Genomic DNA, 72,089 nt, shown 5'->3' with positions numbered 1-72,089 from the left:
CTTCCTAAGTAGGTGTTCAGCTAATCCAATGAGCGTAGTTTTCATTCATTCTCACAAGAAGAAAATGCTCATTCACGCAGATTTTTGCCTAGAAATCATTTTTCGGAAAAGAAAAACAGGTCTTATAAGTAATAACCATATTTCGCTCATCTCCAGTTGCGTGAAAATTTGATCTACTCGCAAGACTACTCTTTGAGTAGTCCTGCTTTTGATTGATATTTAGTAAAATTTCCTTGGGAATAAAAGAGAGGGTAATAAAATTTTACTTAGTCACTGAGTAGATAAAAGTTAGCGTGTACGATTTTCGTTTCTCTTCTGAGTTCGTTCTAAAGCACCCCAGACGACGGAAAATGTTTGACAAACTCTTGATTATTGAAGAAAAAGATTGATGATGTGAGTGCCACTGATTTGCCGGCTAATCAGTGAAAATATTGAAGAAAAGTTTGATGAGAAAAGTATTTTCAATATATCTCTTGTCTGGGGTCTGCTAAAGAAAAACCCAGATTAATCCACCTAGCGGTGACGATGCCTTTCTCGTGCGGTAAAAAATAGTATTTTGGCCATAACTACCAAGCCTATTGTCCGATCCGTCCAATTTTCAATAGGAAACAATGGGGCAGTATACTGCGTCGAATGCAGCCTGTTGTGAGGGAATTCGTTCAGGGTAAGTGCATTAAAAATGAGCTAGACTTTTTTACGCGCTTTTTTATGAGAAAAAGTATTTTGGCCATAACTACCAAACCCATTGTCCGATCCGTCCAATTTTCAATAGGAAACAATGGAGTAAGATACTGCGTCGAATGCAGCCTGTTGTGAGGGAATCCGTTTAGGGTAAGTGCATTAAAAGTGAGCTAGACTTTTTTACGCGCTTTTTTATGAGGAAAAGTATTTTGGCCATAACTTCCAAGCCCATAGTCCGATCCGGCCAATTTTCAATAGGAAACAATGGGGCAGTATAATGCGTCGAATGCAACCTGTTGCAAGTAAATCGGTTGAGGGTAAGTGCAAAAAAGTGAGCTAGACTTTTTGCTCTTTTGGTGCGCACACACACACACATACACACACACACATACGCACTGACACACAGACATCACCTCAATTCGTCGAGCTGAGTCGATTGGTATACAACACTTTGGGTCTCCGGGCCTTCTATAAAAAGTTTGTTTTTGGAGCGAACATATAGCCTTTACGTATACTTAGTATACGAGAAAGGCAAAAAGAGTTCAGTGAAAGATGTTTTCCGCCAAAAATTACAAAAAAAAAAATCTCATTCGACCCAAAAACGCTTGATTTCGTTTCATCGAACTTACAACTAAAACTGAAAGTCACTATTTGGTCACTTTTTCTGCATCTGAAAGTCACTGTTATCGCGGCGGAATTTGGGAGACCGTTCTAGTGATAGGGTTCGTTCTTTCACTGCACTGATTTACTAGACACGGATTTAAGTTAATCGAGATCGTTTTCTTCTTGCTAGCAGACGGCTATTGACAAGGGAGACAGATTGATTACTGCACTGTGGCAAAACGAGACCAATAGAACTAATAGTAATTCGATACAAAGGGGAATATGGTACAAGAAGTTATTTCTGTGCTTAACTCTAGTGTGGCTCCAACAGTCACTATTTGGTCCCTTTTTTCGTCAGCTTTGGTCACTAAAGTCACTATTTTGACCTGCATGGTTCGCTACCAGTCCTGCAACCTAGTCCGTCCTGAAATTACGCAATCTATCGAGTCGCCACGAGTATCTTGGTCTATACCCTTTCCTCTTACTAACTGTTGATAATAAGATCCGAAAGATCCTCCGGGAATTCCTCCAAAACTTCCTCTAGGAATTCCACTGGAACTTCCTATAGGAATACCTCAGGAAGTTCTTCCAGTAATTCTTCCTGATTCTCCTCCAGTAATTCTTCCGAAAGTGCTTTTAGTAATTCTTCCGGAAGTTCCTTCAGGAAAACCTCTGGAAGTTCGTCCGAGAATAGCTCCCAAAGTTTCTCCAGGAATTTGTCCGAAAATTCATCCAGGAATTCCTCCGGAGTTCCACCAGGATTCCCCGGAAGTTCCTCCAGGAATTGCTCCGGATCTTCCTCCAGTAATTCTTCTAAAAAATCCTCCAGTAATTCTTCCGGAAGTTCCTCCAGTAATTCTTCCGGAAGTTCCTCCAGGAATACATCTGAAAGTTCCTCCAGGAAATCCCCCGAAAGCTCCTCCAGGAATTCCTCCGGAAGTTGCTCCAGGAATTCCTCCAGAAGTTCCTCCAGGAATTCGTCCGGAAGTTCCTCCAGAAATTCCTCCAGGAATTCAACCGGAAATTTCTCCAGGAATTCGTCCGGAAATTCCTCCAGAAATTCGTCCGGAAACTCCTCCAGGAATTCTTCCAGGAGTTCCTCCAGGAATTCCCCTGGAAATACTTCCAGAAATTCCTCCTGGAGTTCCTCCAGTAATTCTTCCGGAAGTTCCTCCAGGAGTACCTCTGGAAGTTCCTCCAGGAGTACCTCTGGAAGTTCCTCCCGGAATTGCTCCGGAGGTTCTTCCGAAAGATCCTCCGGGAATTCCTCCGGAAGATCCTGCAAGAATTCTTCCGGAATTTCTTCCAGGAAGTTCCTCCGGAAGTTCCTCCAGGAAGATCCTCCGGAAGTTCCTCCAGGAAGTTACTCCGGAAGTTCCTCCAGGAAGTTCCTCTGGAAGTTCCTCCAGGGATTTTTCCAGAAGTTCCTCCAGGAATTCCTCCGGAAGTTCCTCCATGAATTTCTCCGGAAGTTCCTCTAGGAATTCCTCCGGAAGTTCCTCCAGGAATTCCTCCGGAAGTTCCTCCAGGAATTCCTCCGGAAGTTCCTCCAGGAATCCCTCCGGAAGTTCCTCCAGGAATTCCTCCGGAAATTCCTCCAGGAATTCCTCCGGAAGTTCCTCCAGGAATTCCTCCGGAAGTTCCTCCAGGAATTCCTCCGGAAGTTCCTCCAGGAATTCCTCCGGAAGTTCCTCCAGGAATTCCTCCGGAAGTTCCTCCAGGAATTCCTCCGGAAGTTCCTCCAGGAATTCCTCCGGAAGTTCCTCCAGGAATTCCTCGGAAGTTCCTCCAGGAATTCCTCCGGAAGTTCCTCCAGGAATTCCTCCGGAAGTTCCTCCAGGAATTCCTCCGGAAGTTCCTCCAGGAATTCCTCCGGAAGTTCCTCCAGGAATTCCTCCGGAAGTTCCTCCAGGAATTCCTCCGGAAGTTCCTCCAGGAATTCCTCCGGAAGTTCCTCCGAAAATTCCTTAGAAAGTTCCTCCGAGAATTCCTCCGGAAATTCCTCTGAGAATTCCTCCGGAAGTTCCTCAAGGAATTCCTCCGGAAGTTCCTACAGGAGTTCCTCGGGAAGTTCCTCCAGGAATTCCTTGAATATTCCTCCGAAAATTCATTGGAAGTTCCTCCAGGAATTCCTCCGGAAGTTCCTCCAGGAATTCCTCGGAAGTTCCTCCAGGAATTCCTCCGGAAGTTCCTCCAGAATTCCTCCGGAAGTTCCTCCAGGAATTCCTCCGGAAGTTCCTCCAGGAATTCCTCCGGAAGTTCCTCCGGGAATTCTCCGGAAGTTCCTCCGAAATTCCTCCGAAAGTTCCTCCGAGTTCCTCCAGGAATTCTCCGAAGTTCCTCCGGAATTCTCGGAAGTTCCTGGAGGAATTCCTCCGGAAGTTCCGGAGGAATTCCTGAGGATGTTCCGGAGGAATTCCTGGAGGAACTTCCGAGGAATTCCTGGAGGAAGTTCCGGAGGAATTCCTGGAGGAATTCCTGAGGAACTTCCGAGGAATTCCTGAGGAACTTCCGGAGGAATTCCTGGAGGAAGTTCCGGAGGAATTCCTGGAGGAACTTCGGAGGAATTCCTGGATGAACTTTCGGAGGAATTCATGGAGGAACTTCCGGAGGAATTCCTAGAGGAACTTCCGGAGGAATTCCTAGAGGAACTTCCGGAGGAATTCTCAGAAGGAACTTCCGGAGGAACTTCCGGAGGAATTCCTAGAGGAACTTCCGGAGGAATTCTCAGAGGAACTTCCGGAGGAATTCCTGAGGAACTTCCGAGGAATTCCTGGAGGAACTTCCGGAGGAATTCCTGGAGGAACTTCCGGAGGAATTCCTGGAGGAACTTCCGGAGGAATTCCTGGAGGAACTTCCGGAGGAATTCCTGGAGGAACTTCCGGAGGAATTCCCGGAGGAACTTCCGGAGGAATTCTTGGAGGAACTTCCGGAGGAATTCCTGGAGGAACTTCCGGAGGAATTCCTGGAGGAACTTCCCGAGGAATTCCTGGAGGAACTTCCGGAGGAACTTCCGGAGGAATTCCTGGAGGAACTTCCGGAGGAATTCCTGGAGGAACTTCCGGAGGAATTCCTGGAGGAACTTCCGGAGGAATTCCTGGAGGAACTTCCGGAGGAATTCCTGGAGGAACTTTCGGAGGAATTCCTGGAGGAACTTCCGGAGGAATTCCTGGAGGAACTTCCGGAGGAATTCCTGGAGGAACTTCCGGAGGAATTCCTGAGGAACTTCCGGAGGAATTCCTGGAGGAACTTCCGGAGGAATTCCTGGAGGAACTTCCGGAGGAATTCCTGGAGGAACTTCCGGAGGAATTCCTGGAGGAACTTCCGGAGGAATTCCTGGAGGAACTTCCGGAGGAATTCCTGGAGGAACTTCCGGAGGAATTCCTGGAGGAACTTCCGGAGGAATTCCTGGAGGAACTTCCGGAGGAATTCCTGGAGGAACTTCCGGAGGAATTCCTGGAGGAACTTCCGGAGGAATTCCTGGAGGAACTTCCGAGGAATTCCTGGAGGAACTTCCGGAGGAATTCCTGAGGAACTTCCGGAGGAATTCCTGGAGGAACTGGAGGAATTCCTGGAGGAACTTCCGGAGGAATTCCTGGAGGAACTTCCGGAGGAATTCCTGGAGGAACTTCCGGAGGAATTCCTGGAGGAACTTCCGGAGGAATTCCTGGAGGAACTTCCGGAGGAATTCCTGGAGGAACTTCCGGAGGAATTCCTGGAGGAACTTCCGGAGGAATTCCTGGAGGAACTTCCGGAGGAATTCCTGGAGGAACTTCCGGAGGAATTCCTGGAGGAACTTCCGGAGGAATTCCTGGAGGAACTTCCGGAGGAATTCCTGGAGGAACTTCCGGAGGAATTCCTGGAGGAACTTCCGGAGGAATTCCTGGAGGAACTTCCGGAGGAATTCCTGGAGGAACTTCCGGAGGAATTCCTGGAGGAACTTCCGGAGGAATTCCTGGAGGAACCGGAGGAATTCCTGGAGGAACTTCCGGAGGAATTCCTGGAGGAACTTCCGGAGGAATTCGTGGGGGAACTTGCGGAGGAATTCCTGGAGGAACTTCCGGAGGAATTCCTGGAGGAACTTCCGGAGGAATTCCTGGAGGAACTTCCGGAGGAATTCCTGGAGGAACTTCCGGAGGAATTCCTGGAGGAACCTCCGGAGGAATTTCTGGAGGAACTTCCGGAGGAATTCCTGAGGAACTTCCGGAGGAATTCCTGAGGAACTTCCGGAGGAATTCCTGGAGGAACTGGAGGAATTCCTGGAGGAACTTCCGGAGGAATTCCTGGAGGAACTTCCGGAGGAATTCCTGGAGGAACTTCGGAGGAATTCCTGGAGGAACTTCCGGAGGAATTCCTGGAGGAACTTCGGAGGAATTCCTGGAGGAACTTCCGGAGGAATTCCTGGAGGAACTTCGGAGGAATTCCTGGAGGAACTTCCGGAGGAATTCCTGGAGAACTTCCGGAGGAATTCCTGGAGGAACTTCCGGAGGAATTCCTGGAGGAACTTCCGGAGGAATTCCTGGAGGAACTTCCGGAGGAATTCCTGGAGGAACTTCCGGAGGAATTCCTGGAGGAACTTCCGGAGGAATTCCTGGAGGAACTTCCGGAGGAATTCCTGGAGGAACTTCCGGAGGAATTCCTGAGGAACTTTCGGAGGAATTCCTGGAGGAACTTCCGGAGGAATTCCTGGAGGAACTTCCGGAGGAATTCCTGGAGGAACTTCCGGAGGAATTCCTGGAGGAACTTCCGGAGGAATTCCTGGAGGAACTTCCGGAGGAATTCCTGGAGGAACTTCCGGAGGAATTCCTGGAGGAACTTCCGGAGGAATTCCTGGAGGAACTTACGGAGGAATTCCTGGAGGAACTTCCGGAGGAATTCCTGGAGGAACTTACGGAGGAATTCCTGGAGGAACTTACGGAGGAATTCCTGGAGGAACTTCCGGAGGAATTCCTGGAGGAACTTCCGGAGGAATTCCTGGAGGAACTTCCGGAGGAATTCCTGGAGGAACTTCCGGAGGAATTCCTGGAGGAACTTCCGGAGGAATTCCTGGAGGAACTTCCGGAGGAATTCCTGGAGGAACTTCCGGAGGAATTCCTGGAGGAACTTTCGGAGGAATTCCTGCAGGAACTTCCGGAGGAATTCCTGGAGGAACTTCCAGAGGAATTCCTGGAGGAACTTCTTGAGGAATTCCTGGAGGAATTCCTGGAGGAATTCCTGGAGGAACTTCCGGAGGAATTCCTGGAGGAACTTCCGGAGGAATTCCTGGAGGAACTTCCGGAGGAATTCCTAGTGGAACTTCCGGAGGAATTCCTAGAGGAACTTCCGGAGGAATTCCTAGAGGAACTTCCGGAGGAATTCCTAGAGGAACTTCCGGAGGGGCTCCACCCCAGTACCCCGAATCCCAGTACCCCGAATGCCATTACCCCGAAGGCCACTACCCCGAATGGGACAGTGCCCCGAAAGTCATTACCCCGAATGGGATACTACCCCGAAATCCATTACCCCGAAAGGCAATTACCCCGAAAACATTTAGAATCTATCTACTTACTTATTGGTATTATATCCCCACACTGGGACAGAGCCGCCTCGCAGCTTAGTGTTCATTAAGCACTTCCACAGTTATTAACTGCGAGGTTTCTAAGCCAGGTTACCATTTTTGCATTCGTATATCATGAGGCTAGCACGATGATACTTTTATGCCCAGGGAAGTCGAGACAATTTCCAATCCGAAAATTGTCTAGACCGGCACCGGGAATCGAACCCAGCCACCCTCAGCATGGTCTTGCTTAGTAGCCGCGCGTCTTACCACACGGCTAAGGAGGACTCCTTAGAATCTATAGTACTCTATTATTATGTTTAACACCAACAGATATCTATGAATCGCAACAGTTTTTAACCAACCAGTTTAACCAACGGTTTTGATTTTTCTTCTAATTAGCTTTCCTGTCATTATGACCTGAAAAAGTACTACAGTCGGGATTCGCTGGTTGGGATCTTAATACTTGGGTCCCTTTTTAGTTGGGCCTCCGCTGGTTGGGCCATGACCCAACTAAAAATCAACCGTACGTCAAAATTCAATGTAAACACGGAAAACGGGATTGGGCGTCACTGGACTGGGCGTCATTTGTGATGTTCAACTCGAAATACACGTGTTCAAATGGCTGTCAGTTGGCCCAACTAAAAAACCAAATTCGTTAGTTGGGCCGAGGTCGTGGCCCAACCAGCGAATCGCGACTGTATTCTACGAAATGGAATAAGAGATCCTTTTTTTTTCAACAGAACGCGTTTTCCCGGTATAAGGCAAACAGAGGAGATGATGCCTTGTTTTAATGAACGAGTTTGCCCGGCATACAGGGTAAATATGATCTTTTTTTTAATAAACGCGTTTGCCCGGTATAAGGCAGAAAGGGGAGATGATGAGTGATGACTTCTTTAAATGGACGTGTTTGCCCGGTATAAGGCAGACAGAGGAGATGATGCCTTATTTAAATGGACGGGGTTGCCCGGTATAAGGCACACCGAGGAAATAATGCCTTGTTTAAATGAACGCGTTTGCCTGGTATAAGACAGACAGAGGAGATGACGCCATCTTTAAATGGACGGGTTTGCCCAGTATAAGGCACACAGAGGAAATTATTCCTCGTTTAAATGAACACGTTTGCCCGGTATAAGGCAGAGGAGATGATGCCTTCTTTAAATGGACTCGTTTGCCCGGTATAAGGCAGACAGAGGAGATGATGCCTTCTTTAAATGGACACGTTTGCCCGGTATAAGGCAGACAGAGAAGATGATGCCTTCTTTATATGGATGCGTTTGTCCGGTATAAGGCAAACAGAGGAGATGATGCCTTCTTTAAATGGACGGGTTTGCCCAGTATAAAGGAACAAAGAGGAAATTATTCCTTGTTTAAATGAACACGTTTGCCCGGTATAAGGCAGACAGAGGAGATGATGCCTTCTTTAAATAGACGCGTTTGCCCGGTATAAGACAGACAGAGGAGGAGATGCCTTCTTTAAATGGACGGGTTTGCCCGGTATACGGGAAACAGAGGAGATGATACCACCTTTTAATGAACGTGCTTATACCTCGATAAGGCACATAGAGGAAATACTTCCTTTTTAAAAGAAACGTCTGCTCGATAGAAGGCGAAACGAGATGATGCCTTCTTTAAGTCAACGTAACTTCCCGAATACAAACAGGATCTCCCTCTCTCTCACTCTCATACACAAACTCTCACTCACTCACTTCCTCTGTCTCACTAATTATTACTCATTCATCCACTCTCATTCATTCACCCACTTATACTCACTTATTCACTCTTACTCACTCATCCACTTTTACTCATTTATTTACTCTCAATCGTTCGCTCTCTCTTTCTCGGTCACTCTTACTCACTCACTCTTACTCGTTTACTCTTACTCGCTCACTCACTAACTCTTACTCGCTCACTCACACACTCACTCTTACTCACTCACTAAATCACTCACTCACTCTTACTCACCCATTCACCCCCTAGTCAATTTTGAGATCTAGACCACGCTTCATCCAGAATCCGTTGCTTTTACTACAAAGACCAAGGAACAACTTCTACCTTGTTGCCCTAGTAGCCATGCTGACGTGGACTGCAATTGCCTCCAACTCTCTGCATTGTGCATGGAAACGTACTGCATAATCTCCCCCTGCCATTCAGGAATCTTGAAGAGGGCCATACGAAGTGGAACGGGATCTTACGGAGTAAGAATACTTAGTTCCATACTGCATTAAAACAGTTTCAGTTCCAATTATTGTTCATTCATATGAAATTTGTTTGAGAAACATTTTTTTCATTGAAATGAAGTATTAACTTGAAATAATGACTAATTCGGGGTACTGGCTCATTCGGGGTAGTGTCTCATTAGGGGTAATGGCATTCAGGGTAGTGACTCATTCGGGGTTGTGGCGTTCGGGGTAGTGGCCTTCGGGGTAATGGCATTATGGGTAATGGAATTATGGGTAGTGTTGTAGAGTCTCCGGAGGAATTCCTAGAGGAACTTCCGGAGGAATTCCTAGAGGAACTTCCGGAGGAATTCCTAGAGGAACTTCCGGAGGAATTCCTAGAGGAACTTCCGGAGGAATTCCTAGAGGAACTTCCGGAGGAATTCCCGGAGGAACTTCTTGAGGAATTCCTGGAGGAACTCCTGGAGGAACTTCCGGAGGAATTCCTGGAGGAACTTCCGGAGGAATTCCTGGAGGAACTTCCGGAGGAATTCCTGGAGGAACTTCCGGAGGAACTTCCGGAGGAATTCCTGAAGGAACTTCCGGAGGAATTCCTGGAGGAATTCCTGGAGGAACTTCCGGAGGAACTTCCGGAGGAATTCCTGGAGGAACGTCCGGAGGAATTCCTAGAGGAACTTCCGGAGGAATTCCTGGAAGAACTTCCGGAGGAATTCCTGGAGGAACTTCCGGAGGAATTGCTGGAGGAACTTCCGGAGGAATTCCTGGAGGAACTTCCGGAGGAATTCCTGGAGGAACTTCCGGAGGAATTCCTGGAGGAACTTCCGGAGGAATTCCTGGAGGAACTTCCGGAGGAATTCCTGGAGGAACTTCCGGAGGAATTCCTGGAGGAACTTCCGGAGGAATTCCTGGAGGAACTTCCGGAGGAATTCCTGGAGGAACTTCCGGAGGAATTCCTGGAGGAACTTCCGGAGGAATTCCTGGAGGAACTTCCGGAGGAATTCCTGAGGAACTTCCGGAGGAATTCCTGGAGGAACTTCCGGAGGAATTCCTGGAGGAACTTCCGGAGGAATTCCTGGAGGAACTTCGGAGGAATTCCTGGAGGAACTTCCGGAGGAATTCCTGGAGGAACTTCGGAGGAATTCCTGGAGGAACTTCCGGAGGAATTCCTGGAGGAACTTCCGGAGGAATTCCTGGAGGAACTTCCGGAGGAATTCCTGGAGGAACTTCCGGAGGAATTCCTGGAGGAACTTCCGGAGGAATTCCTGGAGGAACTTCCGGAGGAATTCCTGGAGGAACTTCCGGAGGAATTCCTGGAGGAACTTCCGGAGGAATTCCTGGAGGAACTTCCGGAGGAATTCCTGGAGGAACTTCCGGAGGAATTCCTGGAGGAACTTCCGGAGGAATTCCTGGAGGAACTTCCGGAGGAATTCCTGGAGGAACTTCCGGAGGAATTCCTGGAGGAACTTCGGGAGGAATTCCGGGGGGAACTTCCGGAGGAATTCCTGGGGGGACTTCCGGAGGAATTCCTGGAGGAACTTCCGGAGGAATTCCTGGAGGAACTTCCGGAGGAATTCCTGGAGGAACTTCCGGAGGAATTCCTGGAGGAACTTCCGGAGGAATTCCTGGAGGAACTTCCGAAGGAATTCCTGGAGGAACTTCCGAAGGAATTCCTGGAGGAACTTCCGAAGGAATTCCTGGAGGAACTTCCGAAGGAATTCCTGGAGGAACTTCCGAAGGAATTCCTGGAGGAACTTCCGAAGGAATTCCTGGAGGAACTTCCGAAGGAATTCCTGGAGGAACTTCCGAAGGAATTCCTGGAGGAACTTCCGAAGGAATTCCTGGAGGAACTTCCGAAGGAATTCCTGGAGGAACTTCCGGAGGAATTCCTGGAGGAACTTCCGGAGGAATTCCTGGAGGAACTTCCGGAGGAATTCCTGGAGGAACTTCCGGAGGAATTCCTGGAGGAACTTCCGGAGGAATTCCTGGAGGAACTTCCGGAGGAATTCCTGGAGGAACTTCCGGAGGAATTCCTGGAGGAACTTCCGGAGGAATTCCTGGAGGAACTTCCGGAGGAATTCCTGGAGGAACTTCCGGAGGAATTCCTGGAGGAACTTCCGGAGGAATTCCTGGAGGAACTTCCGGAGGAATTCCTGGAGGAACTTCCGGAGGAATTCCTGGAGGAACTTCCGGAGGAATTCCTGGAGGAACTTCCGGAGGAATTCCTGGAGGAACTTCCGGAGGAATTCCTGGAGGAACTTCCGGAGGAATTCCTGGAGGAACTTCCGGAGGAGGAATTCCTGGAGGAACTTCCGGAGGAATTCCTGGAGGAACTTCCGGAGGAATTCCTGGAGGAACTTCCGGAGGAATTCCTGGAGGAACTTCCGGAGGAATTCCTGGAGGAACTTCCGGAGGAATTCCTGGAGGAACTTCCGGAGGAATTCCTGGAGGAACTTCCGGAGGAATTCCTGGAGGAACTTCCGGAGGAATTCCTGGAGGAACTTCCGGAGGAATTCCTGGAGGAACTTCCGGAGGAATTCCTGGAGGAACTTCCGGAGGAATTCCTGGAGGAACTTCCGGAGGAATTCCTGGAGGAACTTCCGAAGGAATTCCTGGAGGAACTTCCGAAGGAATTCCTGGAGGAACTTCCGAAGGAATTCCTGGAGGAACTTCCGAAGGAATTCCTGGAGGAACTTCCGAAGGAATTCCTGGAGGAACTTCCGAAGGAATTCCTGGAGGAACTTGCGAAGGAATTCTTGGAGGAACTTGCGAAGGAATTCCTGATGGAACTTCCGGAGGAATTTCTGATGGAACTTCCGGAGGAATTCCTGGAGGAAATTTCGGAGGAATTCCTGGAGGAACTTCCGGAGGAATTTCTGGAGGAACTTCCACAGGAATTCCTGGAGGAACTTCCGGAAGAATTCCTGGAGGAACTTCCGGAGGAATTCCTGGAGGAAATTTCGGAGGAATTCCTGGAGGAACTTCCGGAGGAATTTCTGGAGGAACTTCCACAGGAATTCCTGGAGGAACTTCCGGAAGAATTCCTGGAGGAACTTTTGGAGAAATTCCTGGAGGAACTTCCGGAGGAATTCCTGGAGGAACTTCCGGAGGAATTCCTGGAGGAACTTCCGGAGGAATTCCTGGAGGAACTTCCGGAGGAATTCCTGGAGGAACTTCCGGAGGAATTCCTGGAGGAACTTCCGAGGAATTCCTGGAGGAACTTCCGGAGGAATTCCTGGAGGAACTTCGGAGGAATTCCTGGAGGAACTTCCGGAGGAATTCCTGGAGGAACTTCCGGAGGAATTCCTGGAGGAACTTCCGGAGGAATTCCTGGAGGAACTTCCGGAGGAATTCCTGGAGGAACTTCCGGAGGAATTCCTGGAGGAACTTCCGGAGGAATTCCTGGAGGAACTTCCGGAGGAATTCCTGGAGGAACTTCCGGAGGAATTCCTGGAGGAACTTCCGGAGGAATTCCTGGAGGAACTTCCGGAGGAATTCCTGGAGGAACTTCCGGAGGAATTCCTGGAGGAACTTCCGGAGGAATTCCTGGAGGAACTTCCGGAGGAATTCCTGGAGGAACTTCCGGAGGAATTCCTGGAGGAACTTCCGGAGGAATTCCTGGAGGAACTTCCGGAGGAATTCCTGGAGGAACTTCCGGAGGAATTCCTGGAGGAACTTCCGGAGGAATTCCTGGAGGAACTTCCGGAGGAATTCCTGGAGGAACTTCCGGAGGAATTCCTGGAGGAACTTCCGGAGGAATTCCTGAAGGAACTTCCGGAGGAATTCCTGAAGGAACTTCCGGAGGAATTCCTGAAGGAACTTCCGGAGGAATTCCTGGAGGAACTTCCGGAGGAATTCCTGGAGGAACTTCCGGAGGAATTTCTGGAGGAACTTCCGGAGGAATTCCTAGAGGAACTTCCGGAGGAATTCCTAGAGGAACTTCCGGAGGAATTCCTAGAGGAACTTCCGGAGGAATTCCTAGAGGAACTTCCGGAGGAATTCCTAGAGGAACTTCCGGAGGAGTTCCTAGAGAAACTTCCGGAGAAATTCTTGGAGGAACTTCCGGAGGAATTCGTGGAGGAACTTCCGGAGGAATTCGTGGAGAAACTTCCGGAGGAATTCGTGGAGAAACTTCCGGAGGAATTCCTGGAGGAACTTCCGGAGGAATTCCTGGAGGAACTTCCGGAGGAATTCCTGGAGGAACCTCCGAAGGAATTCCTGGAGGAACTTCCGGAGGAATTCCTGGAGGAACTTCCGGAGGAATTCCTGGAGGAACTTCCGGAGGAATTCCTGGAGGAACTTCCGGAGGAATTCCTGGAGGAACTTCCGGAGGAATTCCTGGAGGAACTTCCGGAGGAATTCCTGGAGGAACTTCTTGAGGAATTCCTGCGGATGAGTGTCATTTTGGCACGAAGTCGAAAAAAAATGGATTTTTTTTTGTTAATAACAATTATTGAGCACAAACAAAAAAAAAATCGTACAAATCAAATACTGCTTTAAATGTGGAACTGTTCAATATCAAATTTAGTCTTTAAAATGTTACCCACTTCATTATTATTTTTGTGAAAACGGGTAAAAACAAACCGAAAATTATCATTCCATATAGAAACTTGATCTACCCAACTGGACTAAAAAGTTTTCAATGGTTTCACGATAACCTTGTTTATAATTCTCTGTTCATGTGTCATTTTGCAATTTGTACCAACTATACTCAGGTATATTTATTTTCCTAATAAATATTATCTACCTACTTGCATTAAAAAGAACGGGGGAAACATTTTCAAATCATGAGTTTGTTTTCGGCTTTAACGCTACAACGGGTACATTGTAGAATTCAGGTGGATCTAAATATCCACATGTTTTTCTAGTACACCAACTTTAAATGATAAGAAAATTATTTTGAGCTTTTTAGTGGAATGTTTTCACCTGTCATAAGACGAGTTTATACAATCCCATTGAATTCCACCACTTAATTGTATCTTGACAGATACGTATTTCGACATCAGACAGGCCGTCTTCAGTGTCTCGTACTCGACAAGTCGAGTCAAGTACGAGACACTGAAGACGGCCTTACTTTTGAGGTCGAAATACGTATCTGTCAAGATACAATTAAGTGGTGGAATTCAATGGGATTGTATAAACTCGTCTTATGACAGGCAACTTTAAATGTTTCTTTCTTTTCAGGTCAAATTGCAGGTACTCATGAACAGCAGAAAGAATCATCAAGATCTTATCGTATTGTTAGATTTTGTAATATTTTAATAGTAATCAATTGCCAAGATCCGATCAATCCTAAAAAAATGGATGACTATTGTAAAGAAACATATCGGCGATATATTAAATTGTATGATTGGTATAAAATTCCAGCAACAGTGCATAAAGTACTCGCTCACGCTGGGAGCATAATATTCCATTCACTGGCTCCTCTTGACATGTTAGCTGAAGAAGCAGCAGAATGCCACCATAAACTATTAAAAAAATATCGTACCCATCATGCTAGGAAAAGGTCACGAGTTGATAATCTACATGACGTCTTTATTCGAGCTATGAACTCATCTGATCCTTTGATAAGTTCAATAAATCTAGGTAGCAGAATGCGAAAAAAAGTATCACATGAATATCCAGATGTTGTAAAATCACTTTTAATTATTCGAAGATCTTTACAGCTCTGAAAATGTAAACAGTGAAGGCAATGCACTAGACGAATTAATGGATGATGATTTTGCTCTCGATGAAAATGTAGAAAATGAGTAGAATTGCTTGTCAATTTGATTTAGTTTTAAGAAAAAGTTAATAATTAAAATTTATTATGACAATTTATCAATAAAAATTAGGTTTTATTTTGTACAAAGCAATGAAATTTATTTCTTATTTTTGTGATTTTTTGCAGCAGTGAACACGCATGTTGACAAAAAGAAGCGACTAAATTGATGCCGTATTTCTTTGTTTCGCGAGGAGATAAATATATATTCAATGAGATGGAGATCGGAACAGCTCGTTTATATTCATCCCTGCAGTATGAAAAATGGAGACAAATCATCAACTTTGTTAAAGATGTTGATATATGTTCAGTAAAAATAACGGAAACATATTAAAAATAATCCTTTCGACTAGTTTGATTGATTTATTTGTACGGAAAAAAATATTTCCATGAGGGGGAGGGAGCAGATAACTTTGTGTGGGGGGAGGGGGAGGTTCGGAAGACAAATAATTCTTCACCAAAATACCTGATTGATAAAAGAATACTCTTATACGACATAGCTAAAAAAATGGGGAAGGGGTCAAATCTTGGTTAGGTGGGGGGGGGGGCTGTCTTCCACCTCCACTTCTCCTGTTTAATCTTATACATAGCAACCTTATTCTAGTTTTAATTTGCATTTGAACTGCCCCTAAAATTAAAAACAATCGTTCAAGTTTATTGTTTAGGAATACGTAGCTCATTACTGGGTTAAATACTAGATACACCAGCCCGAGGCTGGCTCGTCTCGTTGGGAAAGAGGAGTAATTACATTTTGGTTTATTATTCTAGTGCTGGGATTGGACCAGATGGGTTCCGTCGTAAATTTGTTATTCTAGAGGGGGGGGGGTGGCCCATTTAGGTGCCGAAAAAGAAAAAGTTGAAATATATGTTTGGTGCATGTTCCGTTGTTCGTTGTCCGTTGGGTTTGGGAGAGGGTCGTTCTGGGTTCCGTGGAAGGTTTTGTATTCCGTTTATCCAAAGGGGTTCCGTGTTCATTGCTGGGTCTTCGTTGTGTTTTGAGTGATGGGGGGTTTGTTGGTTAAATTGCGTCAAAGATGTTACAGTCTTTCAAAAAGTTGATCAGCAGTCTTTCGCTGACAGTGTCGTTCTTTAGGGCTGTGTACGCGTTGTCGATGTTGTTCGCTCTTCTTGCCTCCTCGTATATAGGGCAAGAGTTGAGGATGTGGCTGATGGTTAGCCTGCAGCGGCATGTTGTGCATCGGCGATGATATTCCGTCGCTCCCAAGTTATGGGTAAGGTTTGTGTGTCCCGTGCGTAGGCGGGTCAACACTACTTGCTCTCGCCGGTTGGGGAGGTCTTCACCAGGAAGCGTTGAATTTTTAACCATGCGGCAGACGTTCCACTGCCTCCTCCAGTCGTTTGCCCATGCCGAGTTGGTTTGGTGTTTGATCCATGTCTTGGCGTCGTCGGCTGGGACGCTACGACGGCCGATGTGCGCTAGGGTGTCAGCGCTCTCGTTCCCCCGGATGCTGGAGTGGCCGGGGACCCACATCAGGGTGATGCCGTCGTGCAGTATCTGTTGGGTTGCCTGGATGAAGGGGTGACGATTGGTTGCAGATGCCAGGGCCGCGAGCACGCTTGCCGAGTCGGTGACGATGAGTATCGGACCGCTACTCGGCAGGGACGCTGCCTGGAAGACAGCCGCAGCTTCCGCCGAAAATACTGAGCACATGTCCGGTAGTCGATGAGATGTGGACGGGTAGTCGCTTGATTCGATGCCTATGCCTACTTTGCCCATGGCTTTGGAGCCGTCGGTGTACCTTACCTGGGATGACTGGTAGCGGCCTTCAATTCGCTGGCTGAAGAGGCATTGGGCCTGCTGCCTGTTGGGTGCTCTTCGTAACTGAGCCTTCAGCGTCATATCAAGTTTCGGGGGACTGGAAGCCCAGCTTCTGGGGCCGAGACGGTAGAGACCGGCGATTTTAGGTAGCTGTTGTTGGGTTTTATTGCGGAAGTCGGCGTTGGCCCTGTCGAGGAGGTGGCAGGGGGTCACGGGTGGCTTTGGTTTTTTCCAGGTACCCAACAGTTTTGGAACTGAGGATTGCGGTGACCTTGTAGCGAAAGGGTAATACGCCAGCCTCGGCACAGGCGATGTCCGCAGGTGTTGACGGGAGGTGTCCCGAGACCAGCCGAACTGCCCGGTTGTACACGGGGGCTAGGGAGCGGGTGATTTCTGGTAGGTTCAACGACGTAAGCTCCAGTCCGTACAGCAGGCGGCTTGTAATGACCGCATCTGCCACACGGAGGCGCAGAGCTCGGTCGTTTCGGGTTCTCTTTCTGGAGATCAACTTGATCATGTTACCTCTTACCTTGCATGCTTCTTTCGTCCTTTTGCAGTGTTCTGCGAAGGTCAGGTGACGATCCACTGTGATCCCCAGTAGTTTGACGGATGATTTGTTGGGGATGGTAGACCCGTTCAACACGATGGGCTGCCTTGGGGGCCGATGGTTGCTCTGGCATATGTGCGTTCTCACGCACTTGTTGGCTGACATTACGAAGCCGACCGAAAGGCACCATGTACTCACCTTGCTAACGGCGGATTGGATCTTTCTTCGGAGCGACTTGGGGTGCTGCCCGACGGCGATGAGAAGGATGTCGTCTGCGTAGACGAGTATGTGCACGTCCTTTGGTAGATTGGCGAAAACTTCCTCCATTGCGACGAGAAACAGCGTTACAGCAATGACCGAGCCCTGGGGGACCCCGGTTTCCTCCTTCATGGTTTTGGATGCGTAATTCCCGAGAAGCACTCGGAAAGAACGGTCCAGCAAAAAAAATCCTAACGAAATGGAGAAGGTTGCCGGAGACGCCCCAGAGTGCCAGATTTTTCAGGACGCCGGGGGCCCACGCGCGGTTGTAGGCGCGCGATATGTCCAGGGACACCAGCTCGACGTGCTTACCTTGGGATCTGGCGTCTTCAAGTATTTGCCCCAGGGAGGCGAGGTAGGTCCCTGTGCCGCGTCCGGGTCTGAAGGCGTGTTGCGGTTATCGAGCTTTCTCGTTGTTTCCAGATGGTGGGTCAGTCGCCGGTTCACCATACGTTCCATAATTTTGGAGCCGACGTTGGTGAGAGCGATGGGTCGGTAGCTGCTTGCTTCGTTTGCTGGGCCATGATTTTTTGGTATCGGGACAACCAAGCTGGTTCTCCACTCTGCAGGGAAGGTGCCGTTGGTCCACTCTTGGTTAATTGCCTTCAGGAAGGCCGTCTTGCCACACGGAGGAAGGTTCCTATACATTTGGTAGCCGGTACCATCCGGGCCGGCTGATTTACCACTGCCTTTTTTGAGAGCGAAATCCAGTTCGGCCATGGTGAAAGGCCGGTTCATGTCGTGGCCGTTGTCCGGTGGAACTTGGAAGGACGCGATTTCCACTGAGGGAGCTGAGTGTTTCTTGCGGAAGTTTTCAGGGTACTCCAGGAAAGATGATTGACGGTGGAAATGATCAGCAAGTGCGTCAGCTACGACCTTCGGGTCCCGGTGGGTAACTCCGTCAATGCTCAGGGTAATTCCGTTAGCTCGTCGCTTACCTTGGAACGCGTTGATTCGCCTCCAGAGTTCGGTCGAGGACTGGTCCGGATTGATCCCGTCCAGAAATTCGACCCAGGCTTTGTCTTTGGAGTCGCGTAGGGTTTGGCGGCAGTCGTTCCGAGCTGTTTGGTATTTAGAACGAATGTCGATGAGGCGCTGGTCGTCGGCTGGAAGCCGTGCCTTAGCTTTCTTCAGCGCACGGAGCGCCTTACGCCTGGCCTTTACCGCCTTTTTGGTGGTATCGCACCACCAATGGACGGCCTTGCGACCCGGATTGGGACTAGTCCTGGGGATGGTACCTTCTGCCGCTTGGATGATGATTTTGGAGATTTCGGAAATTGACTGGTCGGGACGTAGGGGCAGCTCGCGTTCGATCTCCCGCTGAAAACTGCCCCAGTCCGCTTCTCCATATTTCCATCGTGGCCGGCGGGTGATGTTGGTTGGAGTGCTGTTTAGGGCCACGAGGATGGGCGAGTGATCACTACCTCTTGGGTCCCCATCAGTGGACCAGAGAAGCCGACCTATGACGCCGCTCGAGGCCATAGTGATATCGACGGCGGACTCCGCGGACCCTCGGGGGAAGGTGGGAGTGCCGTCATTTAAGATTGCGAATCCGGCGTCGGTGGCGACGTCAAAGATGACATTGCCTCTGGCGTTGCTGGTGCGACTTCCCCAAGACTGGTGGTGGCCGTTGATGTCCCCGAGGATGATTGAGGGGGAGGGGAGGCTTTCGAGCGTATTCACCAGTTTGTTCTTTAGGTTCGGGAACTTGCCGCTGGGGATGTAGATCGACACGATGGTTATCGGGGTTGGCCTTTCGATCCTCACAGCGACAATGGGGAAGTCGGCATCGATGAGGATTTCCGTGGCGGGGATTTCCTGGAGTACTCCTACTGCGGCAGATCGGTACACGTTGTTTTCCACTTTGGTGAACCACTTATACCTGCTTCCCAGTGATCGGTTCATAACAGCGGGTGTGGTTCGATGGATCTCCTGTAACGCTATGGCTACCGGGTTCGAACTCGACACCAGCAGCTCCAGGTCGCACAAGTTGTTGTGGAATCCATTGATGTTCTACTGGAGTGCTAGGGTTATTCCTGGGGTTGCAGGTCCGGAACCCACAACCGGCAGAGATGGGGGAGGCGACGGAAAAAAGGTGGTGTTGGACCAGGATTGTGATGGCGGTGTGCTCCCCCCCAGAGCTCTTCCAAAGGCGGGTCCCTCGCCGTAATTGGTTGTAGTGACGGTGCTCTCGTGTGAGGGTCCGGGCAGGTTAACGGCGTTGGGGCCGTATCTTTTCCGATGCAGCTCGTAGTAGAATTCGGAGGTGGTAATGCCGGCTCCCAGTGGGGGAAAGGTTTGCATTTGGTCCGCTGTGGCGGCACTTTCTGGGGCTGCAGGTCCGGAACCCACAACCGGCAGAGATTGGGGAGGCGACGGAAAAAAGGTGGTGATGAACCAGGATTGTGGCGGAGATGTGCTCCCCCCCAGAGCTCTTCCGGAGGCAGGTCCCTCGCCGTGGTTGGTTGTGGTGGCGGTACTCACGTGTGAGGGTCCGGGCAGGATAACGGCGTAGGGGCCGTATCTTTTCCGATGCAGCTCGTCGTAGAGTTCGGCGGTGGTAATGTCGGCTCCCATTGGGGGAAATGCTTGCACTTCGTCCGCTGTAGCGGCACTTGGGCTTTGCGCTTGATTTTGCTTGAATCCCACGTTGTCCGTTGGGGCAGAGTGTTGCGACCCAAATATGTTGTCTGCTGTTCGCTTGCATCCCTCGCTGAGCTTGGTTGGTCTAGGCTGGCAGGGTCAGCGTCCGAGCGCCGGAGGTTGTCCGCCAGTTCCGGTAGGGGTGTAGCGTCCGCACTGGCGGGGCCCCGGCTACTCGGATGCCCGTCTGCTGTTTGGGTGTTTCGTATGGCTTGGCTGTTGGTCGTGTTGTAGTCGTGTGGTGGTAGGGTAGTAGTTGGTGTAGTTTGAGTAACTGGTACTCGTCTGGGAGGCTCGGCTTGCACATCATTGTGGGAGGTTTTTATATTAAAGTAGGGATTGAAAAGGGTGGGAGAGGGTTGGGGTAGGCGAAAAACTTTTAGATCCAATAGAGGCAAACAGAGCCTATTAAACTACTTACTTGGCTAATCTACTTGTCACACGCTTTGTCCGTGGAGCTCTGGTTGAGGAGCTACCGCTCTCACTGGAGTCTCTCGGAACACGATCGCTCTTGGGAGTTTGTGTTGGTGCGACTTCCATTTCTTCGCTATCACTGAAGATATCGTAAATGTTTGGAGTGGTTGTCGCGTTCGCCTTGCTTGAGCTTGTTTTGCTGGTTTGCTTGGTCTTTCTGGTGTCCTTGCCGTAGCTGTTTTGGACCATGGTGCGCAGCTTCTCGATGACCTTGTCCTTCACATCGAGGTTAGCTTGCAGCTTACCAATGGTTTGCGTCAGCTCCGACACTTTGCGAATCAGGTCTTCAATCGTGCCATTTTGTTTGATGGCCTCCATGCGGTTGCCAACTGCCGATGTCTGGTTGTTCTTGGCAGCTTGCAGGTCCTTGACCATTTTCCGCAGGTCTGCGATCTCCTGGTCCTTGCTTTGACTGATTGTGCTGGGGCCTGTGACCTTGGCAAATGATCCCGTTTGGCCGGAAGCGCAACGCAGTTCGATCTCCCTGCGGGCTTGCGGGTACGGTATGCCTTGGTCGACCTTCAAGCGATTTACCTCGACCTCCTTGAGGTAAACTGGGCATTTCTGGCTCGACGTAGGGTGTGAGCTGTTCTTGCAGAATTTGCAAAACTGCTGTTCCTTGCATGGTGGACGGTTGGGTCTTGCGTCGTCGTCAGTAGCCATGGCTGCATCTATCGGGTGGTGCTTAGAGCAGTTGCCACAGATTTGCTCCACGCTGGGGCACCTCTTTGCCGTGTGCCCAAAGTCCCAGCACTGATAGCACCGCATCGGATTCGGATAATAATTCCGTGTGGCATCGGGTCCATCCGAAATGGACGTGCTGGGGGATCACTGTGCCTGTAATGGTAAGCACAATCGTTGGAGTGTTCTCCAACTTACCTTCGGGGTTTCGCCGTTTAATCCTGTGAATCTCCTTGACGCCCTGGTCTTGGAGTTCACGAAGGATGTATTCGTCCGGGAGATCGATCGCGTCGATGCATGAGACGACACATCGGACGGTGTTCAGGTGCGGGTGCTCGATTACGGATACCGGGGTTTCGTCACTGAGTTTGCTCATTTGTAGTAGCCGATCAAATTGAGCCTTGCTGCGCACTTTCAGGACGTAAGAGGCGCCACGGTTCTCCTTCGATGCGCCGTCGATGGTTCCTCCGAGGAAGGCCTCAACGGAGTGGCGGATCAGGAACGGATTCGCAGTGGCTTGTTTACTCCTTGCAACCGAAGGTTTTGCAGTGGGCCGGATGTGTCCATCGGGTCCAACCAAGATGGTAGCCTACGACCGGTAAACTGGCCGTCTTGGCGGTTGTTTACTGTGCCATTATTGGGGCCCCCTGGGTCCCCTAGGCCGAAGGAGAGGCTCGTGGCCATCTCCGAGGTCCCGCGCGCGCACCGCCAACCGGCACGGGCGGGATTCGTTTCGTGAAAAAAATCGAGAAAAACACTCGCGGTTTGTTCGGTTAGAAGTTAGTCTCACTACCGCCACCCAAGTCACTGTTTGGGTTCGCCGGCCTTTTGAAAAACGTTAAATCACTCCTATCGTTGAAGTCACTACGCCTCCAGCAGAAATGTTCGTCACACTACCACCGCGCAAGTTACTATGACGACCAGGCTTACTAGATGGTTCGTAACACTCCCTTCGCGCAAGTCACTAGTGAGCCGCACTAGCGACTGTGCGTCTCCACCGCGCACCGATGGGGTGGTTTTCACCCTTAACGCTTACACCCGAAGCAACGACTATGCGTCTCCACCACCGTGCGTCTCCACCTGACCACACGAGGAAGACCACTGTGCGCCTCCACTGCTTCTTTCCCGGCCCAGCGGCTGCAAACCGCGTCACTGGGCAGAAAAAAGCAACACAACAACACGAGTTCACACGAGGTCGCGTGTGTGCCTTCCCGCCGGGAGTGCACTTTAGAAGCAATTAAAGTGTATCGAAAATCAAAACTTTTCGGTGCGTCTGCACTTGTGGGTGAAAAGGCTAAAACACCCGAACTTCACCCCTTTTTTTACCACCTTATAGTCACACTAGCTGGACGGGACGCACTGTCCAGCCCTTCTTGACGATCCCCTTCGCGCACTCGAAAGTTTTCCGGGACCTCCCCACCGCACGGGGAGGGTACAGCCACGGTTAAATTTCGCCTCTCTGCGAGGGTAAGAACCGGCCTGGATGGCCGATGAGAAACGAAACACCACCGTATCTCCGGAATCTGTGGTCGGATCGGCTCACGATTTGGTATGGGCCTAAACCGCACTGAGAACCAGTCCACCAAATATCAAGGCAATAACTCGATTTTTTCCAACGAAATAAACAGCTCTAAAAGCACTCGTAGGTAACTAAACGACCGTCACGCTTGCTTGTTCGAGCTAAACTGATTAATTATATGCTAATCTTACTAGAATACTATAAAATAATGCGGAAAAACCAAAAAAATATTTTTGGCCGCCACTTTGTATGGAGCCGCCCCATAGTGCGGAGGTCCTTCGTAGCTTAGTTGGTTAAAGCGCCAGTCTAGCGCACTGTAGGGTCAAGGGTTCGAGTCCCATCGAAGGGAAAGTGGTTACCTCCAATACATTTTCCAAATCAATATCTTCCACATAACGTACATATTCACATATGAGTTTTCATAAATGATAAATCCAATATAGGAGAACGGTTCGGCACTTCATTCCATTGCTCCTATATCCATCCGATCAAAAACAAAGTATTGAAAAGGAATTTGGCTTGTTTCTTATTTTTGTGATTTTTTTCGACGATTTTTTTTTCCGATTTAAATATGACGTCAAATACATTAAGATTGGCCCCGATGCCATTTTTGTACGACTTCGGATTTCGACTTCGACAATTTTGAACGAATCCTAAACATAAATAGAGGACAAACAAAACCGTATACCTACATAATATAATATGGAAGTAAGAAGATGTATAAAACGAAAGTTATATTCAAATTTGCCCTTGAAATCACCCAAACTACACCATAACTCCACACCGCCCATCATACCACACACCACCCAAAACAAACAACATGTTGAAGCATAAATGAAACCCATGGTAGCTGCTCAATGCTCGTAGTCCCGATTATATGGAAAAAATGGAAAACTGCCTAAACCATTTTCCTTGTCAGCTGCGAACGCATTGATCAATCTTGATCAAATTAAATAGCATGTAATAAGAAGAGTGGCTCTGCGAAATGCAACTTGTTGCGATAAAATCAGTTAAGTCTAAGTAGGGGAAAAGACGGCTTTGGCAGGTTTTGTTCTATTATTGGCAAGGGGGTTTTTGTCGACCGAATTTTATGAAATTTGGCCACAATATTCTTTGATATGCAAAGAATGTTTAGTCCAAACTTGAGCATAATCAGTCATAGAAAACCCCCTGACAATAATAGAACAAATCCTGCCAAAGCCGTCATTCCCCCTACATGAAAATCGTGTGAGTTTTTGAGGTTGAAAAAGTGACCATACAGACACACAGGACACACAGACATACAGGTTACACATACATACACACACAGACATCACCTCAAACTGAGTCGAATGGTATAATAAACTTTACTATTGTAGGTATTCAAAGTATATAGTCAGAAATTTGAAAGAGGGTAAACATTAAGCTTAAAATAATCATTACCATACAGTGTGTTTTTAGCAAGCGATATAAAGTTTAACGAAACTTCTGATTGGCTCGTACATTAGTTTTGAGAGTGAGAGAGACTCTCCGCTGAAATGTTTCATAGCTCGCATTGGGAGAAATATCTCAAATCTAAAATTGAGATTGAAGTACAGCTCCGGCTGAGCGAATCTTGTAAGGATTCAGTTTCGAGATAGACGTTGGAATGAACAGTAGTTCAAAAGTGTTCACAAGTTTGTGTGAAAGTGCTGGAAAAATGGCCACATCCGACCACTATCAGATGTTCCTGTAAAAAGTACGTTTTCAGAGTGGAATGATAGCCTTTCGATACAACTTTGTTGTACGAGAAAGGCAAAAACACGCCAAGAAATTCTCACCAAATTTGTTTATGCTGTGTTGAACTTAATCCTAGAATTAAAAAAAACACATCAATAAAGTTTAAAAAAATTAGTATATCTGATGTACGAGAAAGGCACAAACACCGCTACGTGGGTCAATCAGGGTTTTAATTAATTATTTAATAATCTAGACATTTTCTTTTCAGGTTATTCTGCAGAATATTACCAGCTCTATGAGAAAAGTAAACGAATCAACAGAACAGGCTAATTACAGGTTCCAAAGTATTATTGCATTTAATTTTATACCGAAAATAAACATATGAAGTTTCTGTTTTGCGTAAATTTGCCTATTGATGTTATAAAGTAATCAATAAATTTGATAATAATGACGTGTGTTTTGACTGCCGAAAAAGGAAGAATAATCCACCTAGTAAACGATTCAAGTATCCATCACTGAAGACGATTAGGGAGGTCTAACCGGTAGTACCGGTATTACCGGCCAATTTTGAGTACCGAAATTACCAGTATTAGGAAAAATACCGGTATTTCCGGTATTCCTAATTTTGCTGTAAGTATAAAAAATCTCGAATAGTTTTCACGAATAGTTTTCAATAATACGTGTTACTTCATTCTCTTAGCTATTAAATTGCCAATGATATTTTCTACAATGCACATTGTTTACATCATCGAGAATTTTCTCACAAAGGGGGGCGGGGTATGATTGTCACCCGGGGCAAAATTAGCACCCCTTAATTTCACCTCTATTATGCCTGCATCACTCTAAATAACTAAATAACTCTTAATAAACTATCTAGCTCAACAAAAGACTTGACACTAAAGAAATATTATAAAATAAAATCAATCTGAAATACAGACTCGCGCTTAGTTTCATAGGGGCGTAACTGTATTGATCGATTTCTCTTAATCGATTTTATATTTTGTTAATAGCTCAATTGTTTCAAAAGCTACAACTGTGATTATTGATTCTGGTGCAAGATACAATCATCCTTTATCAATCATCGATCAATACAGTTACGCCCCTATGAAACTAAGCGCGAGAGATAAATTAGCAAAAATTGGTGAAAATTTGAATTTTCTTTAAAAAATTATCATTAGAAAATAAAGTTTTTACTAACATTTAGTCGTAAAACATGACCTCAATTTGAGAACAATAAATAATAAGACTTGTCGAAAAGTCTGAGAAAGTGTTCTATTCAGTTTGAAAAGCGTTCGAAAAACTTTTTTTCAAAACGTTCGCCAAGTCTTAAGTTTCAGTTGACGAAGTATCAGCATCTGCTTTGGCTAAAGAATAAAATTTGCAGTGTCCTGAGCTCTGCTACAATGTGCTACTTTTATACACCGCCCGTATTTTTCCTTGATATGAGGTAAAAAGCGGCTTTGTGAGGTTTTGCTCTATTATTATCGGAGGTTTTCTAACTTCAATCTTTCTGACTTTGCCATATTTTTTGCCTTTCTCGTACAACCAAGTTGTACCGAAAGACTATCATTTCACTCCGAAAACGAACTTTTTATATAATGGGTTTTTTTAAAGCTTTATTATCGTGATTTTCTTATATTTACAAATAAGCTCATCACGTTTATATAATGGGTTCTTTCACAAATAACGTAACGCTAAATTTGATAATTTTAGACCCCCACCCTCCCCCTCGTAACACTTTTTGTCTAGAAGGTTTATTTTTTTTGTATGAATCGTAACGCTCGGCCTGATCCCCTCCCTCCTCCTACAGCGTTACGTAATTTTAGAAAGGCCCCTAAGCCTCTATGCCCTATGGTCCAATGCACCGAATGAACACAATGACGTTTGAGACGGGCGCTGTTTACTAAAAATGAACCCCATAAAAAATCCTCCCGACTTTCCCCCCGACTAAATCGGTTCACGTCGGTACGATCGACCTATGCAGGACCCGACGAATTTATAGATTGTTTCACCGAGCCTTATGGGACTTTTACAGGGTAGGCAGCCGACGCGACGCCAAACGAAATCGGTAGACCAACATCGATAAAATCGAATGAATGATAGGTCAATTTCGTATTGAATGGTGTGTGATGAAACCAGAGGAAATAGAATGATTAATCTAGTTATTAAAAATTATTATTGAGCAAATCAGATCTAATCTATAGATTGATCGGTGTGGAAAATATTGATGTTGATATGATGTTGATGTTGATTGATATTGATAGGATGTTTAATCGATTTATTAAATTTCATTATGTAGCAGATTAGACTAAATCTACAGATTGATCGATGGGTAAAATAATAAAATTAGACGAAGTAGGGCGTTTAATCGATTCATTGAATTTTATTAGGAAGCAGTTTAGACTAAATCTATTGATTAATTGATAAGCAAAATAATGAAATCAGACCAAACAGGGTGTTAAATCGGTTTATTAAATGTTACCATTGAGTGGATCTGACTAAATCTATAGATTGATCGGTGTGCAAAACAATCCAATCCGATCAAATAGGGTGTTTAATCGGGTGGCATGGGCGATTATTTGAGGAATGCCCATACTTCTGTAGATATTGGTGGGAACAGGGCCTGGTGCACAAACACTTTGTTATCCTTTGGAATCGTCTCAAACTGCATAATTCTGCAAGAGAAAGAAAATACTGAATCTTTCAAGAAAGTGATTACTGTTCGGTTCTCAGTCTGGCCTAAGATAGTTTAACACCTCGAGAATTTAGTACGCCCCCATGTATCAATTTGATTGACAGCACAGAATACCAACCATATAACCACGTTTAAAATACATGAGATCAAAGACCGACGGAAAATTTTACTAATATGTATGATGCTACCTTTATGAACTGAATCTTCATTCTATTTTGTGACAATTTGGAAAATAATCTTTAGTATTCACTTTTCAGATAGTTGGATGTTTTTTCTAGAATGAGATGCACGAAATGATGGTACGGATAATCAAACATCCCAACATCCCGTTACAGGGAAAATTGTCATACTTTTCAGTTCTAAACTGTGACTGATCATCTGCAGCCTCAAACCAGGGGAAAATTTTCCTCCGGATTTTTCTCTCCATGTATTTTTATTAAAACAAAGAAAGTCAGTCTACTTAAGTTACCGGATTAAGCTGAAATAGTCACATTCTACTTCTTCTTCTTCATTGGCATTACATCCCCCACTGGGACATTGCCGCCTCGCAGCTTTGTGTTCATTCAGCACTTCCACAGTTATTAACGGCGAGGTTTCTAAGCCAAGTTACCATTTCTGCATTCGTATATCATGATGCTAACACGATGATACTTTTATGCCCAGGGAAGTCGAGACAATTTCCAATCCGAAAATTGTCTAGACCGGCACCGGGAATCGAACCCAGCCACCCTCAGCATGGTCTTGCTTTGTAGCCGCGCATCTTACCGCACGGCTAAGGAGGGCCCCTCACATTCTACTAGAGTGTCTAAAAAATCATTTCCAAACTTAATAGAATTTGCTCTGTGATCCAGTAATCTACACAACTGTTAAAATCTCACTAAATTGGAAAACTTACCTTGATTAACTGTTTATCACATAGAATTAGTCTTCCGACGTGTTCTGGGATGTGCTTCGGACTGTAAAAACTCACATATAATTCGCATTTAATTAATTAAATATCAAATACTCACTTGCTTCAATTTATATTTATAAACACAGGGACCCGATTTCGTCTGCATATTAATCAGGCAATCAAAATAAGCAACAAATATACAATCAATCGATTATTTTACCGATGAAATCGGCAACAATTAAATTGTTCAACAAATCTGGCGACGAAAATAAGTAGTCTACGACATTCGACTTCGTCGGTATGAAAATAGGTCGATTTGGTTGTCACCCGATTTCGTCGGGTGATCGCAAAATTTCGGAGCTGTCAAATTTTTTATGGGGAACACTTGCATGAACTCGATGAATGAAAAAGTATTCATTCTTAGTAAACAGCGCACCGCTCAAACGGCAATGATGAACTCGGTGCATTGGACCATAGTGTTATATAGAGGCCTGAATAAGAGAAACGCGGATAGGTATGTGCCGCCAATCGAACCGTCAAAAAACAGCAGTCAATCGAGCGGGAGACCTGTCTAGCAGCCAATATGTTGGCTCAAATACTGTAAACGGCTAAATTCGATTTTATACCATTTTGAATAAACAAATTTTAATGAATTTTACATTAGGTTGCAATAAAATATGAAATAAAATTGCATTGTTTATTGGATTCTATTGTTATGTGACGTGGACACATTAAACAGCGGATTGTGAGATTTTATCTACATAAACCATTTCTTTCTTTCATCTTTTGGTCTTTGATAAAGAAGATTGACTGCAGTGTTGGCAGAGTCATATTTTCCTGAGACGAGACCTGCAAAGAGGAAAAAATGTAACTTCAGCTGCTGCCAGTCAACTGCTGTCACGAACTGTCAGGTGCAACCAGCAACTTTTTGAGTGAAAGTATTGGTATCCCAAATAAAATATTCCACATCATTTTTGTTTTATCAAGACTTTTTTACTTTAACGAGTATTCCAAACCTTCCGTTTAGCTTGTTAATAATCAGTAATAAAGCTGTGTTTTGTTCCCGGTATAAAAATCCTTATGAAAATGAATTAACTATTTCGTGAATTGGATACACTTTTATTGTGCTCAGAAGGGTCCACCTGGGGCTTAGGTGAAACAGTCAAGTAAACAGTTGAAACTCGATGGTCAACTGTGATGAAAAGAAGAATAAGTGTCAAAACAAGAGAAAAGAAGCAGCGTTTTTGCAGGTCTCGTCTCAGATATTTTCTATCCGCGTTTCTCTTATCCAGTATAGACACTATAGGTTCCATAGACGAGCTGAGGCGAAGGCGAGTGTAGCCAAACGAACTGTCAGTTAGTGTAGCCAAACGAGCATGACGTCACGATTGCAATCCATGCAACGGAGCGTGTGACGTCAAATTCGCGTGGTACACTGTGAAAAAGTGGAAAAACACACTTAATCGAAATGACCCAACCGTGCCTGCGCTCGTCTATGGAACCTATAGTGTCTATATTATCCGGAATTGGGGGATAGCGAAGTTGGATTTTTCTCACAATCCGTATATTAAACCTAAACTCGGAAGTGGTGCGCTGTTTTCATATCGCGAAGCGCTTTTCAGCGCACCACTTCCGAATTTGGTTTAAGGTGATTATAGAATGAAGCCAGAAATCGGCCATTTTGTAAACCACGTGCTTTTCCAATATTTTTTTCAAGAGCACGAGATGAAAAAACCATAACGCGTATAGGGCTGAAATAATGGAAGATCGTTTGCATAGTTATGCTGAACAATCATGATTTGAGTTTCGGCACTGTACGAAAACTATTACGCCAGATTTGGGGTTTTGGAAATGTATGTAGATAAACGTGTGGTGAATTTGAAATTCACCACGGACTTCATTCTATAATCACCTTAACGTACCCAACGCCCCCTAGCACCCAATTTCGGGTTTCAACTGGATTGAGTATATGCACACAAAAAAAAAATCGTTGGTAAAAGTAAAAAAACGTTAAGAAAATTATTTTGAGCTTTTTAGTGGAATGTTTTCACCTGTCATAAGACGAGTTTAAACAATCCCATTGAATTCCACCACTTAATTGTATCTTGACAGATACGTATTTCGACCTCAACAGTAAGGCCGTCTTCAGTGTCTCGTACTTGACTCGAGTCAGGTCATATAATCAACAGGTCTTGACTCGAGTCAAGTACGAGACACTGAAGACGGCCTTACTGTTGAGGTCGAAATACGTATCTGTCAAGATACAATTAAGTGGTGGAATTCAATGGGATTGTTTAAACTCGTCTTATGACAGGTAAAAAAACGTTGGTAAAACTAAGAAAATTAGTTAGTGATTTTCAGTAGAAAGTATAGGATTGTTAAATCTACCAATGCAAAATTTGTCATTTCGCAAGAACATTGATAAGCGTCAAATCTTTCAAAACAACATTTTCCTCTCAAAACGACATGTGTGTTTTACATTAAAATCAACTAGTGATACTTTCAAAACAACAAGTCATGTTTACTTTCATTTTCATATGTGGTTTTTCAATTTAATTTTGCCAAAATAAAATCATGCATATAATTAAATCAATTTGATTTGTATTTAAATAGAATGTTTTGTCTTTATTTCTTCATATATACAAATTCTGATTTTGCCCGTATTTCCACTATTTTAACAAACAACGTTGATATTCTGCGAAAAGGATTTAACTGATTGCCAATTCTGCTGCCACATTGAAGCGTACACGGTGACGGGAGTTTTCGCCGGGCTATCATTCCAGAAGTGGCAGCCGCCACCTTTGCCAATTCCGTGGCCACCATATTTACCAGCGTCGTCATAGTTGTGGGAATCGTTGAGGTGGTTCCAATTTATGGGCGTTTCTGAATCAATCCGTGTGTGGTCCAGTGCCTTTCGGCCGACCGTACGGCATTGCAATTTGCTCGGCAATTTGGTTAAAGTGAACGAACGGTCCAATTAGTGGCCATTTTAAACTGTGCCTTTACTTCTCGCCAACGAATCAGAGACTAAAACATAATACTTATATTAAGCTTTAAACATATATTATTAAAATAAATTGATTACCTGTTCCAGTCAAGAAATTTTCCACTGCCGTTTTCCCGCAATTGTTACTGACAGACAGTCGTTGACTGCCAGTTACATTATACTTCTACTTGCCAGTGTTGCCAAAATTGTGATAAGTTTAGGTTTGCTTGATTGTTTTGAAATTATTGTTCTGAAAATTTTGACTGTGAAAATAAGAATTTTGAACGAAACAAATACTTTCAAATCAATAAATTTTTTATTTGAATGAAAAGGTTTAGCTGTCAAAAATACCAATTTTCTCATATTGTTGAAATAAAATTAGAACATTGTTGGAATCCCAACTTTTTTTTTCTCTGTGTGCCATAGGCAACTGGTATCACTGCTTATTTACCGTCGTGTTTGATATCAATGCGATTTTTTAATGTTTTTATGTTTCAACTCTTTGTTTTAATTCGTTATTTATAGTTATTTTTGCTATTACGTGTTCGTTGAACATCGTGTGTGTTAAAGTTTTTGTGAATTATCCCTCCAAAGTGCTTTATTAGTGTAGGGACAATTTGTCGGTAGTGACTACAAAAATGTTTCCATAGCATCTCCCTGTCGTGTTCGGAGGAGACGGCTTCATCCGAATCAGCCATCTCCAGCTGCTGCCCGATCCGCAGCAGCTCGAAAGCATTACTTCTTCCCGCGAAATACATCACAAAACTGAAGGCTAACTCCGCTCATCTGTCACTCTCGCATTGGGCACTCATGTCCAATGTATATGCCCTCTTGTTCAGTTTATATTTATTTTATAATACCCGTCTCAATCCCTACATCTACCGCCGGTTCTACTCTCTTATAGCCTATTCAAATTACGCCATTAATGACATAATAATTGGCGTTTCAGGGTATGATCGCTTTATGATGTCATTATTTACGTAATATTCCATACATTTTGCGCTGTCAAAGATACCCGCTAAAAAGAGTCATGAAGAATTTATTACGAACAATTATTACGAGAGAGTTTTCGTTCTAACTGGGATGCAGGGAGAAATTCAACAAAACAAAACTGACAAGCGTCACGCTCTCTTTGCCAGAGAGAAAATTCTCTGTTTTCATTTCGTTTCGTAGTTGATAGTCATGCTCTTTCTGTCGCAGCTGGGTCGAATGCATGTTAGATGGAAATCTTCTGAGCGCTGAAGAATAACTCGGATTGTGATGGTTTTGTGGAAAGCATTTTATATGATGAAAATAATGATGATAATTATTTATTCTCCACTTATTCAACATGAATTGTTTAAAAACAGATGCTCTCTAGAATTAACATGAAGTATTTAACTTAAACCTAGATTAAATAGAAAAATCGAATAAATTTTCAAAATTCAAGAGCCAATGCGGAAGACAATTAAAACGTAGGAATGGTTGTAAAACGAATATATTTGATGAATAAACATGATTTCATAAATTGTTTCAATTCTGCTCCTTGAATGGCTTAATATACTTTGGATTTCAACATTTTCACGTGGGACAACTGTACGATTTGAATGGGATGTATATATAAAGTAGAATAACCTTAAATAAAACATGGATTGGTAATGCATTAATTTATCCAAAATCCAGTTTAAATTATATCACATTCACACGATTCGATTTTGTTAGGAGCTGTATCATTGATTGTCGAGTAGAACGCAATGGTTCAGTTTCCATTTTTGAAAAAAAAAATGGCTGAGTTGCCCTTCATACATGGAGATACTGGTGGAAATACATTTTAGTTCGATAATATTCTTGAAAATTGGTCCAATCGTCCTTTTTTTTATTTATTTGTGAGAATTCCCAAAAGTATCTATATTTTCTATCAAATCTCCGTTCGATCATAGTACAGAATCAAAATACTTTTTAAACTTAAAAATAAATTGAGGAATAGTCTGATTCCCCGAAGAACGGCGCATCCAACTAATGAATGTAGCTTCGCTCATTATCCTTAATGAGAGCTTCAAATATTCTTCGAAAATCCCTTTTCATATATTTTTTTTCGTAGAAACTTTGTTCAGAAAAAAATGTTCGATTGTCGCCTCACAAATGCTTGATTTCGCAAATTAAATTTTAAAACTCTCCTTGAATTCAACCCTGTATTAGCGTGCAAATGAGGAAACATGGAAACGTCAAGATATATTATCTTGCTGCAGTCTGAACACCTCGTAATAATTGGATACCCTCTCACTTAACAAAGTCATAAATAGCCCAATCTGAATAGGCTATTACAGTTTTATTATCATTATTTTGTTCTACTATTTAATTCAAGTTGCTGTTTTATAGTGAGTTTTTTCTTCAGTGTGAGCTTTAACCTTTCGACCGAACGGAGAACTATGACATTCATGAGATTCACAATAAATTAAAAAAAATTAACAAATAAACTCACACAGTTTTTTTTTCGGTTCAACTATGAGTGTTCACTAATTCCACATAAGTTTTATATAGTTTCAAACCGATCTCCATATAAAGTGTTCAAATCATGCTTCCAAAACTAACCTGCAATTTAAAATTTCAAATCACACACAAACACGTAAATCAAATCTCCAACCAAACCATTAACAACATTCTACGCAACTTTTCGTTTACTTGTACTTACTGATTGTTACCATTTTCCAACACTGAACTCAAGACAAACACTGATCTCCGAATGTAGTCATGGATAGAGCTTACCAGGCTTTAGAACATCAATCTTGCATCATAATCAGAAAAAAAATGATATCAACATTCTACGCCACTCTTTGCTTACTTTTTCCAACTCTTTGTTTACATCTTCTAAAACTGTACTCAAGACAAACACTGATCTCGGAATGCAGTCATGGATAGAATTTACCAGGCTCTAGAACATCAATCTTGCCAGAAAACAATCATTAACAACATTCTACGCAACTCTTCACTTACTTTTTCCTACTCTTTGTTTACATTTTCTAACACTGAACTCAAGTCAAACACTGATCTCGGAATGCAGTCATGGATAGAACTTAGGCTGTGAACCATTCCACGGTTTCGTTTAATTTTTAGTTAAAATTTGACAGTTCGATGGTTATTTCGCCGTGGTTAAAAATAACCCTGCTCCGGAGCATGGTTAGATTTGACAGTTCGATAGTTAAACTTTGTTCGCGAGAAAATTGGCGCCAAATCCATTTCGTTCCAAATAACAATCAATCTGTCAAAACTCAAATGGGTCGGCTTCGGAGTAAAATTTTAACCACGATTGAAAAATAACCATCGGAATGTCAAATTTTAACTAAAAAGTTAAACGAATCGGTGGAATGGTTCACAGCCTTACCAGGCTCTAGAACATCAATCTTGCATCAAAATCAGAAAACAATCATTAACAACATTCTACGCAACTCTTTGCTTTATTTTTTTCTACTCTTTGTTTACATTTTCTAACACCGAACTCGAGACAAACACTGATCTCGGAATGCAGTCATGGATAGAACTTACCAGGCTCTAGAACATCAATCTTGCATCAAAACCAGAAAACAATCATTAACAACATTCTGCGCAACTCTTTGCTTACTTTTTTTCTACTCTTTATTTACATTTTCTTACACCGAACTCAAGACAAACACTGATCTCGGAATGCAGTCATGGATAGAACTTACCAGGCTCTAGAACATCAATCTTGCATCGAAACCAGAAAACAATCATTAACAACATTCTACGCAACTCTTTGCTTACTTTTTCCTACTCTTTGTTTACATTTTCTAAAACTGTACTCAAGATAAACACTGATCTCGGAATGCAGTCATGGATAGAACTTACTAGGCTTTAGAATATCAATCTTGCATCAAAACCAAAAAACAATCATTAACAACATTCTACGGAACTCTTTGCTTACTTTTCCCTACTCTTTGTTTACATTTTCTAAAACTGTACTCAAGATAAACACTGATCTCGGAATGCAGTCATGGATAGAACTTACCAGGCTCTAGAATATCAATCTTGCATCAAAACCAAAAAACAATCATTAACAACATTCTACGCAACTCTTTACTTTCTTTTTTTCTACTCTTTGTTTACATCTTCTAAAACTGTACTCAAGACAAACACTGATCTCGGAATGCAGTCATGGATAGAACTTACCAGGCTCTAGAACATCAATCTTGCATCAAAACCAGAAAACAATCATTAACAACATTCTACGCAACTCTTTGCTTACTTTTTTTCTACTCTTTGTTTACATTTTCTAACACCGAACTCAAGATAAACACTGATCTCGGAATGCAGTCATGGATAGAACTTACCAGGCTCTAGAATATCAATCTTGCATCAAAATTAGAAAACAATCATTAACAACATTCTAAGCAACTCTTTGCTTTCTTTTTTTCTACTCTTTGTTTACATTTTCTAACACCGAACTCAAGACAAACACTGATCTCGGAATGCAGTCATGGATAGAACTTACCAGGCTCTAGAACATCAATCTTGCATCAAAACCAGAAATCAATCATTAACAACAATCTACGCAACTCTTTGCTTACTTTTTTCCTACTCTTTGTTTACATTTTCTAACACCGAACTCAAGACAAACACTGATCTCGGAATGCAGTCATGGATAGAACTTACCAGGCTCTAGAACATCAATCTTGCATCAAAACCAGAAAACAATCATTAACAACAATCTACGCAACTCTTTGCTTACTTTTTTCCTACTATTTGTATACATTTTCTAACACCGAACTCAAGACAAACACTGATCTCGGAATGCAGTCATGGATAGAACTTACCAGGCTCTAGAACATCAATCTTGCATCAAAACCAGAAAACAATCATTAACATCATTCTACGCAACTCTTTGCTTATTTTTTCTCTACTCTTTGTTTACATTTTCTAACACCGAACTCAAGACAAACACTGATCTCGGAATGCAGTCATGGATAGAACTTACCAGGCTCTAGAACATCAATCTTGCATCAAAACCAGAAAACAATCATTAACAACATTCTACGCAACTCTTTGCTTACTTTTTCCTACTCTTTGTTTACATTTTCTAAAACTGTACTCAAGACAAACACTGATCTCGGAATGCAGTCATGGATAGAACTTACCAGGCTCTAGAACATCAATCTTGCATCAAAACCAGAAAACAATCATTAACAACATTCTACGCAACTCTTTGCTTCCTTTTGACGTAGGACTTACGCCTTTCTTTACTATACTGGGTGTCATTTAGATTTTTGGAAATCGAGAGCGTTACGCTGAGAGGGAAGATTTCAAACGTTACTAGCGCCTTTATTTTTCGATGAATTTTGAAGATTTATATATCAATCGACTCGGACACTCTCCAGCAATTTGTCAGTTTCATTGAAACTTAAGATTATCAACGATAAGTAATTGAAATTTTCAATTCTTGTCAAAGCCAATAAAAATTTCATATATAACCCAACCCGTGCATTCCTAATACAGACTTCAGAATGCAGTATGCCACGGGCCTTCGAGTCCACCGCAAGATTTTCTTTGTGTATAAAAGAAGCAGTGCCTGCCGTGTGCGTGTCATTACAATTCTTGACAGCAGCGCGTATTGACGTGTTTTTACTCGCACATTCGTTTCATTCGTTTGTTCGCTGTGTTTACCTGCACAGCATACAATCGCCAGCGGGAGAACTGCCGGTGGGTCTGCGAATATGCATTAAGGAAGAGGGCGCTTTTTTGTCATTCTGTAATTGATGATGGTCGGATAGAGGCCGATGATGACTGAGGCAGCGATGGCAGCGGTGGTAGATGAAGAAAAATAAAATTAGTCCAGAGAGATTTGGATTGCTCATCCACGGAAAGTGATTGGTTTCATAATCCACATGATACCGGGATGGGTACGAGTCATGGCATATGACTGACCATATGTTAAGTTGTGGTACCAACACGTACATTAAAACATGGTTATACTATAACAGTTCTGATTCCCCAGCAAAAAAAATTAACTACACTGATGAAAATAAAAATTTGATTAAAATAATTACTTTCATTCATTCGCATAAGGCATTAGCAATAAAAGATGCATAATCAGCACTTCAGCAGTAGGGTTAGTATTCATTTTATATTAGAAAATTTCGCCGTATTACATGTAATTGTTTTTAAAAAGTCCGCAAAAAATATTCTCCAGAAGGATATTTAAATAAACATTATTTTATACTTTGGTTTTCATTTTCTGAGAAATTATTGAAATTATTGTTAGTTTTATTTCCACTCATTTATATCCAGAAGTTTCGAATAAAGAAATTAATAATTCTACACAGCATGGAAGTCGTCGTTTCCAATATCATAACCTATCATCAAACTCCATAGATCCAAAAGTTAAAAGTTAATTGTAAATACGTTACGTTTATACAAGTCCTACGTCTACTCTCGGTTATGTTAAAAACATTACCCATTGCTTTTTTTTTTCTACTCTTTGTTTACATTTTCTAACACCGAACTCAAGACAAACACTGATCTCGGAATGCAGTCATGGATAGAACTTACCAGGCTCTAGAACATCAATCTTGCATCAAAACCAGAAAACAATCATTAACAACATTCTACGCAACTCTTCACTTACTGTTTCCTACTCTTTGTTTACATTTTCTAACACCGAACTCAAGACAAACACTGATCTCGGAATGCAGTCATGGATAGAACTTACCAGGCTCTAGAACATCAATCTTGCATCAAAACCAGAAAACAATCATTAACAACATTCTACGCAACTCTTCACTTACTTTTTCCTACTCTTTGTTTACATTTTCTAACACCGAACTCAAGACAAACACTGATCTCGGAATGCAGTCATGGATAGAACTTACCAGGCTCTAGAACATCAATCTTGCATCAAAATTAGAAAACAATCATTAACAACATTCTAAGCAACTCTTTGCTTTCTTTTTTTCTACTCTTTGTTTAAATTTTCTAACACCGAACTCAAGACAAACACTGATCTCGGAATGCAGTCATGGATAGAACTTACCAGGCTCTAGAACATCAATCTTGCATCAAAACCAGAAAACAATCATTAACAACAATCTACGCAACTCTTTGCTTACTTTTTTCCTACTATTTGTATACATTTTCTAACACCGAACTCAAGACAAACACTGATCTCGGAATGCAGTCATGGATAGAACTTACCAGGCTCTAGAACATCAATCTTGCATCAAAACCAGAAAACAATCATTAACAACATTCTACGCAACTCTTTGCTTTCTTTTTTCCTACTATTTGTTTACATTTTCTAACACCGAACTCAAGACAAACACTGATCTCGGAATGCAGTCATGGATAGAACTTACCAGGCTCTAGAACATCAATCTTGCATCAAAATTAGAAAACAATCATTAACAACATTCTAAGCAACTCTTTGCTTTCTTTTTTTCTACTCTTTGTTTACATTTTCTAACACCGAACTCAAGACAAACACTGATCTCGGAATGCAGTCATGGATAGAACTTACCAGGCTCTAGAACATCAATCTTGCATCAAAACCAGAAAACAATCATTAACAACAATCTACGCAACTCTTTGCTTACTTTTTTCCTACTATTTGTATACATTTTCTAACACCGAACTCAAGACAAACACTGATCTCGGAATGCAGTCATGGATAGAACTTACCAGGCTCTAGAACATCAATCTTGCATCAAAACCAGAAAACAATCATTAACAACATTCTACGCAACTCTTTGCTTACTTTTTTCCTACCATTTGTATACATTTTCTAACACCGAACTCAAGACAAACACTGATCTCGGAATGCAGTCATGGATAGAACTTACCAGGCTCTAGAACATCAATCAAACCAGAAAACAATCATTAACAACATTCTACGCAACTCTTTGCTTTCTTTTTTCCTACTATTTGTTTACATTTTCTAACACCGAACTCAAGACAAACACTGATCTCGGAATGCAGTCATGGATAGAACTTACCAGGCTCTAGAACATCAATCTTGCATCAAAATCAGAAAACAATCATTAACAACATTCTACGCAACTCTTTGCTTACTTTTTCCTACTCTTTGTTTACATTTTCTAACACCGAACTCAAGACAAACACTGATCTCGGAATGCAGTCATGGATAGAACTTACCAGGCTCTAGAACATCAATCTTGCATCAAAACCAGAAAACAATCATTAACAACATTCTACGCAACTCTTTGCTTACTTTTTCCTACTCTTTGTTTACATTTTCTAAAACTGTACTCAAGACAAACACTGATCTCGGAATGCAGTCATGGATAGAACTTACCAGGCTCTAGAACATCAATTTTGCATCAAAATCAGTAAAAAATCATTCTACGCAACTCTTTGCTTACCTTTTCCTACTGTTTGTTTACATTTTCTAAAACTGTACTAAAGACAAACACTGATCTCGGAATGCAGTCATGGATAGAACTCACCAGGCTCTAGAACATCAATCTTGCCTCAAAATCAGAAAAAAAATCATTAACAACATTCTACGCAACTCTTCACTTACTTTTTCCTACTCTTTGTTTACATTTTCAAACACCAAACTCAAGACAAACACTGATCTCGGAATGCAGTCATGGATAGAACTTACCAGGCTCTAGAACATCAATCTTGCATCAAAACCAGAAAACAATCATCAACAACATTCTACGCAACTCTTTGCTTACTTTTCCTACTTTTTGTTTACATTTTCTAAAACTGTACTCAAGACAAACACCGATCTCGGAATGCAGTCATGAATAGAACTTACCAGGCTCTAGAACATCAATCAAAATCAAAATCAAAAAACAATCATTAACAATATTCTACGCAACTCGTTGCTTACTTTTTCCTACTCTTTGTTTACATTTTGTAATACTGACCTTAAGATAAACACTGTATCGAAATGCGATCATAGATAGAGCTTAACATGTTCTAGAACGTCATTCTCTTGCATCGAAATCAGATAAAAAACATGAACAATATTCAAGGCAATTCAATGTTTACTATGAATATAAGTAAACCTCTGATCTCGAACATGCAGTCATGAATAGAGCGTGCCAGGTTCTAAAGTATCAATCTTGCCTTTAAATCAAACACTTTTTTCCACGCATCACTTTGTTTACATGTTCTTACTATATTACTGTATACTATACAATATTACTTAATATTGAATTCAAGTCAGCCGCTGATCTCAAACATGCCGCCAAAGTGAGCTTACCAATCTCAGGAAAACCCTCTCGAGGGAATGATTGTTTACCATCTCGGGGGAATTATTGTTTACTCTATCAGGGATACCCTCTCTGGGGAATTATTGTTTACCCTCTCGGGGGAATTAGTGTTTACCCTCTCGGGGGAATTATTGTTTACCCTCTCGGGGGAATTCGTGTTTACACTCTCGGGGAATTAGCTTATCAGGGATACCCTCTCAGGGGGATGATTGTTTACCATATCAGACAATTTCTTTAAAGATAATTTGATTGAAAAATTAATTACCTTAATTCGCATCATTCTGTTTCACAAACACCGTATAAATACTTTCACATTTCTTTGAGTGTAATAGAATTTTTGTCCTGATTTTTTTTTTCACAATTTTCAGTGTCACAAAACGCATTTTCTTTTTACTTTTTTTAGTGTGATAGAATCCAAACAAATTAATTTTTCAATGCGTGTCACCAGGGATATAGACCAATGCAAGATCTTGGCTTAACCTCACTTATTTGACAGTTCACAGAGCTTATTTACAGGGTGTCAGAATTAAAATCGTTGAATCGAAAATGAAAACTCATAATTTCCGTTCAAAATCATTTTGATCAGAATATTCCTGTGATATGCTTCAAATCCTACCATAAATCAATCACGAAAGACATCAATATTCTTAATTAATCGCAAAGCAGTTTTTCCGGAAGCTGCTCCAGAGACTAAGTCCCTGTAAACAAGCTCTGTGAACTGTCAACCTACGTCATCTTGCACTGGTCTATAGCGCAGCTGTCAACCCCATACAGATGCACCGTAGTAAACATGAATTTGACATTTTTGGAAATTCTGACAGTTTTGGGCATTCTGACATTTTCGGTTTGTGCACGCTTAATTCAGTTGACCCTTCTCCATGAGTTTTAACAGGGTTAACTCCTGTAAACGACTCGTATTTTTTGGCGTGCACTACACGACTCAGAGGAATATATCATTTTTAAGTCATAAATCTGTGTAAGTCAAGGAATAAAAGAGTAAACATATTTAGGTATGTATTTTATGTTTGCTACGGTGATTTTGACTTTTGCTATACCCCTGCGTGTCACTTTTGTTTTTATAAACATATTTTTTCCTGGGTGTACCAAACTTTATTGTGATGAGCGACATTTGGCGCATACACACTGATGTACGCTTCGTCCTGTGTAAACACATTTTTGTTTACCTTCGAATCACAACCTATTTTTTCTTTCACTCATTTTAACCCTAGCTTCGAGTAGTCGCCCTCGAGGTCGCCCCAACTGTATGCACCAGTTTTTCTTCCCATCACGTTTGGGCGTGAGAATCCCAATACACCGCACTTTTCACCAAAAAACGCGATTTTAACCTTACTCTTTCATGAAAGGCCGAGCTCATTCTATCGGGAGCGTCACACCGGTCACAGCAAACCGACTTGGCCAATGTCGTGTTCGGAGGAGACGGCTTCATCCGAATCATCCATCTCCAGCTACTGCCCGATCCGCAGCAGCTCGGAAGCATTACTTCTTCCCGCGAAATACATCACAAAACTGAAGGCTAACTCCGCTCATCTGTCACTCTCGCATTGGGCACTCATGACCAATGTATATGCCCTCTTGTTCAGTTTGAAACTAGAATTTCCTGAATCGTCAACAATCAATAGCCAGGCCAGACCAGGACACAAGAGACTCTCCGGCAATCCCAGGGTCGGCTAACTACTGGGTAATCAAGGGTTTTTCGCGGTAAACAAAAACCAACACCGGGAACTTTCACTTTACTCATATAATTTATTTTTCCTAATTGTGGCGTGTGCGTGTTGTTCTGTGTAATAAATTTGTGTTAATTTGTTAAGTGTGACCTAGTTTTAACGATGGTACCGGTACATACCGCTGCTGCTTCGGTTGTTGGGGCCGGAATAGCCGGCACAGCGACTCCTGTCCAGCTGTGCGGCCAGAAATCTCGCAGGAATAGTGATGCGATCGGCTATGCGGACGATCGTCGTCCGACGGGACCAGCGGGCGTTGCTGGACGATGGTGGGCAGGCGTCTTCTCTCGTAGGCGCGTTCAGCCGGCCGTGGGTTAGCTACCTTGGAAGGCCGAGAGGGTAAATCTCTTGCGGTTAGGGCCTGCGGCCCGAGATAGAGGTCCTCCTTTAAGGATCCATGATATTTTACGGTTAGGTGCGGAAGTCAAAAGGCTTCGCGGGCCGAGCCGTGTGCTGGACGGAAAGCAGTTTGAAAAGAGACGTAGGAAAAGAGAGGTAGGAAAAGAGGTCCTAAAGGACACCAAGGAATTAATTCCAAGTTCCATAGTACAGGATTGGGAATTACCTGAACACTTTTTCCCCGAGCTCACACTAGCTCCTGCTAGAAAAAGGGGGGGTTCACTTGATTTCCTGCAATTCACTTCCACTTCACAGCACACGGACGCCTGATATACTAAGAGGCCGAAATTGGGCAATGGCTACTCTTTTATATCAATTTCTTCCCATATTTTCCCGCTAATTTTGCAATTCGCTTTCATCCAGCATTGCATTCTTCCAAGCATGATGCCATGTTGGATATTTTATAGCACCCTCATATTATTACAGCGGTACCAAACCCTAACGCTTCTGTGGTAGCTCTGTTGTTTTTACACGAGAAACGTGAAGGTTCCGAAACAAACAATAATATACCAAAACAAAAATCAACAGTTTGTAACCAAACGGTTACACTATCCACCACCCCGATGAAAAAAATGTGAAAGCACGAAGAGATTTTGCATTTTTTTTTTTCAATTCACTCTCTCAAGTCAGCTTCGGCCGTCATCGGTTCGTGGATGTAAAACAATTAAAAACTATTACAATATTTACAAAACAACAATTTAAAATTCTAAACTACTCTACTTACATCGCGCGATATCATAATACAGCTTTACAACAAATTAAAAATATAAATAATGAATATAATAAAATAACAATAACGTAACAATATATACAAATTAAAATACAAAAATGAAATAAATTAAAACATGCAAAATATACATTGAACAAATTAAAATCATTAAAATATCCCGTATTATGGGTAGACAACATTATTTATAATATTTACAAGTTGCGCATCGAAAAACAATTTTACAACCCTATTTACAATATTTACACCACATTCGATCACATTCGATGTGCACGGCCGAACCCCCTGGCGGGATTGATTCGCCGGCGAGCGAACTGTCAGTGAGTGACAACTCGCTGAAACGTCATGAATCTGTCAAATCAAACTGACACAGCATATCTATTGTTTATTTATGTTTACGTTATGCTGTGCAGTGATGAAGAATTTTTGAAGTTAAAAGTGCCTTTTTGTGAATAAATTTATCGGTAAGTAGTACGTACGATTTATATAAACATATCGAAGACTGATCTTCGTATGTGTTTGTGTTTTTTTTTTAGGTGAATGACTTCATTCAACCAGGGTTGTTGTGCTATTTGGCAACAATCTTTCCGATGAAAGATTGGCCAATAGCGAACCCATAACGGTTCCGGGACACCGTGATAATCATCTTGCCTCTGCAAGATGCAATCAGGTAAGTAATGTGTACACATTAAAATTCCATCCTGCTAATGATTGGAATATAATTATTAGATTTGGCCAATCGTACAAATTGGGCGATCCCCTCCCAACAGCTCCACAGGTGGAGTGAGATGAGGGCAAATTGATTTAATCCCTCGCCTCCCGCTCCGATCCCGCCAGTGTTGGTATGGATCCCCATAATAAATAAGGTAAGTTGGATCTTTTTATTGCATGCTAGCCTTTTTAAACGACTGATCGGAGTCTTTAATCCGTCGGTCAAACTCAGCCCCGTGGCAAGAGATGCTTCTCAGCGTAGCGAACATCTTCATGAATATGTCCAGCATACATTTTGAAAAGTACTTCTCCCGAATCGTTCCTTTATAAGCAACTGGATTTTATCCAAAATATTGTTGGCTACACTTTTTCAATTTGTTCAAAAATAATACCAGCTATTATGGCCATGAAAATATAATCCTAAAACATCTTTCAGCACACCATTTATTCCATTTCAATTTCACTAATGAATGTTGTTCGATTTGCATCCCCGGACCATTTCAACTGTGATGCAAAACACACTATAAACAATAATAATATCTTTTGTTTGATTCGGAGCGGGAGAACAAGTTACGAAAAATGATTTCGTGTAGCGCTTAATTTCCCCTGTAGATTCCTTCCAATTCGTAAGTTTATTATATTTTATCATCAAATAACATAATTCCCATGGTCAAAGATGTAAATCTTGCAAATTATTTTGAAAACAATTTTTAGATTTAACCAAAACAAATAGTAAACAAAACACATAATGTTTATTTTCATACAATAACAACGGACGGTAATGAGCTACCGTCCGTGGACATGGTGGCTATTGTCAAACCCCTTGTGATAGTATAGGACGCCAGGGGGGTGGTCAAACTACTTTAGGACTAGACTAACAGCTAATTGATTCTCATTACAACTAACACAACCGACTAACAATTCCATTGTCCTTGGGTGTTATAAAATGATTAAAATTGGTTTCTCAAATTCTTTCCAGGTGTTCATCCTTTCGGCGGTGATTGCACCAAGTGACTGGGGCAAAAAGTAATCCCGCACAGCACCGGAACTGGGCAATCTGCCATAGGTAAGAGTGGAAATTGAAAATTAATGAGAAATAAAATTGTTTAATTCTTAGTTGGATTTGTTTTTCTTTTTATTGAAAGAAAATACCTTTTGGTGGGTTCCAGGTGTGCGTCCGGAACGAGGAATATTCGTTGAAAATGTAGGTTCCAAAATCGAAGTTATTTTCGTGCACAGTTCTTTGGCCGTGGGTTCCGCTCGAAGATTGTTGTTGGCCTTTTTCCGTCGGATCTTAAAAGTTCGGGTTTGCTTTTTTAGGGATTCGGGGTTCGAAGATTGGGAATTTGAAGAATGGAAAGCACTACCAGGTAAGTCTCAGGGAAAATCGGATGAAGGAAGCATCGACTTACTGGTGAAATCGGGAGAAAAATAACCGGAAGAATAGCGTGACAGTGGGCTTCTTATCGTTCCCTTATCGACCTGAAGATGGTCTTCCGAATTGGATTCGGACTCGCTGAAGGACATATTGTTTCCATCGGAATCGGAACTAGGAATTATCAATTCATAGCTTTCTTCTGGTTCCGACTCCGGTTCCCTGAATTCGCTGTCGCGCTAGGGGGTAAATAGCGAGAATTGGCATCGCTTGTGACGATGTCCATGTCACGCATAAATAGGTAAATGATTCGTTTAATTTTTACGACATCTGCTGGCATCATTATCCCCGAAGTCCTCTGCTCCCGAATGGTATGCAGAGTTTCTTCGAGGTCCAGCTCTAACTCCTCTAGCGGGTAGTTAGGATGCGTCGATAGTAACGGACCGGGAATCTCCGAAGATTCCTCCAAGTCTGATTCGTCCGCATCGTATGTCATTGGCTGCCAATTTATTGCAATATAATTGATTTCAGCCATTGCTCGTCGCTTGCGTGTCATTGTATGAGAATCAGTTGTGGTTAAGTGGGTGATAATAAAATGATAAAAACACAATGACGAAACAAAACAAACGGATTAAAATAAATAGTGCGCGTTCGTTGTCATAATAAATGAACATAACCAGTAAAGCATAATTATGATATGTATAATGAATGTCAATAAACGGTTTACGAAACACAAAATTTGCCAACATCAACGAAATTTTGATCGGGAAAAACGACAATCGATCGCAAATGTGTCCGTGATGTGCTCAGGACCTCTTTTGAAGGCAAAAGCCTTGTGAAAACACTTTTTTCCACATCAAGGAATGAACAGTGATTAAAGGTGGATGTCATTCGTGCAAGCACGGATCCCTGCCACCTCCCGTCGGCAAAATCGTTAGATTTTTGTATACTACTACGGACCCTTGATTACCATTCGCGGACTTTTGGCTGGGAGCCAATTGAAACTAGAATTTCCTGAATCGTCAACAATCAATAGCCAGGCCAGACCAGGACACAAGAGACTCTCCGGCAATCCCAGGGTCGGCTAACTATTGGGTAATCAAGGGTTTTTCGCGGTAAACAAAAACTAACACCGGGAACTTTCACTTTACTCATATAATTTATTTTTCCTAATTGTGGCGTGTGCGTGTTGTTCTGTGTAATAAATTTGTGGTAATTTGTTAAGTGTGACCTAGTTTTAACGATGGTACCGGTACATACCGCTGCTGCTTCGGTTGTTGGGGCCGGAATAGCCGGCACAGCGACTCCTGTCCAGCTGTGTGGCCAGAAATCTCGCAGGAATAGTGATGCGATCGGCTATGCGGACGATCGTCGTCCGACGGGACCAGCGGGCGTTGCTGGACGATGGTGGGCAGGCGTCTTCCCTCGTAGGCGCGATCGGCCGGCCGTGGCTTAGCCACCTTGGACGGCCGAGAGGGGAAATCTCCTTTGCGGTTAGAGCCTACGGCCCGAGATATAGGTCCTCCTTTGAGGATCCATGGTCTTTTACGGTTAGGCGCGGAAGTCTGAAGGCTTCGCGGGCCGAGCCGTGTGCTGGACGGAAAGCAGTTTGAAAAGAGACGTAGGAAAAGAGAGGTAGGAAAAGAGGTCCTAAAGGACACCAAGGAATTAATTCCAAGTTCCATAGTACAGGATTGGGAATTACCTGAACACTTTTTCCCCGGAGCTCACACTAGCTCCTGCTAGAAAAAGGGGGGGGTTCACTTGATTTCCTGCACTTCACTTCCACTTCACAGCACACGGACGCCTGATATACTAAGAGGCCGAAATTGGGCAATGGCTACTCTTTTATATCAATTTCTTCCCATATTTTCCCGCTAATTTTGCAATTCGCTTTCATCCAACATTGCATTCTTCCAAGCATGATGCCATGTTGGATATTTTATAGCACCCTCATATTATTACAGCGGTACCAAACCCTAACGCTTCTGTGGTAGCTCTGTTGTTTTTACACGAGAAACGTGAAGGTTCCGAAACAAACAATAATATACCAAAACAAAAATCAACAATTTGTAACCAAACGGTTACAAGTTTATATTTCAAGACAAAATTTTCAAAACGACTTATCTGCTTTTGTAAACAAAGACTCTGTGCTAACGGGGTATTCGGATTTCGTATAGATAAACTAAGTACACCACGGGTAATTTATAAAACGCACCGCACCGCGAGGGCACACCTTTACTCGTCCCTGGCTGTAGTTCAACTCCCTTTGCGATTCGCTTCGTAGTTTCTCTACACTCTATTTCTACACATTTCTCTAGGGTAGCAACTTCAATAATAGTCCGATACGACACCCCCCCTTTACTTAACATCTGACTCAACTATTCCGACATAGTCATGGAGGTATGCTGGTAGTCTTGATGTCCTTTGTGGTCGATTCGTCTGATACTGACCGGTTTCGTTCATTGGTGATTCCACTGATGATTCTGTCTTATTGATTTGTTTGAGATGCGAAACATTCCGATGGTATATTTTGTCCGTCTCCAATGATCGTAATTTCACATCCGTACCATCACGACCCATCACCTCAAACTGTTCAGGCCCGAAGTTACTCGAAAGTTTATGGTCCTTTGCCATACGTTTGGCAACCACTATATCGCCGACATCCAAAACGTTACGAGTGGCCTTCCTGCGCTTATCTGTTTGATCCGCTTGTTGAAGCTTTTTTTCCCAATCTTTGTCACGGATACTTTCCAACAGTTGTCCGCTTGATTGTTGAACTGATGGTAGCTTATCTCTCAACACTCTGCCAAACATAAGGGCTGACGGGGGCATTCCAGTAATACTGTGTGGGGTAGAGTTGTACATTAGAAGGAAACTCCTGAGATCCCATTTCCAACCAGACGGGTTAGTTTCCTGACTTATACGCAGCCGTTTCAGTATCGTACTGTTCATTCTCTCCACTTCACCATTGGCCTGGGGCCAATATGGAGTGGTTTTCTGTTGCTTGATACCAAACTCCTTACAAAATGATTTGAAACTATCACTAACGAATTGGGGCCCATTGTCGGAACGTAGTATCTCCGGGATTCCGAAACGAGTGAAGGTCTCAAAAAGTGCTTCAATCGTTAGCTCAGCAGTCGTCTTCTTCATCACCACCACTTCTACAAACCTACTGAAGTAGTCAACAATGACCAGCAAACAGTGACCGCTTGGGAGCGGTCCCAGAAAGTCCACTGCCACGTCTGTCCAGGCTTTATCCGGCATCTTAGTTCTAAGCATCGGCTCCGGTGGTCCAAGTGATGATACTAAGGTGCATGGGTTACACTGTTTTACATACTTTTCGCATTGATCATCCATTTTAGGCCACCATGTCTTCTGCCTTAGTCGTCGCTTCATAGTGCTCATCCCTGGATGCCCATCGTGTGCACATTCAAGGACCTGTTTTTGTAATAGCTCGGGAATCAACAGTCGGTCACCTCTCATAATCACCCTTCTGCTACATGCAACTCTGACTTGAACGGCTTATACAACTTTACGTTATCTGTCCATAATCCGGTTTCCAAAACTTTGATTAGCTCTTGGAGTATCGTATCCTTCTGGGTTTCTTCGACCACCTTTTGTAACGTAACAGCCTCTGGAATAGCAGCCTCCACTAACTGATGAATATACATGTCCGCTCGATCATCAAAAGCTTTCGCTTCCGAGAGTGATAATCGCGACAAGGCATCGGCTAGATTAGTTGCCCCTGGTTCATGGATTATTTCGTAATTATATGATTGAAGACGCATTACCCAACGTTCTATCCTTGGACATGGTTTGGAGCGGGGGCTAAACAGAAATTTTAAGGCTTTGCAATCTGTGATTAGTTGAAATTTTGTGCCCAACAGATACAGTTGAAATTTCTCAACTGCCCATACTAATGCCAGTGCCTCACGCTCAGTCTGAAAATATTTCTTTTCTAGATCCGTTAGCGCTTTGCTAGCAAACGCAATAATTCGGGTGGCTCCTGCTTTATTCTGTTGTAATAGGACTGCTCCTAAACCCTCTGGACTTGCGTCGGCAATGAGTTTCGTCTTATCTTCCCTGGCAAAATATCCTAAGTACCCTACTTGGCAACCTGCTTCCTTGATATCGTTGAAAGCTTGCCGGTGGGTTTCATTCCACTGGAAACAGGTGCCCTGTTTTAGGAGTTGTCTGAGTGTATCCGTCTTAGTCGCTAAGTTTGGTATGAAACGACCTATGTAGGTGATTAACCCCAAGAAACTCCTTAGTTCAGATAAGTTTCCTGGTTCTCTGAAGTTTTTGATCGCCGTTAGCCGATGTTCTGTCGGTCGTATTCCATTTTTATCCAGAATATGCCCCAGAAAATCTAACTGTTCAACACCGTAGACACATTTTTGTCCATTCAAAAGGATGTTATACTCCTTCAGACGCTCCTTCAATAAATTTAGTCTCATATCATGCTCTTTTCTATTGGCTCCATACACCATTACGTCATCCAGGTATACCACAATCCCGTCCAAACCTGCTAAAATCGACTCCATGGTTTTTTGGAAAATTTCCGGAGCGCAACTAATCCCTAAAATAAAATTTAAATGAGAAAAATTTACGAGAAGAAAAATAGTGTACCATAACGGATTTCATTTTATTATTTTATTCCAAATTCAATCTCAGTGCATTTATTTATTCCTTCAAATAAAGTGAAACAAGAGCTATATAAAAAGTGATTTACCTGAACAATCCGTTCTTGGTAATAAACGTTGTAATGGTTCGCGATTTCTCTGAAATTTCTAGCTGGTGATAAGCGTCCTTTACATCCAGCTTAGAAAATACCGTTGCTCCACTGACGGAACCAAATAGTTGCTCTACCGTGGGTAGAGGGTGTGTTTCTCGAACAATCGCCTGATTCGCACGGCGCATGTCGATACATAATCTGACTTCTCCTGAATCCTTAAGCACCGGCACCATTGGTGAAACCCACCGCGATGGCCCGCGAACTCTTTCAATGATCCCACGCGCTAACATCATCCTCAGTTTTTCCTCTACCTTTTCTTCCAAAGCAAATGGTACCCGCCTGTAGGGTTGCTGTACTGGTTGAATGCTCTCATCAATTGGAATTTCAACCACTACTCCTTTGAATTTCGTGAACTCATGTTCTTGCTCGATGTTTCCAATGTCGAAGCCAACCTTCAAGACGCCAAGCTCTTTTGCGGTTTGATCTCCCAATAAGCATTGTTTACCCTCCTTGGCTACATAGAACGTTGCTTCAGTATGCTTTGCCCCACCGTATATGGTTGCTGCGAAACTACCCATGATTTCCATCGGTCTGCTCGAAGCGTAGCTGGTAAAGTCTTTACTCACCGCAGTAGTCATTTCCGATACTCCAACTTTCAAACGTTTCATTTCCTCCCACGTCGACATACTGATTATGTTCGCTGCTGCTCCTGAATCGATGATCATTGGTACCTCCACACCGCCGATCTGAAACAAGAATGTGTTCTTGCCCATGGCGTAGAAAATGTATCCATCTTCGCCTTTATCTTGTTCTTCCTTCTCTACAACTGATCTGACACGTTTGACCGGGACTGGACCACGTTGGTCACTATTTGGTCTCTTCAGACACTGACGTGCAAAATGTCCATATCCTCGGCATTTCAAACATTGCGCTTTGATAGCCGGGCAAACATCTGCACCTTTTACGTGTCCCTTCTTTCCACAGGCAAAACAGACAGGCTCAGATCGAGTGAAGTTATTACTACTCTGACTCGGGGGAAAACGGTTATTCGACCATTGAAAAGGTTTCTTGGAATACACTTGCCTCGTTTGAGCCGGCGATACTTGACTTCGGTATGTCTGCGGTACTTGACTTCGATATGCCAATCTGTTAATGGTATCACTTGGGGTTTTGTTGAATTCTTTCAACTGGCGCTCGCTTTCCTCCAGACTTGTACCAAGTGCTTCTACTTCCTCAAGCAACATATCACGCTTTAAAAGTTTTTGTCGCAACTTGTTTGAAACGCATTTTTCAACGATCTGGTCCACAACCATTTCGTCAGGTTGGCTGTATTCGCATCGTTTCACTTGTGTCCGCAACCGTAGTACGAAATCTGAGAACCGTTCTGCTGATTTTTGTGTAATTTGTCGAAATTGGTGTCTTTCATAAATACGCCGTCGAAATGGTTCGAAATGGGCATCCAACTTGATGATCGCCGCGTCATAATACGGGGGATCAACTAAAACATGAGGTACATTTTCCGCATCTGGTAAATTGTCAAAAATATCTCTGAGGTCTGGGCCTCCCAAATACAACAATTTCGCTCGTCTTTCATACTGGGATATTATATTCTCAGCATCGAAATATGACTCCAGATCTCTTTTCCATCTGCTCCATGCCACAGGCAATTGAGAAGACTCAATAGCTGTTTGAAATGCTCTTATACGACAATCGTTTCCAGCCCTGTCCAAAAATAATTTAAATATAATATATTTAAAAAAAATGAAAAATAATTAATTAACAAATAATCAAACATTATATTCTTCGGCACATCATTTCTATTCAAAACCAACAACCGAGACAATATTAAATCCCCCATTTGACTATCCGAGCCTTCCAATAGCTGTTCCACTTTCGGGAGCTGAAAACGAGCCCGCTTACAACTGTTCCAATAGAGACCCCGTTATTTTTTTCAAAATAGCGAACCCGCTCACTTTTCTATTTCTGAAGCGAACCCGCTAAATATTGTGTAGCGAACCCGCTCACTGCTGTTCCAATAGCGACCCCGCTCATCTTCCCAAAATAGCGAACCCGCTCACTTTTGTGTTTCTGTAACGAACCTGCTAAACGTTGTGTAGCGAATCCGCTTGCTCTATCAATGGCGAATCCGCCTTTCATCTTCATTTCCCATTTTTGTTTGTTAGCGATACCGCATCCATGTTTATACATTATGTAATAAGTTATTTTAAGCGATTCCGCTCTCTACACCTGTACCATGTTATGCTAAATTCCATTATATTAGCATTCACAGTGAACACCTCTGACATTTTATATGATTTCGCTTTTACTAATAATGGACGTCACAGTTATTTCATTTCCGTTAAATGCGATGCCGCTCTCACTAATTGACCCGACTATATCATTCAGTATGACAACTGTAATATTCAGTAATATGCAGAAAACGGAGGCATTCATATTATGTCCATTATGATGTCGACATAATCGCTATCTACTATCGAGGCTTTTTGAAAAAAAAAATGTTGAGAAGAATGCTTCTTCGAGTAAAGTTTTAGCGAATATGAACATTTATTGAGGTTATGTCCTCGTATAAAAATGTAGCTGCTTTTATGTCTTGTTAGAATTTCACTTACCTTAGTATTGTGAACCCAATCAGCATCGGGAAGCAGAATAGGGAAAAAAATATCACAAATACACTCATATAATCCTCTTTCGTTGGAACTCTTTCAAATTATTCAGCTGCAACACCCACACACATAACCATATTTTTTTCTATCTCTATGTAATCCTCTCTGAAGTTTTTCAGTATGGTTCAGCTCTTACACATACGGGTGTATGCACAAATGTACGATCGTTTTCACTGCCTGATTTAGGCTTGCTTATATCTCATACCCATCATCACAACACACCAAGGAAACCAATATGCAAAAAAAAAACCCACAAATATCAAATATATATTTTTTTTATCACTAGTTTACCATATTCAACATACGACCGCCTTTTTTTCATTCAGCATCATTTACGGTTTCGTTTTTAGTAATTTTTCTCAGAGCTTTTCTTTTCCTGTACTTCACTCTTTCTCTTCTTTCCACCAACACATAAATCTTCCCAAGCGCGTTCCAGAACCACCATTTTTTTTTTGAATGATGTGCCGAATTATATAACATTTCAAACAAGAATTACATTGCAATTTCACAAACTTCAACCGATTACTTACATTTTACCGTCGTCGCCAAATGTGCTAACGGGGTATTCGGATTTCGTATAGATAAACTAAGTACACCACGGGTAATTTATAAAACGCACCGCACCGCGAGGGCACACCTTTACTCGTCCCTGGCTGTAGTTCAACTCCCTTTGCGATTCGCTTCGTAGTTTCTCTACACTCTATTTCTACACATTTCTCTAGGGTAGCAACTTCAATAATAGTCCGATACGACAGACTCAAACGACGATTTGTCGAATCTGATAGCTCTCCCACGCAAACCAACACCACCAATAGGTAGGTGAATGTTTCCGCTACCTGTTTATGGTGTTGGTTTGCATGGGAGAGCTATCAGATTCGTCAAATCGTCGTTTGAATATTTGTTTGCAAAAGCAGATAAGTCGTTTTGAAAATTTTGTCTTGATTTATTTTATAATACCCGTCTCAATCCCTACACTGGCAGAAAAAACATTTTGATTTTCATAAGTTAAGGCACATGAAACCCTACAAATTCATTTTATTTTAACTTCATAAGGGACCAAAGAAATCCATAAATTTACCTTATGAAAATCATAGCAATTTCTTGTGTAAAATAATCATAAGGCATCCTTATGAATAATTCTTGTTCATTCAAACGTTCACGCTGATCTGTCAGAAAAAATAGCTCACTTCATCCTTGTCCATGTGGTCCAATAAGGAAGTAGCTGAAATTAAGTTTTTCTCTTTAAGAATACGTCGAACGAACATCAACCATCTATATATTGTGCTGCAGAAATACGAGATCCATTGTGCTGTTCTTCCTGGTCAGGCCAATGGTTTTCCATGGAAAACGCCATTATTGTAAGTCTGTTTTTGCCTTTCTCGTATTTTTTTTTCAAATACTTCCTATTTAACTTTAACTATCATATTCATATCTTTTCTAGCAAAACACGATCAACTGTACAAAGTGATCAGAACATTACCCCTCGTGAAATGGAGTCCAATATCTGGAAGTAAATGGACCGAATCTTTTTAACCGCTGCACCCAAAAGTCAGCAAAGCACGATGCCTCTTCCCACGGAGCACAGCATACTGCAGGACAGCCACTTTTAACAGACTTTGGAGAGAAAAAAAGTCCAGGCAGAGCAACAGCGGAGACAGCAATAGTGGTAATAAAATGCATTAGATAAATAACAATTGATACCTACAATCTTTCTACTCCCCAGATCAAAATAAATATCGTCGCTACTCATCGTTCAATATGTTCAAAAAGCAGGAAGCTTGTCATCCTTGAACGACGTATCATCTAACTAGGAATTAAGAAGAAATTCTGGCATGCGATTCGAATTCCAATTCGAGAGCAAACGAGTGTAAATTTAATTTATAGAGGAAAGAGGGGCAAGATCGCCATATGGGGCAAGACAGCCAACGTTGATTATGATTTAAGTGAGCAATATATTCACATTATTATTACGAGGGATGGTTAACAATAATGTAAAAGGGCTATTCAACTGAAAATGCACTTTGACAACCTTACTTGTTCTTGAAATATTGATTAAGATGATGTAGTTGAAATTCGAATTTTCTTATAATTTTGTAGATACACAACTCAAGGTTTGAAGCTTAAATTACTATTTTTTCAGCACAAATTAATATTTACCAAAGCTCTTATATAACTATAGGTTATCTACAATAATAATTTAAGAAGATTAACAGTAATTATGATCGATAGGACTAAAATCTTTGGGCGGTATTGCAAACTATATTAAGAACATGAAACATACTGTACATTATAGTGATCAAACTCGCAACTCGTACCAAAATGTAATAATATGCAATCAATTATATGATATGTAATCCAATAGATACCGTAAAAAAAACAAACTTATTATCTAAGAATCCAATTCAATTATTCAACAACTATTTATTATTTTATCTTACTATTTTTGTTTATTTTTCCTAACTTAGCCCAATACAACTTCAATTTATTAATAATTCTAAATTCTCGGCCCCACGTTGGGCGCCAAAATGAAACCTTTCCCCGTGTCCGTTGGTTCAACCAACGGTCGTTTCTATCAAATCAACACAAGTTAGGCAGCGAAAGAGGACAGGTTATCAATTCCTGTGACTTAAGCGCCACTCTTCGGAAAGAGGCCACAGGAACAGTTTAGTCCGGCCAGAGACTTCTCCTCAGGGCAGGTTTGGTATTTCCCAGTCTCACTCGAACTTACCTTAATTGAAGCTGTAGAAAGAAACTTAAAATCTAACGGGCTTGCGTCTTAAATATCTCAAACGGATCTGCTCGAACGATCTCATTAAAGTTTGGTGCAGTCGGTATTAAATCCAAAAATTCTATCAGTTGGAGAGCACGCCAATTAATTAGTATTTATTTTGCAATCTAATCTAAGTGTATATACAAATCCAAAAGATTCCAAATTTATTTAATAATTTATTTCCTATCAACAGGAAATGGACGAACGCGAAGCAAAACTGTGAGCTTCCGTCGACTGAATCTATTTGGCGCCAAATCTACTGCTAGATTACAATTTTACTTTCGAGCTCTTTCAATTTCTTCGTGCACTAGCTTACGGTTTTGGGTTCCTTCCTCCAGGATGAGCGAAGCGAAGGCAGAATGTCGACGGTTCCTGGATCTGACCCACGTGTCCAACTTCGTCAGAATGGCCGCACCGCGTGGCTTATCGCACAATGGAATCAGCCACTCACGAGGTGGATTTGTCCTCGGACCGATACTGGTAGATGCTAAGCGGCTTGCCAACCGACGGAATCCAATTGTCTGGCCGGATCGTAGGGTCCCAAATAACCACCCACTTTGGGATGGGGTTTAACCTACCCAAAGTGCACTTTCATTATTCTGTTCGCACATCATTTCAACTCAGTCACATGTGCTTACCTGATTCAATCTCCGAAGGCTCACAACAGGCACTTTCAAACGTAAAAATGTATTTAGGAACCGAAACGCGATAAACCTAAATTGGGAAATTTTTAGAAATTGCGTATACACTTATTTAAATCATTTGACTCACTTCGCTTTAGACTTTATGGCACACACGACACGTGATTTCACTACTGCTTGAATTCAAGTTTGATTATACGTGTTACTCGACTGAAGCTTCCACCAATAATGAGATTAGTCATCAAAGCTCATGGCGGATGAAGCTATCCACTTTAGATAATGCGCAATTCTTTCCTATTGGTCGTTATTGATACTAACTACGCAATTGGAGATCTAATTGTTTTAATTTAAATAGCATTGTCGTGAATTCTAAACCGCTCGACCTTCAGTATATTGCAATTCGAGTGAGTGAAAGGGGAAGTACGTTGCGCCTAAATTTATGTAGCCCAATTGCCATAAATGATTAAAGAAAATGTGTTGCGGGTAATCTACCTTATAGGCGACGATCATTGATGTGTTGAAATTTGGCGAACGTGATCTGCTTCATTCAAAGTATTTAATTGGTAGGTGTGGTAGGTACATATTGAATCGTTACAAGGTCATCTCCAGGATTAAGAGTCGCCTAACCTTTGAATTCATTCAAAAACCATCAAAATAGTTTCTGCCTGAATCAGAGATGATTTAAAAATTGATATGGTTTTAATCGTAAAATTTTAGGCTTTAGGCAAATTCTGATATCGTCGTAGAGCCAGAGGTCAATAAATCAACATGAAATACGACATTTTCAAGCGAAACATCATTTGAACATAATCCCTAGAAGTCCAAGGAATGTGTCACCCGTTCTAAATAAATTCTGTGCGCTTTTAATATAATTTTTGGTCCTCGCTCTTCTTGCCCCGAGGGGGTGGCCATGTCGCCCCATATGATAAATATAGGCATCATAAAAATACCTTTTTTTGCCTTTCTCGTACAAGAAAGTTGTACCAAAAGGCTATAATTTTACTCCAAAAGCCAAATTTTGATAGAAGGCTCGGAGACCCATAGTGTTATATACCAATCGACTCAGCTCGAAAAACTGAGTAAATGTCCGTCTGTGTGTGTGTGTGTGTGTGGATGTGTGTAGCCCCGGGAATTTTTTAATGTTAAACACGTTTCATATAGAAAGATATAGACGGATTCGACTGCAACTAGTTTCATTCGACGGAGAAACTTTCCTAGTTGGACACTATTGTTTTTGTTTGTTAATAACTCATTCGGTTTGAATAATATTTCTATTTTTCTTTTAACAAATACGCTGTTTACATGCACACTTTAAGTCATTAATCAATTTAGCCGTGACGCAATCCATTACTCTCATAGTTGAGTAATTCTTAAGTAGCGTGAGTAGAGCTTTTACCCGCCAAAATGTAGGCAATTTACATTGCATTTACCATACTAATTCGAATTCAACACATTGAATCGAGAAAGGCATAATCACCACTGGTGGATAAATTTGGGTTTTTTAAAACCAGTTTATAAGATACTGAAACGACATTAATCAATGTTTGTTGATACTTATGTCAAAGGCAGGTATTTCTTGGACAAATCAGCAGAATTCGAAGGGGTTTCACTATTATACAAAGATTACCGCTTAGGGTGGCCATCTTGCCCCACTTTCCTCTAATTCTTGTCGTACCTCGACTATTTGTCTCAATAAATTAGACCTATCATCCAAATTAATTGAATTTTTTATGCTTTTTAAAAACACAACCATATTTTACGAAATTATACTCATGCTGCTATCTTAATAATTCCATTGGACAGACTTATAAAATTTCATAAGGTAGCTTTATTGATTTTAATGACAACTTCATGAAAACCATCAGATGAACCTATTTTCTGCTTCATCCAAAAGTTCATTTCGTTTCATAAGACTGCCTTATGATTTTCAAATAGTTTTCTTGTTGCTAAATTTCATAAGGCGAAATTATAAGCTTCGAAAGGTTTTTTACACCAGTGTACACTCCCCACGCATTTTTCTCGACTGAAGCGACATCTTGCGACTAAAATTGTAAGCTAAAGTTTGGTGCAATCATTGAACAAAGCAGAAAGCTCCGCTTCGTCTTGCACGGAAGGAAATCGACACACTCATCACTACGCTTGCTGCCTAGCCGAAGGCGACTCGAAATATGGAAAACAGCTGCTCCAAATGCAATCAGCTTATAGAGATGAGTGACGTTTAACGCTCGCACACTGATGTGCAATTCAGCATGTGTAAGTACATGTTTGTTTTCCTTCTGCTCATAACCTCAAAATTGATCAAGTCATCACAATGATTGCGAAGGAGTCAAAAAATATATGGAAATATACTCATTTTTACCCAAACTTTGCTGAGTAGCACCATCTAGGAGTGTTTGTTTTCCTTTTATCGCCACTCACACGGACAGATAAATCAACCCAAACTTTGAGTTCAATATACGCACTATTGAGAATATCGCAGAAAAAAATTACCCAAATTTGGGTAGTTTTCCCTTTCTTTCCCATGATTGCTATCAAAACTAGAGCAAGATGCAAACACCTCACCGAGGTTGCTCAGCCCAATAACCCAAATTTGAGTAAATTCAATATTCTCTATTTTGGGTTGATCAAGGTCCGCTTTGGATAAATTAAACTCAGCTTTGGGTAAATTGTTTACATGGGATTAAAGGCAAACTACCTAGTGCCAGAAAAGCCATTTTACTCAAATTTGGGTTATTGGCCCAAACCACGGTTTTGAGTGCAAACAACCCATTTTTGGGTAGTTTTGGTTTTCAGTGCACACATTCGGACGTGAGAATCTCAATTATACTATCGACAGATATACACACTTAGAATAAATCACCGACTTCGGTAATTCATTTACCGAATTCTCAACAGCTGAACGCTCGGTAATGAGTTCGGTGAACGAATAAATTACCGACCCTTCGGTTATCTGAACACTCTCCGCGAAATGTAAATTTTACCGAACAGATCGGTAATAATTAATTATTTTAGAGCGTCTTAGGGGAAATGCTACAAGGTTAAAAGACTATTATTCTTCCAATTATGCGAAATACGTATCTGTTTGTTGATACATAAAAGGTGAATAGTGGTGATCGGTAATGTTTTGAATTTACCGAAATATTCGGTAGATAGGAATATCCTGCTGATTCTTATTGAAATGCTATCATTCTTTTTTAAATAATAAGAGAAAACAAATTTGTGGGAGATATGATAATATGATGTAATCATTGCTTTGAATTAGTAGAACACATTTGCTTATTCTTAATAACAGTGTAACACAGAGGTTTTACAAGAAGATACACAGAAAAAATAAAGAACCTAAAAAAAAGTTTAAAGAACTCAACTTTGAGTACGAAGTTCAAATTTTTAACTCAATATTAGGTAGTTTTCTCTAGCAACCCTATAACCAGAGACCGGCGGAGTGAAAAACTGTCGAAATGGCAACGTATGAAAATGCATGAAATCGTGAAAATAATACTGGCATCACTTGAACTTTTTGCTTGCTTCTTATGGATGCAAAAAGTAAACAAGTCGAATTGGAACCGCTTTTGACGGTTCGATTGGAAACAAGATGGCGTCTTCGCCGATCTCTTATTGTAGTATTTCTAGTTTTCTCACTCCCTCTCATGAATGTTATTATAAACAAAGAGAGCTGCATCACAGAGAACAGACATGGAGGCTCGAACAAAATTTCTTGCAAAACATGTGTAAACAAACACACCGAACCTCAACGCCATCGACGTCAACATTGCAACTCACAATCTCATTTTCACAACACGATGGCGCTGGCATGCTCTTGCATGCATAACGACACTAGCGCACAGTGGCATTTTTTTATGACGCTAGCGCTGATTATGCACGAGATAACGGCGACATTCCAAAGTAATTTCAAAATGAACAGTAAAAAGTTATCACAACATGGCGAAATGAGCTTCAACGTCTGTTCTCTGTGGCTGCATCGACCCAACGTGTGCTGTTCCGTGGAAGAAGCCAAATTTGAGTTTTCACCATAGTCTCGAGTGAGTGAAAATAACATAAATTTGAGTTGGTGAAACTTCATAGTGGGTGAAAATTCAACACGGGAGTAAAGGCAAAGTACTCACCTGATTTTTTCGCGTTTTACTTATTTTTGGCTTCTTCCACACAAGGTCGGATTTGAGTGAAAGGAACCGTCAAGTGAGTTGTTTCGCGGTTCCGTGAAGGAAGTAGATTTCAAGACAAAATTTTCAAAACGACTTATCTGCTTTCGTAAACAAAGATTCAAACGTCGATTTGACGAATCTGATAGCTCTCCCATGCAAACCAACACCACCAATAGGTAGGTGAAGGTTTCCACTACCTGTTGATGGTGCTGGTTTGCATGGGAGAGCTATCAGATTCGTCAAATCGTCGTTTGATTCTTTGTTTACAAAAGCAGATAAGTCGTTTTGAAAATTTTGTCTTGATTTGGTTTTTACAAATGTATATATTCCTCTTAGCAGGATGCCCTGAAAACTGAACGAAAGAAGATAAAAAGTGCGATTAGGATGTGATTGTGTATGCTAGAAAGAGAAACCATCTATCCGATGGATGCGCGTTGATGATGAAAGGCATTAGGGGTCGTTCAAAAATGATGTCACAGGTTTTAGGGGGGGAAGGGGTCTAAGATTTTGTGACAGTACATGTGCTAGGTATACAAAAAAGCGTGACAGAGGGGGGGAGGGGGTCTAGAAATCCCAAAAAATAATGGACATCATATTTGAATCGACCCTTATGATCGTCATTCATTGTCCGTTTCTTAGATCGAAAACACATAGATTTGGTTTCTACGTCATACGCGAGTGGATTCCGCTGATGGTATTGTTCGGCTACGACAAAATCATGTTGATTTCAAGGTTTTTTTTTATTGTCTTTATTAATGAGGTTTTCGGCCCTTGACCGGTTCACCTCAGATTTCAAGGTTGAAATTGTTCACGAAACTTTATTAGTTTTTTCCACGAAAAAAACGAAAAATAATAAGTATCATCTCGAGTATAGTATTATCGTAAATCGGCGTCTCCTGATCGTTTGAGATCTACAACTGCGGATTTTCTCCAGAATTAGTGCCTCGTTTTGACGTAAACTACGTCTAAGGAGAAGACTCGGATACAGGGTGTAAAATGAAAATTTCAAAATTGGGGACCGTCACGAAATCATGTGAGATTTGTAACATTAATAAGTCCTTTATCTTCCAATGGATTTTAAAGATTTATATATCAGTCGATTCGCAAACTCTCCACCAATTTTCCAGTATCGAAACTTTTGAGTGTCAACGCTAAGCTATTGACAATTTAATTCTTTCATGCATCATGCATCTCCTATGAAGCGCGTTCCAATCCTTGGCAATTGCCTACTTTCAGGGTATTATCAATTGTTGAACAGGAGTGTATGAATGGGGTGGTCCAGCTGCTAGACAATGGGGTCCCTACTCCCTCACAGAGCGGGAGAAGCTGCTAAAGCTGTGTAGTACAGAGTCTATTATATAGAGTTGCACGAAGAGGATCTTCTTACACTTATTCTGAATGATCTTCTTGTTATTCTGTTTGCAACTTTCATTTTGTTCAACCCTTAAAGTGACTTCACGGGAGTGTTCACTGCTAAATCTTTTTAATACGATAACCAAGTCACCCACAGAGTGCAAACACGCGAGTTTCTTGTTGCTACTTTATTGGGGGGTGTATTGAAGTTTTTTGAAGCTGTTTCTAGAACAAATCTAATACATTTCAATTCATGCGTTTTAATTCGCCCTAATAATCATTAAGCGATAACAATACTTCCGCCTTACCAACAAGCATTTGTTTACTTTGCTCGATAGGTAGACGGTTTGACAGTTCAATAGGTAGATTTGGCTTCACTCTTTGCGCAACTCTTTATATAATAGACTCTGGTGTAGTAGTGTCGACGGGATAGATCCTACTCTTCTATATAGAGCGGAAAATTGATTCAGTTTACTATATTTGATTTTACGTAGTTTATGTCAAGCGGCCGATTCTTGTATACAACCACAATTTTTTTTCGCAGTTGACCGAGTCTGATTTAGTTGTGGCGTGCTTACGTCGTTAGGAAACTTCCCGATGAAAATTTGTTTCATGAGAACTGAAAATTATTACTGTTAGTATGAAAATATTCTATTGTTTTTTATATACTCACCTTTGTTAATTTTAACAGCGTCCTTATTTTGGAGTGCTCTTAGACACAAATTTGCCGCTGCAGTGCGACACGAAACAAAAAACAAATTTATCCACCAGTGGTGATTATGCCTTTCTCGATTCAATGTGTTGAATTCGAATTAGTATGGTAAATGCAACGTAAGTTGCCTACATTTTGGCGGTTAAAAGCTTTGATGCGATTATATCACGATACTTAAGAATTACTCAACTATGAGAGTAATGGATTGCGTCACGGCTAAATTGATTAATGACTTAAAGTGTGCATGTAAACAGCGTATTTGTTAAAAGAAAATAGAAATATTATTCAAACCGAATGCGTTATTAGCAAACAAAAACAATAGTGTCCAACTAGGAAAGTTTCTCCGTCGAATGAAACTAGTTGCACTCGAATCGGTCAAGTCCTTCTATACACGCAAAAAAATATTGCAGTCGAAACTACCATTCCGAGGGTTATTTTATACAAGCGTGACAGAGGGGGGGAGGGGGTCTAGAAATCCCAAAAAATAATGGACATCATATCTGAATCGACCCTTATGATCGTCATTCATTGTCCGTTTCTTAGATCGAAAACACATAGATTTGGTTTCTACGTCATACGCGAGTGGATTCCGCTGATGGTATTGTTCGGCTACGACAAAATCATGTTGATTTCAAGGTTTTTGACGTAGGACTTACGTCTTTCTTTACTATACTGGGTGTCATTTAGATTTTTGGAAATCGAAAGCGTTACGCTGGAAGGGAAGATTTTGAACGTTACTAGCGCCTTTATCTTTCGATGGATTTTTAAGATTTATATATCAATCGACTCGGACACTCTCCACCATATTTCCTATTTCATTGAAACTTAAGATTATTAACGATAAGCTATTGAAAATTTCAATTCTTGTCAAAGCCAGTAAAAATTTCATATGTAACCAATACGTGCATTCCTAACACGGACATCAGAATGCGGTATGTCACGGGCCTTTGGGTCTACCGGAAGATTTTGTTAGTGTATAAAAGAAGCAGTGCCTGCCGGCCGTGTGCGAGTCATTACAATTTGTGACAGCAGCGCGTACCGACGTGCTTTTTGCTCGCGCATTTTTCGTTTCGTTCGTTCGTTCACTGTGTTCACCTACACAACGACAACATGCAGTCACCAGCGGTAGAACTGCCGGTGGGTCTGCGAATATGCATGAAAGAAGTGGGCGAATTTTTTTGTCATTCTGTGCTTGATGATGGTCGGTTGCGATGGATCCGCCCATCGCATCGCTCGGAGTTCACGGCTAGAGGCCGATGATGGCTGAGGCAGCGAGGGCAGCGGTGGTGGATGAAGAAGATAAACATTAGAGAGATTTGGTCTGCTGCTCATCCAGGTGATTGGTTTCATATTCCACATGATCCCGGGATGGGTACGAGTACGAGTCATGTCATATGACTGACCATATGTTAAGTTGTGCTACTAAAACAAATTAAAACATGGTTCTGATTCCCCAGCAAAAAAATAAACTACACTACACAACTACAAAATTTGATTCAAATAGTTACTTTCATTTATTGCAGAAGGCATTAACAATTAAAGATGCACAATCAGCAATAGTGTTAATATCCATTTTAGATTAGAAAATTTCGCTGTATTACATGTAAATGTTTTAAAAAAGTCCGCAAAAAATAATTTCCAGAAGATTATTTAAATAAACTTTATCTTATTCTTTGTTTTTCATTTTCTGAGAAACTGTTTTATTAAATTTGACGTAGACTCGGAGTTTGGAAACAAAACATTAAATAATTTTTCGTTGACGCATTAGCAGTACCTCCTCTATTTTAGTAGGGTTACTGCTCCTTGACTTGTTTCTTATTGTTGTGATTTTTTCAGCAGTAAGCACGCATGTTAGCAAAAAGAAGCAACGAAATTGGTGCTGTATTTCTTTGTTTGGAAAACGGGACAAATCCCATAAAATAGCACATTTTGCCCAAGTCTGAAAATTTTATAAATAGAATTTTTAAACTTCAAATCATCAATAAGAAATCCATAAATGCCCTACATTTGCTTAGGTAAATAAGGGCTTGCTAGTTAGAAACAAAGCAATTCTAATTATGTATTGAATTATTAGTTTTATTTCCAGAAGCTTTAAATAAAAAAATTTGCTAATAATTCTACACAGCATGGAAGTTGTCGTTACCAATATTAATGCCTATGATCAAACTCCATAGATTCAAAAGTTAGAAGTAAAATGTAAATACGTTACGTTTATACAAATCCTACGTCTAATCGCGGTTATGTTGAAAACATTACCCATTGCTCGTTTTTTTTATTGTCTTTATTAATGAGGTTTTCGGCCCTTGACCGGTTCACCTCAGATTTCAAGGTTGAAATTGTTCACGAAACTTTATTAGTTTTTTCCACGAAAAAAACGAAAAATAATAAGTATCATCTCGAGTATAGTATTATCGTAAATCGGCGTCTCCTGATCGTTTGAGATCTACAACTGCGGATTTTCTCCAGAATTAGTGCCTCGTTTTGACGTAAACTACGTCTAAGGAGAAGACTCGGATACAGGGTGTAAAATGAAAATTTCAAAATTGGGGACCGTCACGAAATCATGTGAGATTTGTAACATTAATAAGTCCTTTATCTTCCAATGGATTTTAAAGATTTATATATCAGTCGATTCGCAAACTCTCCACCAATTTTCCAGTATCGAAACTTTTGAGTGTCAACGCTAAGCTATTGACAATTTAATTCTTTCATGCATCATGCATCTCCTATGAAGCGCGTTCCAATCCTTGGCAATTGCCTACTTTCAGGGTATTATCAATTGTTGAACAGGAGTGTATGAATGGGGTGGTCCAGCTGCTAGACAATGGGGTCCCTACTCCCTCACAGAGCGGGAGAAGCTGCTAAAGCTGTGTAGTACAGAGTCTATTATATAGAGTTGCGCGAAGAGGATCTTCTTACACTTATTCTGAATGATCTTCTTGTTATTCTGTTTGCAACTTTCATTTTTGTTCAACCCTTAAAGTGACTTCACGGGAGTGTTCACTGCTAAATCTTTTTAATACGATAACCAAGTCACCCACAGAGTGCAAACACGCGAGTTTCTTGTTGCTACTTTATTGGGGGTGTATTGAAGTTTTTTGAAGCTGTTTCTAGAACAAATCTAATACATTTCAATTCATGCGTTTTAATTCGCCCTAATAATCATTAAGCGATAACAATACTTCCGCCTTACCAACAAGCATTTGTTTACTTTGCTCGATAGGTAGACGGTTTGACAGTTCAATAGGTAGATTTGGCTTCACTCTTTGCGCAACTCTTTATATAATAGACTCTGGTGTAGTAGTGTCGACGGGATAGATCCTACTCTTCTATATAGAGCGGAAAATTGATTCAGTTTACTATATTTGATTTTACGTAGTTTATGTCAAGCGGCCGATTCTTGTATACAACCACAATTTTTTTTCGCAGTTGACCGAGTCTGATTTAGTTGTGGCGTGCTTACGTCGTTAGGAAACTTCCGATGAAAATTTGTTTCATGAGAACTGAAAATTATTACTGTTAGTATGAAAATATTCTATTGTTTTTTTATATACTCACCTTTGTTAATTTTAACAGCGTCCTTATTTTGGAGTGCTCTTAGACACACATTTGCCGCTGCAGTGCGACACGAAACAAAAAAAAAACAAATTTATCCACCAGTGGTGATTATGCCTTTCTCGATTCAATGTGTTGAATTCGAATTAGTATGGTAAATGCAACGTAAGTTGCCTACATTTTGGCGGTTAAAAGCTTTGATGCGATTATATCACGATACTTAAGAATTACTCAACTATGAGAGTAATGGATTGCGTCACGGCTAAATTGATTAATGACTTAAAGTGTGCATGTAAACAGCGTATTTGTTAAAAGAAAAATAGAAATATTATTCAAACCGAATGCGTTATTAGCAAACAAAAACAATAGTGTCCAACTAGGAAAGTTTCTCCGTCGAATGAAACTAGTTGCACTCGAATCGGTCAAGTCCTTCTATACACGCAAAAAAATATTGCAGTCGAAACTACCATTCCGAGGGTTATTTTAAGAATACGCACCGACGATTTTCAGCAGATAACAAACCCGTTTGATTTTACCATGCGCGCAGTAAAAATATACTGTGGCCCATGCGGAATGTTGTCACATAAACTGAAACAGTGGTGAATTTCTCTGGAACCATGGTAAAGTTTACTGAAATTTCATGGTAGTTTTAAAAACAGAGCGTAGTCTACAAAATAGTAGTTTTAACCACGGAATTTTTTTCTGTGTATGAAACGTGTTTAACAAATAAAATTCCCGGGGCTACACACATCCACACACACACACACACACACACACACACACACACACACACACACACACACACACACACACACACACACACACACACACACACACACACACACACACACACACACACACACACAGACGGACATTTACTCAGTTTTTCGAGCTGAGTCGATTGGTATATAACACTATGGGTCTCCGAGCCTCCTATCAAAATATGGCTGTTGGAGTGAAATTATAGCCTTCTGGTACAACTTTGTTGTACGAGAAAGGCAAAACTGATGCCGCGTAGGTTTGAAGTCTGACTCGAGGTAGAATTTTACCGAAATTTCAGTTTTTTTCTGTAAAAATGGTGACGTTTCATCCCAATCACTGAAGTTCAGTAATATTCAATGTCAACCGAGCCTGTGACAAGCGCGGGGGCATCATCATCAATAGACGTAGACCGCTGTCATCATTGAAAATTAGTATGAAAAAAAAATTGTGCCCGGGACATCCTGGCTACGATTTGGCGATGGGCTAAACAATAGCATAACAGTAGCCTGATATAAACATCAGGGAAATCACCGATTTATCTGTGGTTTTCCCAATATTTCCGAACTCTTGAGCTCTTTCTAAGTGTGTATCATTATTTTGCTGTTAAACAGATATTGTCATGCAAGTTTGCTGTATTGTGGATTTACTCGCTATCAAGATTTTCCCGATTATTGCTTTTTGCATTGAAACTTTTCGTTTCGTCACTGAAACCATTGACACTTGTCTTCAGCGACTGCTTCCGCGATAGAGCATTTGCACATTTCATTCACTCATACATCTATATTTGTGTCAAAATGTGCATTTGACAACTAAATTTTCAGCTAAAAGCTCTATTTTTTGACACCGGTGCACTCACACAACCAATCGACATCAGTTGTCAAAAAATCAGGAGTACCAACTTGACCACTATCTCCTTGTCGCCAAGTCTGGCGCTGAGTGCTCGGCGCGGAAACCCAAAAGTGGGAATAAAATTTTGGGGCTTATGCGCAATACTTTTAAGGCTACTCAGAGTAAGCGGCAATGTAAATGTGTTATAAAACTTGATTACAAATATTTAGTCAAATGAAATCAATTCTTCGATATTACAGTCGCAGAACTTTATGAAATAATGTAGGTATTTTTTTCGCGGTTTTTTGGGGCAAGTATTCAACATTTTATATCTCACGATCAGGTAATAAATATCATATACATCTAACTACCCCTCACCTACTCCCAGAGGCACTTTTTGTTAGAGGTTAGACACTGGTTAGGGGATGTTAGTTATGCTTCCCTTCAAGAAACATAAAACATAAAAAATGTTAAATATGTTATCTTTCTTTTTTTCGCGCTATGCTGACTTGCTGACAGCTCAAAACAAAACAAAGAAAAAAGTAAATGCGTTTTGTTTCTGGATCAAGTCTTGATCGTCTTGATGGTACTGCATCTCAGGTATACGCCAGTAATCATGGAAAAGTAATCCGTAATTTTTGTTTTAGTTTGAACTGCAATTTTAATTTATTTTCTTTTAGATTCGATAGTGCACCTGAATTTTGCGGTTTTTTCGGGAGTAGGCAATAGAAGCTGCTGTAGACTTCGGTGGAAAAGTCTCGTAAAGCGAAAAAACGACGCGACGGTTGGCTGAGGCAGGAAAAACTGCTGCGCAGAATGAATTCGAGTCCGTTCCGGTAAGTGATGGCTTGGTGTGAAATTATTGAGGTGATATTGTAATCAAACATGAATCTTATCTCTATACTAAAATCGTATATCTGTCCCACATTTGCTGGGTTTCGCTTATTGAAGATTGATAGACTCGAAAGGTATTTCTCTATAAATACTGAAATAAATACCTCCAGCAGTGATTCTGTGAATTCTTCACAAAAATTATCTCTGGGATATCCAGATCCGTTTGGCCATCAATACTTCCATGAACTCCATTGCGATTTCATGTCAATTTCTTCAAAAATTACTATGGTGTTTACTCTATGATATTATCTGGGACTTATTCCTGTGAATTCCATATGGGTTGATAGGGTGAAGGATGTATTTTGGACCACCTTTACCACCAAGAGAAATTTGCATTCAGTGGTCCAAAATATGAGCCGTCGAACTGGTGGTCCAAAATACCTCCCTTACCCTAGTGCTTTTGGTGGGTTTTGAGTACATGATATGATTTCTCGAACTGGATTCTTTTCTATTTTCTAGGTCACGCTGGTTGCATCCTGAGAAACCACGATCCTGGAGACGGGCGCAGTCAGCCTGACGATGGAACAGTGCATGAAGATGGATACACCCAAGATACGCAGGATAGTTTTAGTTTAGTGAAGAGTTTTGTTGTTGGATTAAAGGGATCTCAGGTCGATGGATAGAGGCCTTTCTACACTTCTCAAAATTCAATTGTGATGCAACGGCATGGGCATAATTTCAGTTGCACATACCCAAAACAGTTGTTCGTAACGGTATCAATGCGAGTAATTTGCACTGGCTGAAGACGACTAATGGTATTTTAATTTAATTTTATTTAATTTTAATTTAATTTTAATTTAATTTTAATTTAATTTTAATTTAATTTTAATTTAATTTTAATTTAATTTTAATTTAATTTTAATTTAATTTTAATTTAATTTTAATTTAATTTTAATTTAATTTTAATTTAATTTTAATTTAATTTTAATTTAATTTTAATTTAATTTTAATTTAATTTTAATTTAATTTTAATTTAATTTTAATTTAATTTTAATTTAATTTTAATTTAATTTTAATTTAATTTTAATTTAATTTTAATTTAATTTTAATTTAATTTTAATTTAATTTTAATTTAATTTTAATTTAATTTTAATTTAATTTTAATTTAATTTTAATTTAATTTTAATTTAATTTTAATTTAATTTTAATTTAATTTTAATTTAATTTTAATTTAATTTTAATTTAATTTTAATTTAATTTTAATTTAATTTTAATTTAATTTTAATTTAATTTTAATTTAATTTTAATTTAATTTTAATTTAATTTTAATTTAATTTTAATTTAATTTTAATTTAATTTTAATTTAATTTTAATTTAATTTTAATTTAATTTTAATTTAATTTTAATTTAATTTTAATTTAATTTTAATTTAATTTTAATTTAATTTTAATTTAATTTTAATTTAATTTTAATTTAATTTTAATTTAATTTTAATTTAATTTTAATTTAATTTTAATTTAATTTTAATTTAATTTTAATTTAATTTTAATTTAATTTTAATTTAATTTTAATTTAATTTTAATTTAATTTTAATTTAATTTTAATTTAATTTTAATTTAATTTTAATTTAATTTTAATTTAATTTTAATTTAATTTTAATTTAATTTTAATTTAATTTTAATTTAATTTTAATTTAATTTTAATTTAATTTTAATTTAATTTTAATTTAATTTTAATTTAATTTTAATTTAATTTTAATTTAATTTTAATTTAATTTTAATTTAATTTTAATTTAATTTTAATTTAATTTTAATTTAATTTTAATTTAATTTTAATTTAATTTTAATTTAATTTTAATTTAATTTTAATTTAATTTTAATTTAATTTTAATTTAATTTTAATTTAATTTTAATTTAATTTTAATTTAATTTTAATTTAATTTTAATTTAATTTTAATTTAATTTTAATTTAATTTTAATTTAATTTTAATTTAATTTTAATTTAATTTTAATTTAATTTTAATTTAATTTTAATTTAATTTTAATTTAATTTTAATTTAATTTTAATTTAATTTTAATTTAATTTTAATTTAATTTAATTTAATTTTAATTTAATTTTAATTTAATTTTAATTTAATTTTAATTTAATTTTAATTTAATTTTAATTTAATTTTAATTTAATTTTAATTTAATTTTAATTTAATTTTAATTTAATTTTAATTTAATTTTAATTTAATTTTAATTTAATTTTAATTTAATTTTAATTTAATTTTAATTTAATTTTAATTTAATTTTAATTTAATTTTAATTTAATTTTAATTTAATTTTAATTTAATTTTAATTTAATTTTAATTTAATTTAATTTTAATTTAATTTTAATTTAATTTTAATTTAATTTTAATTTAATTTTAATTTAATTTTAATTTAATTTTAATTTAATTTTAATTTAATTTTAATTTAATTTTAATTTAATTTTAATTTAATTTTAATTTAATTTTAATTTAATTTTAATTTAATTTTAATTTAATTTTAATTTAATTTTAATTTAATTTTAATTTAATTTTAATTTAATTTTAATTTAATTTTAATTTAATTTTAATTTAATTTTAATTTAATTTTAATTTAATTTTAATTTAATTTTAATTTAATTTTAATTTAATTTTAATTTAATTTTAATTTAATTTTAATTTAATTTTAATTTAATTTTAATTTAATTTTAATTTAATTTTAATTTAATTTTAATTTAATTTTAATTTAATTTTAATTTAGTTTTAATTTAATTTTAATTTAATTTTAATTTAATTTTAATTTAATTTTAATTTAATTTTAATTTAATTTTAATTTAATTTTAATTTAATTTTAATTTAATTCTGATTTAATTTTAATTTAATTTTAATTTAATTTTAATTTAATGTTAATTGAATTTGTTCCTTTGAGAATTCTTTTAAATTTTCCCTCCAGAAGCTGTTTTGATAATCTCTCAAACAGTGCCTCTAGGAATTCCATCAGGAGTTCAACAGGGATCTTCTGAAAGATACTCCGAGAGAACTTCTGGCAGAATCTCCGAAGGAACTCTTGGGAAATCTCAGAAGTAATTTCTGAATGCTTCTTTCTTTCTTAAGTAACTCCTGGAGAATTCTGGAGAAATCTCAGTAGGAATTCCAGGAGGAATCCTCCTTCGAGGGAACTACTGAAAGTATAAGGAAGAAATTTCTGGAGAAAGACCTGCAGGATGAATCTCAATAGGAATTCCCGGAGGAATCTCCAAAAGAATTCCTGGAAGGACTTCTGGAAGAATCTCCATAGAAACTCGTGCAGGGATATCCGAAAGATCTCCTGGAAGATACTCCGAAAGAACTTCTGGAGGAATCTTCGAAGGAACTCTTGGGAAATCTCAGAAGTAATTCCTGAATGCTTCTTTCAAAGAATTGCTGGATGCATCTCCAAAGGAACTCCTGGAGAAATCTCTAGAATTATTCCAGAAGAAATCTCAGTAAGAATTCCTGGAGGAATCTCTCAAGGGACTCCTAGAGGAATCTTTGAAGAAACTACTGAAAGTATTAAGATAAAAATTCCGAATGAAGCTTTGAAAGACCTGCTAGGAAAATCTCAATAAGAATGCCAGGAAGAAGCTCCGGAAGAATTTGGTAAATAATAAACTTTGGTAAATATAGAAAATTTCTAAGACGATTTTTATTGATAATTTATTTACATTCATCTGTTACTCGAGGCAGTTATGTATATTATGTACTTTCACTAGGCATATATATACATTGTGCCTCGGATGACAGCTGAATGTAAATAAATCAGCATGAAAGCCCTTTCAAAACAACCCTCACAACTCCCTAACCACTCACTGTGAAACATTGCTAACGTTATACTAAAGTGAGGCTAACAGGTTAGATTAAATTATGCAACTTACATAAACATATCTA

General features: G+C 40.6%; 4 long non-coding RNA genes and 1 pseudogene across 6 annotated transcripts; 2 read left to right on the top strand and 3 right to left on the bottom strand.

Annotated features, from left to right (window-relative positions):
* Positions 1 to 26,732: 26,732 nt before the first annotated feature.
* LOC134218383 (uncharacterized) lies at positions 26,733 to 28,214 on the bottom strand. The gene is made up of 3 exons (XR_009981341.1): positions 28,064 to 28,214; positions 27,949 to 28,009; positions 26,733 to 27,033 (listed from the first exon to the last, which is right to left on the bottom strand). It is a non-coding gene; the product is annotated as an uncharacterized LOC134218383 (long non-coding RNA).
* Positions 28,215 to 43,203: 14,989 nt separating this feature from the next.
* Positions 43,204 to 44,825, top strand: LOC134213904 (uncharacterized). 3 transcript variants are annotated; one of them, XR_009979560.1, is made up of 4 exons: positions 43,204 to 43,493; positions 43,566 to 43,699; positions 43,759 to 44,366; positions 44,455 to 44,569. It is a non-coding gene; the product is annotated as an uncharacterized LOC134213904 (long non-coding RNA). The 3 variants fall into 3 exon arrangements; XR_009979561.1 differs by lacking the exon at positions 44,455 to 44,569 and adding an exon at positions 44,720 to 44,825 and having other exon boundaries at positions 43,204 to 43,699; positions 43,759 to 43,895; XR_009979559.1 differs by having other exon boundaries at positions 43,204 to 43,699.
* A 40-nt stretch (positions 44,826 to 44,865) lies between these two features.
* LOC134216964 (uncharacterized) lies at positions 44,866 to 45,671 on the bottom strand (annotated as a pseudogene).
* Positions 45,672 to 54,265: 8,594 nt separating this feature from the next.
* Positions 54,266 to 56,425, bottom strand: LOC134213906 (uncharacterized). Its single transcript, XR_009979563.1, has 3 exons — positions 56,079 to 56,425; positions 55,946 to 56,021; positions 54,266 to 55,881 (listed from the first exon to the last, which is right to left on the bottom strand). It is a non-coding gene; the product is annotated as an uncharacterized LOC134213906 (long non-coding RNA).
* An 11,358-nt stretch (positions 56,426 to 67,783) lies between these two features.
* On the top strand, positions 67,784 to 68,836 carry LOC134218382 (uncharacterized). Its single transcript, XR_009981340.1, has 3 exons — positions 67,784 to 67,921; positions 68,002 to 68,157; positions 68,675 to 68,836. It is a non-coding gene; the product is annotated as an uncharacterized LOC134218382 (long non-coding RNA).
* The last annotated feature ends 3,253 nt before the right edge of the window (positions 68,837 to 72,089 follow it).

The sequence above is a fragment of the Armigeres subalbatus genome, chromosome 2 (genome assembly GCF_024139115.2).
Source record: "Armigeres subalbatus isolate Guangzhou_Male chromosome 2, GZ_Asu_2, whole genome shotgun sequence".
Lineage (NCBI taxonomy): Eukaryota > Metazoa > Arthropoda > Insecta > Diptera > Culicidae > Armigeres > Armigeres subalbatus.
The sequence above is the reverse complement of the archived record's forward strand: the minus strand, read 5'-3'. Positions and strand labels throughout refer to the sequence as shown.